The 72,089-nt window shown below is 39.6% G+C and overlaps 4 protein-coding genes across 4 annotated transcripts; 3 read left to right on the top strand and 1 right to left on the bottom strand.

The window, feature by feature from the left end:
* Positions 1 to 702: 702 nt before the first annotated feature.
* On the bottom strand, positions 703 to 5,620 carry LOC113298791 (nucleobase-ascorbate transporter 12-like). Its single transcript, XM_026547623.1, has 10 exons — positions 4,812 to 5,620; positions 4,621 to 4,718; positions 4,365 to 4,535; positions 3,805 to 3,905; positions 3,565 to 3,700; positions 3,334 to 3,384; positions 2,932 to 3,219; positions 1,682 to 1,916; positions 1,215 to 1,501; positions 703 to 1,071 (listed from the first exon to the last, which is right to left on the bottom strand). The coding sequence occupies exons 1-10, from the start codon at positions 5,374 to 5,376 to the stop codon at positions 850 to 852; spliced, it is 2,154 nt and encodes a 717-aa protein (XP_026403408.1). The 5' UTR covers positions 5,377 to 5,620; the 3' UTR covers positions 703 to 849.
* A 14,056-nt stretch (positions 5,621 to 19,676) lies between these two features.
* On the top strand, positions 19,677 to 21,096 carry LOC113295387. The gene is made up of 3 exons (XM_026543725.1): positions 19,677 to 20,172; positions 20,227 to 20,410; positions 20,577 to 21,096. Exons 1-3 carry the CDS (start codon positions 19,677 to 19,679, stop codon positions 21,094 to 21,096), a joined length of 1,200 nt encoding a protein of 399 aa, XP_026399510.1.
* Positions 21,097 to 21,255: 159 nt separating this feature from the next.
* Positions 21,256 to 22,245, top strand: LOC113295389. Its single transcript, XM_026543726.1, has 2 exons — positions 21,256 to 21,465; positions 21,562 to 22,245. Exons 1-2 carry the CDS (start codon positions 21,256 to 21,258, stop codon positions 22,243 to 22,245), a joined length of 894 nt encoding a protein of 297 aa, XP_026399511.1.
* A 1,157-nt stretch (positions 22,246 to 23,402) lies between these two features.
* LOC113295390 lies at positions 23,403 to 24,548 on the top strand. The gene has a single exon (XM_026543727.1). The coding sequence runs from the start codon at positions 23,403 to 23,405 to the stop codon at positions 24,546 to 24,548; it is 1,146 nt and encodes a 381-aa protein (XP_026399512.1).
* Positions 24,549 to 72,089: the final 47,541 nt, after the last annotated feature.

Raw genomic sequence — 72,089 nt, forward strand, 5'->3', positions numbered from 1 at the left:
TCAAACGAACGATGCCATTAATTGGTACTGATGTGATGTTTGACGCAGTTTAGTACTTGTATTATCCAATGATACTGTCAAAAAAAAAAAAAATTGATAATCCAACAATGCTCTTAATTATAGTCCTTAATTATTTATTAGGGAAAACATGACAAATTGCTGAGGCAATTCATGAAGGCTTTGCATTACCTACTAGTCTAGCAGCTACCACAAATTAATGACACGTGATGGCTCCATTCAAAGCTTTTCTATTGATCTTTCAAAGATTAGACTTTTAACCTCAAGGATTAGAATAGAAAGCACTAAAATCTAATCATGAGGATTGCTGATTACATTTGATTACTTATGGTTGTCAATCATGATGTCAGATCTGTGGTACCAATTGAAATCTAGCAAACTTCTTGAGAATCATGTGAAAACAAATAAAGGAATACAAGTTCACAAGCATTTGGGGCTCGCCACCACCCAATAAGTAAAGGGCAAAAAAAATAGAAAAATAAAATAAAGAATTAGAGCCTGCACTAGTTGAATACTGTAGAGGACTGTCGTCGGCATCCATGAACAGCTAGGACAACATATATAGTTTGTTGAACATTCTAACCAAGGAAAAACTGTGTACAGAAAACATAGATTAGCAAGTGTTAGTAGTACAAGCAATGATGGGTTTAATACGTGGGTTGTAGAGGAGAGAAACAATCAAGATACCAAGAAAATCAAAAACCGATATAATTCCTCGCATTTTCTCAAGATAGATTTTAATTCTACATAATGTTCCTATACAAATTGTTCTATAATTAAGAATCACAACAACAGAACAACTGCCTAAAACCCTCTCCTAATTGTACACAATTACAGTCCGACCCATTTTACCCATCTAAAGACTCGTCCAACTCTGAAAGGCAACTCATAATCTTTGGTAACTGCAGGTTCCCTCCTTGCTGTGTCCCGATCGGACCAGACATAAACCCCACGTTCTTGCCGGTTGCCAGGTACAGTGTTGTCGAGTATCACAGCAATGAGGAATGCAACCACCATGTTAAATGATAACAAAGTATTCAGAACATAGTTCAGCTGCAAAAGAAAAGAAAAACAATGGGCAGTGCATTCTTAGATTTCGGAATAAAGATCACCCGCACATAATCTCAAATATGTAAGATAACTTGGCTACAAATTTAGTTCACATGAAGTAGAAGGTCAAAGTAGATAATGCATACCCCGTTATACTTGCTTCGAAAAGGTCCATGAGATGCCACAGTGTATGGCTGGAAATAGCTGGGGACTGATGAGTTGGCATTGGGAGTAACACCATATTGCTGGAAATAGGACGGTATAGAGAGTGAAAAGAACAGAGAGAGACCAACTATGATAATATTTCTAGAGCTTCCAGCCTCACTGTAACGTAGGTTTGACAAGCCAAGTGCTGCAAGCATGGCCCACATGACACAAAGGAGAGCAGCAACCATGACATCAGGAATTGAAGCAATAAAACCACCAACTTTACCTGTGGGCAAAAAAAAGAGCAGTTTTTTTTAGCAAGTCGTATAAATGGAACAAACTCCTAAAGCAAGACAAAATAATGAAGAAGCGAGAAACAATTTCTATGACTGAGCATATGCAAGTCGCCCACGTGAATACCTTGTAAAGTTGCATACCGAGCCATTGGTTAAAAAAGAAAACTTACCCACAAGGGACAAGAGTATTAAAATGCATGCCCCCAGCTCCACTGATCTTCTGCTTCCTACTTTTGTCACGGCAATGGTGTGCACATTTTCAGTAAGTGTTGTTGAGACAGTTCCTGTACCCCATAGACCAGCCAACATACTACAGATTCCTTCAAGGCCTATTGCTCGGCTGACAACCCCTGGAGTTGGAGGTTTAGACGCCACCAATAGTGATGATGCATGGTATGAACCAACCTACGCATGAGGAAGAAAACCACAAAATAACCAAGGAAAGGTCAACCCTACAGTAAGCTGAGAGTTTTTAGTTCAGATTGATGTTCAATATATGGATTAGCAAGCAACAACTTGGGATCTGATTGAGGTTAATTCTTGAGTAGCTTAAGGTAAGCTGGATTAGTGATGATCCAAATTAAGATCTGCTTTAAGGTATGACTGTATTTAACCCTTGCTTACGGCTAATACTACATTCAGGTTAAGTAGTAATGAGCTGTCCTATGTAGCTATTGAGGTGTCTCTGAAAGGATGACAAGGACTCTCTTCTAACCTCTTGCGTAAAAGACCACAAATTGATTTCTCCATCATTCAAGCACGAACAAGCCGCAGGCAAAAACCTAGCAGTTAATAAGATGTTCTATCCATTTCTTCTAGCTAATTCTATTAGGAGTATTGTTAGCAACTATTATACTATGTAAGGCGTTGTGTATCATGTGGTATTATGATGCTGTTCAGTTCAGTTGTAGAGTATGATAATACTAGAAGTAGTTCTGTTTTAAGCATGAGGAATAGTTCATAATCATAGATAATGTTGAATAATGATGATTAAGGAGCTTAATATCTGACACAGATGTCACTAAAAGTTATAACAACATATTGTGAGGTTTGGCGTTATCATGGACTGATAGACATTTAGAAATGAGGACTGGAATAATGTTAGCTGCATGAAGAAGGTTAATGAGTAACCACAAAAAACACGGTTACTTTTACAGGTCGATTTGCCGGTAGCAAAGGGGTGTGTTTCGACTATTGAATGATTAATATTACAGTGTACATCAGGATCTAGTTTCACTTATTGTTGTTTGCATGGGGAACTGTAAACCTAGTTAATACACTTCTTTCTCAATTGACCAAGGTAACCGAACAAAAAAAAAAAAGACTCGCGACCATCACAACCACACCATAGCTCATATACCGACAGCAAAATTAATACAAGAAACTACAAAAGCTTACTTCACATGTAGTAGGGACTCACCGAATCAACAGATGCAATAATAGACACCACGCACATTACAAGAGCTGTTTTCCAGTGGAAAATTGGTATTCCCCACTGTAACGGATATGGAAATCTAATCCACGGGGCAGCTTTTAATGCGTGAGAAGTATCAACACGACAGTGCTTCATCTTGGGGATATGTTTCCTGCAAGCTTCAGATATTATATTTGAAGCAGGTACATTAACATCACAACCTTTGTAGTTATAAGCACCTGCCTCAGTAAGAAGAAAGGCAATAGCCCAAGTGATTGCCAAACCCAGTGGAACCTGAAAACCATACAACAAGAATGTAGTAGCATAGACGGATAAGTTCCTTGCTACAATGAAATGGTGGGGAAAATCTAGTAATTAAACAACAAAGAACCCAAAATTAGGACTTACTGCATAAATCAGAAATACTCGATGACCGAAAACAGATACTTTACGAAGATACTGCATGAAAATGTGAATGTATTAGAGTAGTTAACTTGCTGTCCCAACTAAAGCAAGAACAGGGCAGCAACATTTGAAGCAACACATATAATTTGAAATGTTATAAGAAGTGAAATCAAATTAAGAAGTATCAAAATTGAAATTGATAGGAATCAGAAGAATAAAATGGTCTATACTTACGAGTGCAAAGAGAATAACTATTAGTATCTGCACTGCCCCAATCTCAAGGCAGGTACCTACTTGTGGAAAACCATAACTGTAGAAAGAGAGTCCGACAGCAGCTATTGTCGGGGATACAACAACTGGATTGATCAAACTGAAAAGTAACAATCAACTTAGTGAAACATACCCCTCCACATGCCGTCAATGAAGTTTAAAACCAGTGAAATATATCTTCTTGAACAAATATAATGGACGTACCGCAAGAAGATTGACATTAGTCCACTGTAACCCAATATAGTTTGAAATGCTGATGATATAATTATAGCCCCCTGTAGCTCCTTCATGACACGCTTAAAATTCTGCACATGATAAATAACTTCTGAGGTGTCTACTTAAAGTTGAAAGCCAAAATTAAGAAACTGGATATATGTTGAAGATTTTGGGCCTGGTACCAATGAAAAGAGCAAGGTGGCTATTGTCTTTCATGGCATAATCATCGAGCAGGCACTACTTACTAAGTATAGCAATAGGCAAAATTTACATACATGTAATATGGCCAAACTTCCGATGGAGTTCACATATATACTGCTGGACTATGTAATCGCACATTGAACATCACATCAACAGTCTTTCCCATATGTAACTGGGACAGCAGCACATGGGCAATAGATATAAAATTAGATTGACTCAACTATAATACTGAACTCCACAGTTTCCATGTTTCTCCATTTTTCTGTCTAGATAAATTTTTGGAATTCACTTAATGACACAAAGAAAGAAGAGAAAAATGAAAGTAAGCACATATGAGGAAAACTTACATTCCCATTTAATCCTTGGAACTCAGGGGAGTTAATTATAGCCAATGCCGGAGCCAGAAAAACAAAAGATGGGCCCTGTATTAATGGCAATCTTGATCCAAAAAATGTATGCAATAATGTAGTAACTCCGGATACAAATAATACTGTTGACACCACCATAGCTGTATCTTCCTGAAATAACATTCTATCTACCATTAAAACCAATAAACTCTCCAAATTTCTATTTTAAAACAAGAATAACAGTGTTTTCCCTTACATGGTCGCCACCCATTGCTGGAACTATCACGAGCGGGATAAGTATTAACGAACCCAATATCGAAATATAATGCTGGAGTCCATAAAAACCAATTGGAACTGCAAAAAAAAAATTCAAGAAAAAGAATTCATTGAACTCATCAAGATTAAAACTTTTACGCTCAATAGAACAAATAATTCAAGAAAACTCACCAACACCAGGACTATCTCTAAGTTCATATTTCATATGAGATATACGATTACCATAACCGTCGTCGTCGTCATCATCATCCCTTAATTGAGGTAATACATTAACAACATTCTCCTCTCGAATAGGTGGTTTGGGATGAATTACTGGGTTTTCAACCCGAACTTGTTGCCCATTTGGTAGCGGTACACTACTACTCTTTGGCACTACTACCACTTCTGGTTCTTTCCTCTTCTTCGGTACATTCTGATCCTTATCCAAAGAAGTAGTCGTAGTTGCAGTAGTGGGCGTGGTTTTAGCTGCCGAGGGTTCGCCATTTGCAACCGGAATAGGTTGTCTTCGACCAGATTCAAGATCCACTTGAACTTCACTAGGTTTAACAGGTTTAGGTGGTACAAGTTCAGGAAGAAGAATCTGACCTGAATTGTTACTCACATTTGTTTCTCCAGACAGTTTTGGTTTGAATCCAGTTTTCTTAGCCCATGATGTTGATGCTGGCATTGTTGTTGGTTCTTGAACTGGTGGCCATGGCCCTGGTCTAGGTCTTTTGGGGAGATCAATGTTCGCCATTTTATTGTGCTATATGGAACTTAGAGCTGCATAGCTGAATAAATGTAGCAATTTTCTATAGATAAAAGATCAGATCTTTGGTTGGGGTTTTTGATGAGGCTTTTCTCTGGTAGATGAATTTACTGGAAAAAATCTAGGGTTTGAAAGTTTGGAGCTTGAGTATTAGAGTGAGAGAGAGAGAAAGAGAAGTGATGCTTGGTAAGCAGCTCAGAGACAGAGAGTGTGAAGAGGAGTGTGGGTTTGGGTGATGCTAAGGGGGTGAAGAAACGCCAAAATTAAAGAGTAAAGACAATCTAATTGGAGCCCGTTACATGGGTCCATACCAAGATTTAAGCCACTGGCAGAGTCGGAGGCTCCAGAGACGTTAGTGCTGTACTGATTGATACACAAGATTTAGTTTCAAGGGTTCCACACCACAGCTTCTACCATTTTTCTAACAAGTTTAATGGTGGAAGAATTTCATCTTTTAAATTTCATGTCATTTTACCGTTTTGGATAGAATACTTTGGAATAGAACGTGAAAGGTGTAAACTTCCAAAGTGGTTTCCTCAAACAAAACAAAAAACTTCCAAAGTGGCCAACGAAATAACGTCAGGCGGTTGATGAAATTTTATTTAGACATAGCATATAGTTGAGTGGGTCTTATTTATTTAGACATAATTTTTGGTTGAGTGGGTTTTATTTTTGTTAACTTATTTTATTCAAAAATTGAGGTTTCTTTTTTTCTTTTTTTTTTTTAATAAAGAGGATCATTTTCGTGTTCTCCAATGGTAACTTAACGAGGATATCGTATACATCTTTCTTACGGATCGTCACTTTGAGTGAAAAAGAAAAACTCATAAAAAAAAATTGTTTGGTCGGGGCCTTTTAAACCATTGATCTAAAATCAGATATTTAATCTATATCACGAAAACAATAAAAGATGATCGCAGAATACTTACATCCTTTTAGGGAAATTTCTAGAATTAGAGGGTAGTTTTGAGGATGTTTACATAACTACCATATACGTCATCTTTACTTTTTCCCTTCACATATTTTTAAGAGACGATTCTTTTGGTTAAAACATTAAAAGTCTTATGTGATTTTGAACTTATGACATCTTCGATGTCTCTTTGGAAATGCTCTAAAGTTTAACATAAAAGTTAACATAAATCTCTAGGTGTTATCTGGTTTAACACTCAACATTATTCTAGTTTGATGTTGTCTGAATCCGACTCCATTTGGATTGATGTTGAGCGTTATTTGTATTACTAATATCGCTTAGATTTCAAGCTTATTTCTTTGGAAGAAAAAAAAAATTGTAACATAGCTTGAAAAAGTTGTAGAAGACCCCAATTTCTAAGCAATTAGACTTGACATTCCACATTTTTACAAGCTTGGAATAACCTGGATTCCGCTGTTAGATTTGTTTTTAACAACTAAAATTAGAATTGTCGGCGTCATTGTAGTACAATGGGTTCGAAACTCGGTAGTACATTGAGTGATGATACCAATGACCTGAGTTCGAAACTCGGTAGCATCAAATTCTTTACCGATCAAAAAAAAATTACAGTCAGAATAATTGTAATGCAGGTTGATTAAAAATGTAAAATACCTTAAGGAAGTTTAACACACAAAAGCAAGTTCATATTTTGAAGCGTCTAATTCGATGGAACATCCTCGTTTTCAAATCTTAGCTATTAATTTTATTATTGTTATTTAATACGTTATTAGTCAACTTTCTTGTTTTCAAATCTTAATTATTAATTATATTATTGTTATTTAATGTTATAAGTTGGTTGATGGTGATGAATAATGATATATATTAGTCAAATTTATTGATAAACTTTATAGTTGAATTAAGATTAATTAATTAAGGCTTTTGTCAACTTGTATACCAGGGCATATGTTAAGGAATAATGAACAATTAATCTTTTGTATTGGTTTAGATAATTCTCTTGGAATTTTAATTATCTTGAAAATATAAGTTTTCTTTATCCATGAAAGCTAAAATTCCATTTGATACCCCTAAGTTGACTGATATATTTGATGTTTCAAGTTTCAACCAATGGGAAACATATTTCTCCCTCCATGATATCTTATCAAATTATTATTATTGTCCCTGTCTAAAAATAAACCGGAAAAAAAAATGGAAGGAATCGTCGCGGGTTCGATCTTCGGTTTCTCTTGCTTAGAGACCATCATGATATAAATTCCCAATCTATTGAGATTTAGGAAACAAGTTTATCATTTTTCAAAATCATCTTAATCAAGTCCAACTATATATGATCAATGGAATCAAAACTGTATGCAGTGAGTGGTTGACCACCGGTCAAGGGCTCAAGGCAGATGGCAGCTTCCAGAGAATTGTTAGCGCCGACTATGACTAATTTAAGAGACACGTAAGCAAATAATATTGGTGGCACCATCTAATTGGTTTATCTCTCATATATATATATATATATATATATATATATATATATATATATATATATATATAGCGGTGTATTGGACCTTGCTTTATAAGAGAAAAAATAAAAAACGGAAAAGAATGAATTTTCACTTCTCATATTTTCCTTTTTCTTTAATTCGTACGGTGCCAACAATTTACAGTCTGATCCTTTATTATAGTGATAAAACACAACATGCCTATATTTTATTTTCAATTCAATAAAATCCAAGGGTATTAACGGAACACGGATATCAATTACAGACAAAATTAATTAGCTTTTTTTTTGAAAAAAGAAGGTTCATTTAAGAGAAAAAATATTTACAAGAAAAGGAAGAGTTCAAACACCTTATTAAGAGTGAAGAACATTCTCCCAATTGAAAAGAATCAATGTTCTGAAAACCGGCCCGGCCGGTCAGCCCAGCAAAACCGTGACTTGGTCATCTTTCCGGGCCGTTTCATCCATGACCCAGTAAATTCTCCAAAAAACGGCTTCTTTTGTGAGACCCGGGTGACCCGGCCGTTTCGACTCGTGATTCAGTGTATCTTCAACGGTTCAATGAGTCGATTAAAAGAACCCTTCCGTATTGACTTTTCTATACTTTCCTTCGATTCTTCTCAATCTTCCATATTGTAAGCCTAAGAAAAGATAACTAGAAGATTTTCTTACCTAATTCTTGATGAAAATGAAGAAATCGGGGAAGGAAATTAGGCTTGCTACCCAAAGAAGAATTCCTTTTTATTTTCACTTCAAAGGAATCAAAATTAGGTTTGGTTATCTAAAAACCTTCCCCAGCTACTTCGATTTCTAAGGTATGTGAACTGATATCATATGATTTTCAGTTGCTAACGATATCTATTGATTTCTATTTTGTTTTAATTTTTTCATTAAACCTATTTGCTTTGTCAATTTTGCATTCTCAATTGGATTGTAGTTTTTGCAATTGACCAGTACTTTGTGGGTCCAATTTTGTATGAATCCTTTACTTGTACTATGATTTATAAAATGTCATGTTTATATTTATGTTTATGTTTAGAATCCGTTACTCATTGACCATCGTCAGTTGGGTAGAGTGCATCAAAACTGAATGAGTTTTCTTTTGATAGTTCTGTTGTGTGAGTTAGCAATGATTTCATTTTATTTTATTTTGCATTATTGTTCTTGTTGCACACTTGAAACAAGAATTCAGTTAAGCTACATATATGGATTTCGTAGCTTCAGAAGACAAAAGTATTATTTTTCCTTAAAGATAATCTGTGTCACAGGCCTGATTTCTTACACTTATACACAAGCCCGACAAGACACACTGACATCTTTGTTTTGATTATTTTGGTGATGTTTTTTTTAAATATTTGTTAGTCCTTAATTCTTAAACTTATACATGTAATTTATTTGTGTTGCAATAAGTAATCGATATTTAAATGGCTTCATCTGATACACGATCATTGCATGATTCACCAATACACAATCATTGCAGGATCTTAAGCCTGTAATATATGTGACCCAGTGAACCCGGGTTGAATCACTGGTTGAACCATTTGACCCTGACCCGGTAACTTTTCCGAGTCGATGTCCGGACCGGTTTTCAGAACATTGAAAAGAATAGAGTTTACATGAATATTTCTAAAATTATCTCTCTCATGTAACAAAAGAACCAAAGTTTGTTTTATTAGCAAAAACAATTCTTCCACAGTATTGTGTCTTGCACCATGCTTCCTTCCATTCCTTTCATTCCAAATATGCCAAGTAATAGCATAATGAATCTTCTCCCACACATCCTTACACCTCCCTCTCATCTTGCAATGAGACCACACTTCAAATAAGCTTTCAAGAGTTGCAGGCATCACCCACTCCATTTTAAAAGCCTTCAAGAAACTCATCCAAACTCAAATTAATTAGTTATTAATTTAGTAACTTATTTAATTTCCCAAAGAAAAATAATATCTATTATACCCCTGCTAATTTATATACGGGTATACAGGTTAACAAGACCCATTAATTAATGATGTTATACATTAATTGGATTATACTCGTAATAATTATAATATGGCTTTAGAAAATATATGGCCATCAAATGAAACAGAAAACTATCTCTCCCTTTCTCATCTCAGTGGAGTATATGCTCTTAAATTAGCCCAGTACTTCGATTACTATCTTCCATAAATACTTTGATATATTGGTATACCTATACCATATTGTTACCATGAATTAATATAAAATTCTGTAAAGGAGTTGAGCAACACTATTTCATAATACGTTATCAGCACGAATTGCTCTACAACAATACTGACGATACGAAAAAGGATAATTCTCTTCGACTCTTGCATATTTAATTTAACTATTGTTAAGTAATTATATATATGCAATTCTTATTATGTCTGACTCGTTTTTCTGTTTTAATTAGGACTTTTTAGAAGAGAAGTTAGACATCTTACCATCTCCTGTTTGTGTTATTGATAGCATAAATAATTATTGTGGTAAAGGAGGAGATATCCAAAATAGGTATGTATTAGCAACAACTCATATTTGTGATATTATTCGATTTCCGAATTTAGCCAAATATTTAAGTTTTGTATCTTTTGTTATTTTCCTCTTTAGCCAACCAACAGAAGATTTTTCCGCATTCTCTTGGATAGCGTAGAGAGTGAAATTGCCTTTGTTGGTACACCAATAATTTTTTGGTGTTAACGGTTTTAATATCGACAGAGCAAGGAATTTTTGCATCCTGGAGGATAGCGAAATCTTAACAATCCTTTGCTATAGTAATCTCCAGAATTCAAAGTTGTTCCACCTAAAGGTTTGGAATGCGATGAAAAATGGACACCGGGATAACAAGGTTAGCCAATCTCTATCGGTGGTCATTGAAATGACCTATAATTGATATTGAGACAAATTTTTTTGTGACATAAAGAATGTGTTCATATTTAAACTTTGATAAATTAATATTTCGTCGATCCTAACTGACGAAATTGGAGATTGGTCGGTTTTATGTTAGAACCGTATATATTGCATTTTGAATGTTTTCTTTCTTGTTTCACCATTAATTTTTGTGGAAAATAATTCGGCTTGATTTTTAGAGAAGATATATGCACCGTATATAATATTGCAGGGAACAATAAGAAGAGTCGCACATTTTGCCCCCTTATGCGTCCCTGCTAGCTTTGTGGCGTGCATAACATGCGCTTATTATATGCATCGACGAGCTTTAACGAGTTAGTGCTTAATTTGCACTTTGTGTATGTTGTGTCAACAACAACGAGTGTTGCATATGTTGACTGCGCCTCGCAGATATAAACGTCGTGCGGTAATGAGTGTCGCATTTTGTAAATGATATTTAAAGTTAATATCATAACTTCTCGTCGCCTGAGCTATTACCTAAAATCCATAATTTGGTGAATTAAATTTGCACTTGTACCTATGCAAATATTAGAATATACACAAAAATGTGGGAAATACAATTGTGGTAGGCATATTTCTGAATATGGGAGCCACAATAATTATCAGGTTTGGGAATATGATAAACCCCGTACCACCAAAAGTGGAAATATACGGGACGATAGCATAATAATTGGTTTCAATAAGTCATCTTTGAGCCTGGAAGAGCTCTGATACCGTTGACATAGAAGACACGATACGTGCATTTGAAATGCTTTTAATTTTTGTTGATCTCTATCGGTCGTCTTGGCAGGACTGGTACTGATATTGAGATAGTGTTTATGTTCACAAAATTTGTTTTTATGTTTTACTGTTCTATTTTCATGACAGTGTAAATTCTTAAAATTATTCCAGTTGGACAGTAAATGAGAGAGGAAACCTGATCAGTTACCTCTCATGGGTTGCGTGTTATTGGATTTTCTGCATCCAGTTGCTCCCTTGATAGGTAGAGTAATACGGAACTGAAGGTTCTGTTGATGAGGCATTCCCGCCTGAGGATCAGGGGGAGAATCATCGACGATATTGGTTAACTCCAATTGTTCTCATCTAAATTCTCACACCGAGAAATGCCTGAGGTGTTGGAGATTACTTTGTTGCTAAGTTTAGCAAGAGTACGCTTACTTGATTTGGCAAAAATTAAAGTCCTTGCAAGGCATGCCATGGAATCGCGGTGATTGTTTCGTCTGAATGCTTAGAAGCATAGACGAAAACCTCTTGTATGAGGTATGCCAATCTAATCAGATAACGTCCATATTCTCTTTGAGTGATGAGTTGATATCTCTCTTGACGAGGAGCACATCCATAAAAGTTGCGTTGATATCTTTGAGAAAGAATATCCGCATATTGAAGTTTGGTACCAATGGATTAGGATATCCTCGTACTTTAGATAATGATGTAAGATCGTTATTAACTGATTATTAACTGGTCGCCGATAATACTCGGAGTAGATACTAAAATCGATGTCCCCTTTGCAAAGGATTTATCAACAAAGTTTATATGATTGGCAAGTATGGACCTCAGTCCATATTAATGTGTTTTCTCCCTTTTTGTACGCTCTTGAGACCTTAGTCTCATCGGTTACGATTTTGATGCTAATCAAAGAGCGTGGTGAAGAAAACTAAGGTCTCTTGTTATTTAGCACTACCTTGACAACGAGTTTCCGCAGACATTAACCAGGTTGATGGAAGTATGGTCTGGCAGTCATAAACGACTCAACATATCACCTGGATGATAACTGTGTATCTATACTCATACAGATTTTAAATGAAACTCTCGCTTGTTAGTCATTGATGTTGTATCATCCTAGTAATGCTTTGGGCATTGATGGTGAGTATATTTGATGTTCTTGTGCATTTTGAACTTATTACTCATATAACCATTGTCATGTTTTCTGTTTAAGACGTGTTATGTTCCACTGCATATGCTACTACAACAAGATTTGCAAAATTTGATGAGAAAATCTTCCCACCGTTTGGGGGAGGAAAGGTCATCGCCTGAAAAACGGCGTGAAGTATCCTGGTTTGCACAAAGATAAACCAAGATGTATCTCATCTTGATGCTTTCATCAGTGAAATACATTTAAAAGATTTGATACCTTTAGAAATTGCAAATCAAGTTGCTTCTTAAGAAGATGTAAATGTAGTAGATAATGTGTCATTTGAAGCTCACCTAGAGCGTGGAAAACTAGTTGAATGAAGATATTCTGCTCCTCCTAAAAGGATACAATCAACCACAATCATTGAAAGATAGTGCTCTCAAAGGGACTATCAAAGGAAGATCTGATTTCTCTTAGTATAGTTCTCCTAATAAGAGAATGTCTCTGCAAAGGCTGTGAAACCTCAAAATGAGAGGATTTCCATAAGGCATGCATGCAATAGAGAAATTTGTGGTCGTAATACAATGATTGTTGGTGACATACTCAAAAGTATCTAATAATGTTGTCATAGATGATGTTGGTGTTAAACCACTCTCTATAAGGGAATGTCATCAAAGGTATGATTGGTTAAAGGAGAGATAAGCAGAATACCAATTTCTTGCAAAATGCATAACAATGGTACTGCAGGCCAAACACTTGATAATGTGAGCTACTCTTAGCCACATGTAGGTATTTGAAGTTTTGACATCCGTTAATGTAACCCCTAGTGGTTGCAGGTGTGTGTATGTGCATAGTGAGAAAAGTAAAGTCAACTAATGGCATAAAGTCTTTTACAGGAACCGGAGATGGATTTCTTTGTAACGTATTCCCTATTATGGATGCAACTACCTTTTTGGTATTTTTCTGGCATTCTTTAAGGACTCGATGTGCATCTAGTTGATATGGTTACTGCAGATCTGTATGAAATACTAGATACATAAAACTGCATGTAAATTTCTGAAGTTTTTCAGTAGAATTTCCATGTCTATGCATTTGCTCAATAAGGACGAAAGTGAGTAATCGTCCAAGTGAATACTTATATTATCCAGGGATTTACGAACCATCTTATATGCCCATATACTGTGCATTGACTAGATTTTATACAACATCTATTTAATTGGAACTCCTGAAGAGTTCTCCAAAGCACGAAAATGCTAAAAGCAGGAGTTCGAGATGAGACTCTCGGTAAAACAAGGTCTCAATCTGTTGGTTGATCATTTTAGATTGAAGTCCATTAATTTCGTCAACCTTAAGGGTTTAGACATGTTTAATTGGACAAACTGACATTGTTTCAGTCATTCAATCTCTTATATTTAAGATTGATCGGTTTACACCTCAACAAAGGTAGTGTATCACTCTGTGGTTTTGCATTACATAAAAGATGTGTAAATGGTATATCAGCTGAAATATGCTTTAGAAAACGAATATTGGATTTGTAGTAAACATGTAAGTCTGGTTCTACCCAGCACCAATATTGAGACATTGGTCCGAAGAAAACTCCTTCATCTTCGTGGAACCATTAAGCTTGATCTTTTGCATGAAAGATCGCTGAATGTCTCCTACAGAGAAAAGCTAATCAGAGTGTTTAAGTTTTGATTTTTGGCGGGTTTGTTAAAGCAGCTAAATATTTTCCTAGCTAATTTTCCAGTAAAGAGGATACTAGTTTATCCTCCAATCGATTATGATTGTTCAGACAAAGCTAAATGGAGAATAATAGGATGGCACAACAAGATAATCATTAAGAAATTGCACAAAGGTAGATCATACCAAGTTTCTTAATCAGAGGAAGCTGAAGCTGCTGAAGTCATTAGAAGATGGATCGTGATCTATACGCAATCAAACAGAATGATCAATTAAGACAACCACTCATCAGGGGGAGTAAAGCCGCATAAGACTATGGATATTGGGTATGTTGGACATTACGTCGTGTACTTTTTTTCCTTAGTCAAGGTTTTGTCCCACTGGGTTTTCCTTGTCAAGGTTTTAATGAGGCATGCGAGTCCACTATTATCCGCAGTTCTAAATGTTGTACTCTTTTTCCTTAGTCCTGGTTTTTATCCCACTGGATTTTTTCGGGCAAGGTTTTAACGAGGCGACATCTGCGGGTTTATCATTGTTCTGAGAACTCATATTTTCCTACGTTCAGGTTTTATCCCTGTGGATTTTCTTGACGAGGTTTTTAATGAGATGACAGGCTTAGAACGAAGATCATCGTCTGAAATGATGTTTATCCATAGATTCTTCAAAGGAATCGGTGAACGGGTACTCACACTGTTATCCCGAGTCAGGTTTTTAACGCGCAAAATTTTTCGTGACAAGACTTCGACGTAATCGAGATAACAACTTTTGCTTGGATTTCATCGGATTTAATGGTGGATCATCCAAGGGGGAATGTGATAAACAGTTAAAATTTATGGCTGATCCACTGGCTTTGGTTGTGGGGCCACTTACTCGTCCTTATCTCATAAAATGATAAGGATAAATGAGTTTACATTTCTTAAGTGTTAATGATTACCTATAATCCTATTTAGGAGACGTAGCTCAATACGTGGCTTGTATTACTTGTTTCTCTCGGCTATATATAGCCTTGTAACTAGGGGTGTCAACGTTCCGGGTCCTCCCGGGTATCATTAGACCCGGACCCTACTTATAAAGGTCGGGTCCGGTTCCTAACGGTTCCAGGTCCGGTTCCTAAACTTGTGGACCCAGAACCGGACCCGTTTAAATATGCGGGTACCCGTCGGTTCCGGGTACCCATTGGGTCTAAAGAAAACTATTTAAAAAATCTCAAAAACTTAATATATTTCTCTTTTTAGCTTGGATTTAAGTAATTTTTATAAAAAATTATTATTATTTCTTATGAATGTACTAAATAAAGATTAAATGTAAGAGAAAAAATTTAAATGAGTAAAATATCAAAGCTAAAACTAGAAAAAATACTTATAATTTTGCTAAAAACATGAATAAAAGAATGAATAAACGGGTAACCGATACCCGTGGATACCCAATGGGTATTACCCGTTTGGACCCGTTTAAATTCGGGTCCAATCGGGTAATTACCCGTCGGGTCCTAAGTAGCTAATGGGTCCAATTTTAGGACCCGGAATCGGACCCTAATATATCGGATCCGGGTAATGGGTATCCATTGACAGCCCTACTTGTAACATTCTGTTTAAGAACGAAGAAATGAAACATAAAACTATCTCTCCCTTTCTCATCTTAGTTGAGTATATGCTCTTAAATTAGCCCAGTACTTCGATTATTATGTGCCATAAATACTTTGATATATTGGTTCACCTATACCATATTGTTACCATGAATTAATATAAAATTCTTTAAAGGAGTTGAGCAACACTATTTCATAATAGGCCAACTATTGTTTCACACAACTCTTGGATAACAAACGATCAATTTAAGCCATTCCATTATTTTATATGATGCCAATTATAAGGTATCGCATCAAACTTTGTGTTAGGGGCTTTTGCTGTAAATAGACATAAGTAACGTGTACTATGGTATAGGGTGTCTTGGAGTTTTCTTAGTCAATACCTTATAGTATATGGTGTTTCTGGTAAAATGCATAAGTTTATAATGAATTGTTTAACTACTTCTTGTTTCTCTATAATTGTTACTGGAACCCCTGAAGTGCATTTCACTAGTGGGAGATATTTGAGAAAAGGTTGTGTGTGCTCTCTCCGTATTTATTTGTAATGTGTTCTCAAGGTCTTTTTTGGATGATAATAAGTATAGAAGCCATTGTTTTCTATAATGCTTAAAGAATTAACAGATGAGTAGCTGATGTGTCTCGTATAATATTTGCAGATCATTTGTTGTTATTTGGGACTTTGGATGATGGCACAATTCAAGCATTTGAGGAAATTTTCTTTATACATGCTTCATAGTCTGGTTAGCATGCAAATTTTCCAAATTTGCACTCTTGTTCAGCAAAGATGTAAGTTGTGACTAGAGAATCCAAGTTGCTTCCTGATGCGTGTCGTAAGTGCAACAATTTACTGAGATATTTCTCTCCAATTAACTAGTAATATAGCAATAGTGGGGATCGTTCCCACAGAGAGATATGTAATTGATATTGTTAGAGCACTGCTTGGTCGAACTCGCATGATTTGCTATCTCAAGCATGTTTGTCAATGTTAGTGATCAAAACTATAAGTCTTGATTTCTATCCTATTTATAGATGTCTCGGACTAGGACATAGTTTATGTAGTTGAGCTTAGACTTCACGACGCTCATCACTTGAAGACAAAGAACTACTAAAGAAAGCTTGTGGAACTTCATCGACAAAAGGTATGTGGAGACTTAAACTCATCTATCACTTGGAAAGTCTATTTCTATTTTATCTCCTATATTGAGACATAAGTCGTGTTAAGATATAGTTTTCTCTATACAAATTTGAGATTTCGAGCTGAGTATATCTCTCTTGATGGTGGTTTTTAGTTCAGGGCTAAAATTGTAAAACCCTGCATTTAATATGTTGTCATTTCGCAAAGAGACAGAGCCATGTAAAAGTGATGAGTTCACAATCTTTTCACAGGCGTATTTATTGAGCAAATGAATATATTTACATGAAATTTATCCAGAATGGTGCATGTAGCAACAATCCCAGATATTCTGTAGATTTCGACACCTTGCTTGTGTTATTCATTAATATAAGGCTCATTGAATACTTTATGTGCTATGTTCCCCGGATGAACCCTTAATATTGATATGACATGACAATTAGTGTTCACTCGCAGCAGAGTAACATGAATTTGCCGAAGTATCAAGGTTAAGGTCTTTGCATAAAAGTACTCAATCGGAAAGCATATTTCTCTCTGGCAATAAATTCGAAGAACTTTGTATCAACATGCAGAGTTCAATCAATTTTGTGACAACTCACGAAAATCAAATCTCAACATAATTAATTTTAGGGTTTTGCGCCCCCCGCAGTATATCAGACCCTGTTGGTCGAAATTAAACCTAGGCAAACTAGGAAATTGATCTGCCATGGATTAATAGATGCAAAATCCTACCCAAAATCAGAAAGCAAGGAATAAAAGAGGAGCCGCGGAAAATAGGAGTAGCAGCAAAGGGAGGTGTGGCCGTGCCATAGGCCGGCCGGCGCCACCTGCAGATGGCCACACCCCATGCTTCCTGACCGGCTCTTCTCTTTCCTATCAACCAATCAGGTCACTTTAAACCCGCCACTCACACTAGAAGATGTGGCCACGCCCTATGTTTGGCCGGCCCCCCTTTTCTATTGACCAATCAGGTCACTCTAAACCTGTCACAGTATTAAAAGGGGCAAATTGCACCAGATGGTCACAATGCCAATTGGCTTTCCGAAACCGCGCCAACATGCTAATGGCATGCCAAACGTACCATTCCTCTCCAGCGTGCTAATGGCATGTCAAACATGCCATGCCGCGCAAATACGCTAATCGGCATGCCAAACATGCCAAACGTGTCACTTTTCCGCAGCAGCATGACGAGCATGCCAAACATGCCAAACGTGGCACTTTGCCACAGTAGCATGCCGAACGTGCCAACCCACCTCCTGTTCGTGGCTAACGCCATAACGAATTCTTATTAGGGTATTCTAATCAGAAACACGATTTTTCTTTAGTGACATTAATCGAAACCATAATTTCCAATCGTGGCCCAAATTACGCCACTTTGGCCCCACAACATGCCACGAGCCATGCGAGACCCAGGAAACCCTAAAAATGGCGCCATGTTGTGGCCACTCATAGCCGCCCTTTCTCCTATGGCCATCCCCATGTTATGGCTCTGCCATAATTCCTTTGGCGTGGCCATGGTGTCGTTTTCACAAAAAACGTCATCGTGTCGCGGCCACATGCCACACGCGCAAATTAGGGTTTCGATATGCCAAACCCTAATTTAGCAAAGGTTGCTACACCAACCAAGCCAAGTAATGCTCCCTAGGGCATTAAGTTTGATATGGAAACTAGATCCAATGTTGCCGAAGTCGTATTTGGGTCTAACACCAATATGCCAAAATCCTAGCTTTAGCCATGCCATAGGCGCGTCTATGCCACCATGCCACAGGTACGGCTATGCCACCATGCCACCGGCATGTGCCAATGGCTCCACTATGCTATTAAAAGATGCCAACGGAATATGGCCATAATCAATGGTCACCCTCTCGCATGAATTACAATCTCATCCGTCCAAATTCGCCACAGAATTGACAGGCCCATGGAAAGTTTTAGGCGACCAGCAAGCCTAATAGCATCACACGCTATTCTCTTGCGGCAAGTCTCCTATTTACCACACATGGCTATCTGTTATTTAGTTGGCGTACAATTAATCCGAGTAACCAGGTCTTGTACGCAAGACCCACTCAGCAATCTGCTGCACTTTTCCATACTCGAGACATCAAACATGTCATACACAAGGCATATCTTATGAATTTTGGAAAAAAGAGCTCTGCGAATCGGTTCTAACTCAGGAAAAAAAATCGGTTTGACTCAGTTCATTAAATTTCTTCGATCTAATTCAATTTTCTCAATTTCTTCATTACTTCAGGTGGTCTTCTAGTTTTTTTCAATGATCAGTGTTAATAATACTGATCTTTCTTTTCATTAAAAGTAATAAATATGTCCTGATCTATTAAGAATAAATCAGGTGAGTTTTCTGGATCTACATCAAAACCAGAAGAGATTTTACAACCTGGTGATGTTAATCAAAATTCTTTTGAATTTGTTTCTTTCATACCTGATGAGGACATCGATGAGAGTTTATAATAATAGAAGTTTAGTTTGATTGGTAGACTAGACTTGGTTAAATTAAAATTTGGTGTTGCTGAATCATCGTTGAGAAGACAATGGAAAATTTCAGGTAAAGTTTAATTAATTCCTATTGGCAAAGGATATTTCATCATTAAGCTGGAGAATGAAGCAGATATGAATTTAGTCTGGAATGGAGAATGGGAGGTAGAGTATCATGATCTACAACTTAGGAAATGAGAACCTAATTTTAAACTAGAATCACACAAGACGTCTATGGCATATGTTTGGGTACAACTTCCGGGACTCAGTATAGAATACTGGAAGGAGAAAATCTTAATGAATATTGGAAAAGCATTGGGTAGACCGATTAAAGTGGATGAAACTACTCTTAAGAAGGAAGCTAGATTTTATGCAAATATTCTAGTGGAAATGGATTTAGCTAAAGGAATTCCTAGCAAAATCAATGTGGAATCTAAGTATGGCAAGTTTAAACAAGCAGTAAATATTCTGAATATGCCAAAGTTTTGTCATCACTGCAAGATAGTTGGGCATTATACTGCAGAATGCAGAAACAAAAAGAGGGAACAAGAAAAATCAAATGATGTAAATGAGATTCCTAAAGCAACTAAACAAATTTGGAGAAGAGTAACTAAAAAGAAGACACAGCCTCCTATTGGACTTGACTTATGTCCTCCTGTTGACCAAGAAATTCCAAGTACTTCATCTTTACAGGTTTTAGAAACTCCTCTGGAAAAAACAACTAATTCAGGTAAATTTCATATATTACAGGAATTGAATGAAGAAGTTTTTAATTAAAATATAGAATTTCCTGCTCTATCAGTAGAAAAATTATTGAATGCTACCGCTGGTGCTCCTACTATCAATAAGTCCAGCACAATTATTCCACCAATTGGAAAGAAAGTTTCAAATGAAAATGCACCAAAGGTAAAACAGAAGACCCAACAGGGAAGTGTGGTTACTACAAGACAACAAGCATATAGTTTAGTGTTAAATGGTGGTCAAAGAAAATTATTGAGAAGAAACTCTTCTCAAGCTCAAACTCCTAAATGAAAGTAGTTTTTTGGAATATCAGAGGCCTGAGAAGATTTCAGGCCAAAGATAAACTTAGGAATTTAGTAAAATCTTTTAATCCTTCTTTAGTTACTCTTGCAGAACCAAAAGTACATTACTCCCAGATTTTTGCAAAAAGTTGAAGTTACCAGGAATGCATTATGAGGCTATTGACAATTCAAGAAATGGTAAGAAAGGTAACATTTGGATTTTGTGGAATTCTTCAATTCAAAAGCCAAACATTTTGTTCTCATCTGACCAATCAATAACAGTTGAAGTGGGAGATACTTTAATAACTGGAATTCATGCTGCATCATTAACAGTAAATAGATTAAGTATGTGGAAGGATTTGGTTTATATTAGCTATTTGAATAAACCATGGCTAGTAATGGGGGATTTCAATACTATAATGAGAGAAGATGAAAAGAAGGGAGGATTGAAGCCTTTGTTAATATCCATGTTAGAATTTAACAATTGCTTGCATAGCTGTGGTTTGATTCAAGCACCAAATACTGGACTGGATTTTTCATGGTGTAATAATAGAGCTGGTAGAAGGAGAATTGTCTGCAATCTTGATAGAGCTGTATTTAATGATAAATGGTTAGACAAATTTTCAAGGTAGGGTTATAAAGTTGGAAGTAAAGGAATTTCAGATCACAATATTTTATATGGAGGAAATGTTGATATACCAATACCTAAAAATACTCCTTTTAGAGCATTAAAAGTTTGAAAAAATCATCCTGATTTCTTGAACATCATTACAAAGTCTTGGGAGAAAACTATGGAGGGTAATCCAACTTTTGTGTACATGAGCAAGATGAAAAGACTTAAGACTGATTTAAAGGAATGGAACTGGTCTGTTTTTGGAGATGTTAACAAGAAACTGAAGCAATTAGAAGACGAAATAATGGAAGCTACATCCCTTTCAGATAATAACCCTTCAGATACTTCATTACTTAACAATCTTATAACTGCAAGGGGAAAACAAGAAGTACTTCTTCAGCAATAGAAGGAAATAGTACAACAGAAATCAAGAGTGATGTGGTTAAAGGATGGAGCTTCAAACTCTAAATACTTTCATGTCCAGATGAGATTAAGACAAGCTCAAAATATGATAACAGAACTGGAAAAGTATTCAGGAGTAATCATCACAGAGCAAAAAGAAATAGCAAGTGAGTTAGTCAATCATTCTGAAGAAAAATTCAAATATAAAGATGTTAATATTGATGAGAGTATACTTGCAAATATACCTAAAGTGATTACAATTGAAGACAATGCCATACCATCTGATGAAGAAATTAAAGTAGCAGTTTTTGATTTGAATCCAGAAAATGCTCCTGGTCCTGGTGGTTTTGCAGGATGGTTTTATAGATCATGGGAGATAATTGGTGCTGAGTTAACAAGAGCAATACAATTCTGCTGGAGCAAAGGTTTTATTTCAAATGGTCTAAATGAAAACTTTCTAAAGTTATTGCCAAAGGTGAATAATGCAAAAAAGGCAAAACAATTCAGACCAATTGGACTCATGAATTTTAGCTTCAAGATTTTTACAAAAATATGGGCTACAAGGTTGGAGAAGATAATTAACAAAGTAGTTTCACCTCAGCAAGGAGCATTCATAAAAGGCAGAACAATTCAAGAACAAATTGCTTTGGCATCTGAAATGATCAATGAGATTGAAATCAAAGGAAAGGAGGCAACTTTGGTTTCAAACTGGATATTACTCAAGCATATGATTCTCTTAGCTGGAGATTCTTATTTCAAGTCCTAAACAACTTTGGATTTTCATATCAAAGTGTACACTGGATGCAAGTATTACTTCCATCAGCAAGAATATCAATACTAGTCAATGGTGGTCCAGAAGGTTATTTCCAAGTTGGTAGAGGATTAAGACAGGGGGATCCATTATCCCCCTTGCTCTTTGTAATTGTTGAAGATGTACTGAGTAGAAACATATCAAAAATAATTAAAGATGGCAATTTGAAAGCAATGGTAAACAGAGGGTGAGCACAGCCTTCACACATATTTTTTGCAGATGACATCTTCTTATTCTATAATGGTGAAAAGAGGAATGTAAGAAAATTAATGAATATCTTAAACAAATATCAAGCTGCATCTGGACAACAAATAAATCTGGAAAAAAATAAGTGCTTCAAATATTTGGCTGACTTTCCAGACAAATATTTGGTGTTTCAAGTCAGAATAGAAGAATACAAATTTCAGAAGAGTGTAATGTAGCTTTGGCTGACTTTCTAGACAAATATTTGGGTGTGATGTTAGTACAAGGAAGTGTGAAAGATCATCATGTACGGAGTGTGGTGGATGTGATGCAAGAGAGGTTGGCTGGATGGAAAGGTAAGATTCTGTCTTTTCAATAAAGACTAATTCTAATCAAATTTGTGCTAAGCAGTTTACCTATATACTCAATGTCAGTATATAAGTGGCCAAAGAGGGTAATAAGGGAGTGTGAAAGAATAATAAGGAATTTTTTATGGTCAGGGGACCCTGCAAATAGAAAAATGATTATACTGAAATGGAATAAAACATGTTCAATAAGTGAAGGTGGTCTTGGTCTGAGAAGGTTGGAGATCATGAATAAAGCTCTTTTAATGAAGCTACTCTGGAGGATTCAAAATGGAACTAATGATTGGTCAAAAAAAATTCAATCAAAATATAAGAATAAAAATGGTGAATGGATTACATATTACAGGAAGTCTTCTATTTGTCCAGGAATAAAGTGGATAATTGGTGAAGTGGAGGAAAACACTAGATGGATTGTAGGGGATGGCAACAATATCTCTGCTTGGAAGGATAAATGGGTGTTGGATAAACCTCTTCAAGAAATGTTTCCAGACAATGCATATATTATACAATTCTCAGAAATAAAAGTGTCTGATTTAATGGATTGTTCCAACTGAATTATTGGAGATGATAAATGTAAATGATTTACCAGTGGTTGGTGGTGGCAGAGATAAGAGAATATGGACTGGAATAATCACAGGGGAATTCACAGTTGCTTCAGCTGTGGAAGCAATTAGAGACAAATTTTCCTCTTTGCATTGGACTAAAAAGGTATGGCACAACTCTATTCATCCTAGTATATCCAGTAATGTCTGGAAACTAGTGAGAAATATATGTGCAACTGATGATAATATGAAAAAGAGAAAATTTAATATGGTATGCATATTTTGTAGAAGGGAGGAGAAAACTAGAGAGCATATTCTTTGGTATTGTAATTTCAGTGAGATCATTTGGAGCTGGCTTGGTGGCATTTTCAATTTTAAAAATCCAAGATCATTTGAAGACATCTGTCAATGGGAAAAAAACAGAGCCCCGGCTGTGAAAGAGATATGGTTGTTGAGTTCATTTATAACTATGAAGGAACTATGGTTTCTGAGAAATGAGTGTACTTATGGGAATGGGAAGTGTGATCAGAATGTCACCAAGAAGAGAATTCAACAAGCAATAGTTGACAGTGATCTAAGACTGAAAGAAAATATGTGGAATAAACAATATGATCTACAGCTTCTCAAACAATTTGGCCTGAAGACAAGAAGTGTGAAAAGTATGGTCATTAAAGAAGTGTTCTTTCAGTTGCCAGAACAGGGTAAGTTGCTACTGTGTTGTGATGGTGCATCTAGAGGAAATCTAGGATATGCAGGTTATGGGTTTGTGGGAAGACTCAGTTTTGGTGATTTTGTAATTGCTATTTCAGGGGGACTGGGTATATCAACTAATTATTATGCAGAGATTTCTGCAATCTTAATGGCGGGAGAATGGGAAATACATCATGGATTTAAAGTCCTGGTATTCAGAACAGATTCACAAGCAGTCATTAATGCATTCCAGAGTAACAATCTTCCATGGTTTGCAGTCACAAGATGGGAGAATATTTGTGTTGAAGTAATATCTTGGAGCTTTAAGCATAGTTACAGAGAAGTAAATTTCTCTGCTGATAAAGTTTCAAAGAGAGGTGCACTTTTAGGCAGACGTGAACAAAGAGTATATGAAAGAAAAACATCTTTTTCGAGTTGTCTAGAAAATCTAGATCAAGTGTATTTTAGATTTTGTTAGGAATCTGCTATGAGTGGTTCCCTTTTGTTTTTTTCCTTTTAAGTATTCTTTGATGTAATTTGAAAATTCTTTGGTTATTAATAAAATTTCATTGTTAAGCAAAAAAAGAGACATCAAACATGTCACAAACTGGGGGATGCTCATCAAGGTATTGGTCTGGCGGTTTACAGCGTGAGGCGTGCAACACGCCCATCATAAGAAAGTGTCAGGAAAACAGGGCAGTGAATGGCGGCAAGAAGTAGTGGGTGTAAATAAACCCGTTCCTTCAATTACACATTACTCCACTTCTCCATCACTCAATCACTCCCACTTCCTACGATATCAGGGTGCGTACAAGTATGACTTATATAAATAGGTTTTACCTATATCGACCAGACGGCAGAGTTTCGGTTAAGAACAACACAAGTATTCAGAAGAACACCAAAGAAATGATAGCTTACATTCCGCAAGCCAGTTCCATATTCTGATACAAGTTATAAAATAGTCACACCTTCAGAATCAACTATTCTGGTCTCAACACCTTCTTCATTTCCATCCCTAAGACCAACCCTTCTCCTTCACTTTGTGACCGAAGCAAGACTGGATCGGCCATTTCTTGGTTTAGGCCAGGATTGTACAGATTGATCTCTCGAATATAAAATACTCATGTGCAGTGCATTTGTTTAGGTCTAAATTCGTTTCTCAACAACACACCCAAATTTACCAAAAACAACAAAAATACATAAACAATTGACGACCACAGTGGGAGATTAATCTCTCGGTTGCAATATCAATTTTCAATTTCATTTTTCAATCCCAATTTCAAGATGGTAGAGCTCAGGTCTAGGTCAGCAACAAACCCTGATGCCACCGGCGCTGAGAACGTCCTTGGTATTAATGTTCCTTCCAATGACATCAATGTACCACCTGACAGCATGATCAACACCAGCGGCGCAGGAAACATTCCCTCAGGCGCTACACTCTGATCACCAGACCCAGAGTCGCTGCCGCCATCCCAATATTTCTTCAAGTGCGACGCCCCCAGTTGTCACCAGAGCCGATGTCGCTCCACCATTGGGACGAGAGACTGGAGGAACCAGAGGAGGCCAACCCCCTATTACCATTGCTGATTTGATGGAAAGATAGGAAGTTATCGCTAAGGCTCAGACAGACATGGCTTCAACTCAGAAAGAGGTACTTACTTTCCTCAAGACACTAATGGAGCGGCTACCGCAGGAACCACGCCAACCAGAGCCAATGAGGAGCACATTTAATACTCCTGGTGCCAGTACCTCAGCAGGGCGCACCTTTGCAGATGAAGAGGCCCGTTTTGCTCCTGAACGTCCATTGGAGAGGAATCAACCATCCAATTTCATCACGCATGAAGATTTGGAACGGCTTATTTGAAACCGAGACAAAGAAAACCCAGTGGACATGCACCAGCATCAACCTCCATATCCTCATGATGTGCAAAGAGTTCCTCTTCCGAGGTGATATTCTTCTCCTCAATTATCCCTTTATGATGGTATTGGTAATGCACGTGAACATATCTCTCGTTTTCTGGAATTTTTGGGAGAGCATGAATATAATCATGTTCTCCGTTTGAAGAAATTTTCAAAATCACTTACCGGAAGACCGTACACCTGGTACAACAACATTGCACCAAACAACATATCCAACTGGTGTGACATGGTTGAATCTTTCTACAAGAAGTATTTATTTGTGTCTGTGCAAATCACCTTTTCAGTCTTAGGAAGGATGTTTCAATGAAACAATGAACATCCAAATGATTATGTCAAGAGGTTCAGAATTCAGGTACTGGATTGTCACGACCCAAACGTGACTGAACAACAATTGGTGGAGTCTTGCATTAATGGCATGGTTCCCATTTATCTTGCCTTACCGGAGAATCTACGCTTCCAGACATTCTTTGAACTCCATGAAGCTGCTAAGCGTTCAGCCATAACAGCACCAACATTGTTAGAAAGAACCAGGCCTGCCAGGAGCGAAGATGCACGCGAAACTCGAGAAAATAGGCGCCTCATCAACAAGTAATATAACATTGGCCCCTTTATAACCGTGGTGAGTGAAAGAGGAAAAAGAAAAGCTCCAACGGCGGAACAACAACCCAAGCGTGAAGCACCAGCACATCAGGCGGCTCCACCTCGAAAGGCTGCTGATAGAGCATTGCTCGGTCGAACTCGGATGCGTTGCTATCTCAAGCATGTTTTTCAATATTAGTGATCAAAACTATAAGTCTTGATTTCTAGTCTACTATAGCTAAGGTCTCGGACTAGGATAGAAAGTGTAGTTGAGCTCAAGAACTCCATGGCAATCATCATACAAGACGAATAAGGAACTGGTGGATCTTCATCGACCAAAAGGTATGTGGAGACTTGAACTTATCTATCACTCAAAAGTCTATTTATCTCCTATCTTGAGACAAAAGTCGTTTTGCTATATAGACTTAGATTATACACATTTGGTATTTCGCTCCGAGTTTACCTCACCTATCTATTTCTCAAAATATGTGTTGGTAAAGCTTTCGCTTTAGCCAAGTTCATCTTTACCTAGTGATGAAAGTCATGTTATGTTTCAATCACTTTGAAAATTGCTCTGACGAGAAATGGTTTGTGAATAACAACTATATAACGTCCTCTGAGAATGTTTCAATGATTTAAATGAGAGTTTAGACTATATAACCATTTGGAGGATATAAGCATTGTTGTGGAAACACATATATATATAAGTCCTTATTGCTTGAACCGAAGTTTGCGAACTTTGTTGATCAAGTGAACCGGAGTAGTGCGTGGTCTAAGTCCGCGAACCCAATCCGTGAACTGGTGAAGTTCTCAAACCCGAGAATTTCTGCTGAAGTTTTATGAACTCCATCCGGGAACTTAAGTCCGCGAACTTGAGTAGGTTATGACTAAAAACGATGTTTAGTGAACATATCTTTATAAACCAAGGAATGCAAATGCAAACCGTGGCTATAGAGTTCATGAACCGATTCATGTGAATGAAATCATTTTTGCTTCAATTGTGTCTTATGTAGTACATAAGATTTCCTTGCAATTGAAAAATTCTCTGACTAGTTCATTTGAGTCATTTGAACTAGTTATGGTGAAGAAGAATATGGTTGATATGAAAGCGATCATATGGCTAACTGATGTAATTTTATAGTTGGTAAGTAAAGTGTTCGTTTCTCGGACTTGTTGAGACTGATTTCAGATTTAAAAATAGAAAAAATAAAAATAAAGAAAATATATACACAAGGTTTGTCACAATGTCGAGAGATTACTGAGACTCAGGATTCCACCAAACCTCATATCATGTGGTTCAAAAATCAATTCTTAGACAATTATAGCTCTTGTTTATTGACTCTAATTCTTTGCCAGGGTAGATTTTAAAAATATTAACTGTAAATCACTAGCATGATGCATCAAAAGCACTTAGACAAAGCATACATCATCATACGACTTCACAACTAATTAAGAAAAATCATAAAACGATTAAATTAATGCAAAAAGTCATAAAAAGAATTAAATATAATTACCACACGCATGAAATATGGAAATCTCCGTCATCCCAGTGTTGGGGTTTATCTTCTCATATCAAAAACATGCTCAATCCATAGCTCAAAAAGGTGTTTTATTGGAGAAATTGTATAACACAGAGATTTGCAACGTTGAAATGATGTTACATACGTCGCTGTTACAAAGAAGAATATTGGGTAAAAACCTAATGTAACTGCTGTTTATAAACGATATGTTTGTATTGCTGTTGAACAACGATATTTCTCTGCGACTTTTTCTGTGTGTCTTATGCTCTGCAGCTTCTTCTTCCATACCAGCAGAAACTCCTTCTCTGCAACTTCTCCTGCTGATCTTTGTAGCCTTCTGTTGGCTCCCCCCAACTCTCGACTCCCTCTTGTTGAGTCCCAAACATCCTATTTATACACAACAGGTGAAACATATCACGAGAATATCTTCAATAATTTCTCTTCTCCTCCCTCGTAAGTTTCAGACTTCTCTTTTCTTGTTTACGCGTATGCAGCTGTCGATACACTCCCAAACTGGATAGAATCGATTATACATCTTGTACAAACTCTTCTTTGATATTACGGGATCGAATCCCTAAATTCCAGAGGAGATATTCTTTCCTAAACTTCCACGAATTTACCAGAAACAAACCAAAACTTACTCACCGTCCCTGGTTTGTCGAGATGTATCAAAATCTTCCTATATTTACTTCTTTTCTTTCTACACGTCTGCTGAGTTGTTAAAATTCTTACCAAACTTGTTCCTGACGGTAGGATAGGACCCTTGCCATCGATACACTCTTAATACTTCGAGTAACTCCTCCACACCAATCAATAGAACCCGACTATAGATCCTCTTATTCTGTTTTCACGAGAACTAATTAAGCACTCCAATTTAATCGAATCTGAACCACATACCAGTCCTGTTTTATCTTTACACGTCGTTCCCAGTCCACTTCTGATTCAAACTCCAACAAAATCTCATCAATCTCCAAATTCAGAAACAACGTTGTTGACTAACCATTTTTCCCGTCAAATATGGTTGCTTCATATGAACAATCCAGCCCAAGTTGGTCGACTATATCACGCATATCAAGCATGTTTTGGCCTAACAGATCAATCCCAATCAAACTCAGCAGTTGAGTCTCATTAAAAACCATCCAAATCTCGAACCCTAAAATCTGTTCGGCTGCCAAGATATTTCCCGCCAAAACTTGGTTTTTGAAATGTTGAAGATGGTTGCCCCTTATCCAGGGTAGGGGTTCCATTAGACGTGGAGTGGAAATAGAATGTATGGGGTGCAAATAGCGGTGGAGTGCCCCTTATCATCTGGTTGCCCCTTATCCACAACAGGGGCCCGTATAGTAATTTTCTCCCACAAGCGCAAATACCACTTTTCGAGCCAATTTTCCCGCACAAGCTTATTTCTCCAAAAACACCTACAAAGACATAAAATAACCAAATAAGTACAGAATCAAGCACTAACAATATATACAATTAAGATCAAAATAGACACATAAATGCGTCTATCACTAACCATTTGGTTAAATATTGTTGAACCAACTAATGTACAAGTTTGGGTACGGTTACACAAGCCCAGGAACGTGCATTTCATTTGTGTATAACAAGCTATGTTTTCGATCTAACGGTTGATAAATATTAGCTTGAATCTAATCAGGTTTTCTTCTAATGGTGAATATTGAATGCTTTGTTACTAAGCTAACATTGATTGCAAACCCTGATTTGAAAGACTATATAAGGGAGAAATCTAGCAACTGGGAAACCTAATCCCCACACCTTACGTGTGATACTAGTTGTGTAAGCTAGAGTCGGTTCTTATTTAACCTTTGGTTTCTTCCTCTAAACCAGGTTAACGACTTAAAGACTTCATTGGGATTGTGAAGCCAGACCGATAATACCTTTCTTGTAGTTGTGTGATCTGATCTTGCTATTTCTATCGTACGAGTACAATTGTAATAATTGGCTTGAGATTTCTATCTCCGATAGGTAAGATAAAAATTAATCACAAACATCTTCGTCTCATCGTTTGTGATTCCACAATATCTTTTTTCGCTGCGTCGATTAAGACTATTGTGAGGTGATTGATAATACTAGGTTGTTCTTCGGGAATATAAGTATGTATTATCAATTGGTTCCTGTTCACCTTGATTTATCAAAAGATGGAACAAAACTCATAGATATATTCATGGGAGACGGATTTATCTATTATCATAGACTTTTCTGTGTGATACAGATTTGTTTATTAAAGTCTTCGACTTTGGGTCATAGCAACTCTTAGTTGTGGGTGAGATCAGCTAAGGGAATCAAGTACATAACATCATGCTGGGATCAGAGGCGTAGGAGCATAATTGTACCTTGGATCAGTGTGAGATTGGTTGGGTTCAACTACAGTCCAGACCGAAGTTAGTTTGGAGTAGGCTAGTGTCTGTAGCGGCTTAATACAGTGTGTATTCATTCTGAACTAGGTCCCGGGGTTTTTCTGCATTTACGGTTTTCTCGTTAACAAAATTCTGGTGTCTGTGTTATTCTTTTCCGCATTATATTTGTTTATACAATTTAAATAATACAGGGTATGCGTTGTTCAATCAATTAGAATATCCGACCTTTTGGTTGTTGATTTAAATTAATTGATACTTGGATATTGGTCTTTGGTACCATCCAAGTTTATCTCTCTTGTATTTAAATTGAGACTCGCAGTTTGCTTGAGTAAGATTTAAATCGATAGATAGAGATAAAAACTCTTTGATATACTTTTTGTCTAGATTAAGTCTGACTGTCTAGTTGATTCTCTAGAAAGTATATTGGAGTTTGTCCATACAGATTGCTAAGCTAAATATTGGTTGTGGTTGTTAGACCCCCGCCTTTTCAATTGGTATCAGAGCAGACAAACACGTTTAAGACATTACAAGTCTGTGTTTGTAGCGATCTAACTATATGGACAGAGGTGCTATCTCAATAAACGTACCACCAGTATTCAATGGCTCTATGCGAGCTTTTCTTCAAGTACGTGATTTTCAATCATGGGTATATGTAGTTGATGGATATAATGCTCCCGTTGTGGCAGTTGGAGATGTAAACGTTCCCAAGGACATTGGTGAATACACGCTGAAAAAGCGGGGGTCTAACAACACCACCCAATATTTCGCTTAGCAATCTGTATGGACAAACTCGAATATACTTTTAAGAGAATCAACTAGACTCAACCAACTAAAAGTATATCAACGAGTTTATATCTCTTTTCTTTTTTTGATTTACTCAAGCAAGAACTGCAAGTTCTAATCAAATACAAGGAATAACTTGGATAGTACTAAAGACCAATATCTAAGGATCAATCAATGACAATCAACAACCAAAGGTTGGATTACTCTAATTGATGATCTAACGCACAACCTGTATTATTTCAATTATAAAGATAAAATAATATAATGCGGAAATTGAAATAACACAGACACCAGAAATTTTGTTAACGAGGAAACCGCAAATGCAGAAAAACCGCGGGACCTAGTCCAGATTGAACACACACTGTATTAAGCCGCTACAGACACTAGCTTACTCCAAGCTAACTTCGGACTGGACTGTAGTTGAACCCCAATCAATCTCCCACTGATACAAGGTACAGTTGTACTCCCTACGCCTCTGATCCCAGCAGGATATTGCACACTTGATTCCCTTAGATGATCTCACCCACAACTAAGAGTTTCTACGACCCAAAATCGCACGCTTTGACAATAAACAAATCTGTCTCCCACAGACAAATCTATCAAAGGATCAATCTGTCCCCCACACATAAACCCTAAAGGTTTTGTTCCGGCTTTTGATAATAATCAAGGTGAACAGGAACCAATTGATAATCCGTTCTTATATTCCCGAACAACAGCCTAGAGTTATCAATCACCTTATAACAATCTTAATCGTATGGTAGCGAAACAAGATGTTGCGGAATCATAAACAATGAGACAAAGATGTTTGTGATTACTTTTTATATCTTGCCTATCGGAGATATCAATCTCAAGCCAATCAATCTGATTGTACTTGTACGATAGAAGATGCAGGATGAAATCACATAACTACGATAAAAGTAGTATCGGTCCGGCTTCACAATCCCAATGAAGTCTTTAAGTCGTTAACCTAGTTTTAGAAGAAGAAAACCAAAGGTTAAAGGAGAAACAACTCTAGCACGCAAACTAGTATCATACGTGAGGTGTGGGGATTAGTTTTGCACAATACTAGATGTCTCCTTTATATAGTCTTTCAAATCAGGGTTTGCAATTAGGTTACCTTGTTAACAAAGCAATCAATATCCACTTTTAGATGAAAACCTGATTTAGATTCAAGATAATATTTCTCAACCGTTAGATCGAAAACTTAGCTTGTTATACACACTTGACAATGCACGCTTCTAGGTTTCTTAACCGTACCCAAACGTATGCACTTGTTGGTTCAACAATAGTTAACCAAAAGGTTAGCCATATGAGCATTTCATATCAACCATGTTCTTCTTCACCATAACTAGTTCAAATGACTTCAATATGAACTAGTTAGATAGTTGTTCAATTGCAAGGAAATATCATGTACTACTATTGATGGTGGTTTTTAGCTTAGGGTTAAAATCGTAAAACCGCACAACTGACATGACGTCACTATGACCATTAGCACATTTATTGAATCGATCAGATTGCCTACGTAAGAATTACCAGAGTACCTTTTTTTATGTGTCATGTACCAGGGCAGAACCCTCAACGTTGACCAACATCATTTATGCCAAACCCTAATTTTCATGCTTCCGCGCCAAGGCATGCCAACCATGCCAGCCGCACCACTGTGACAATGGCAAACCATGCCGACCACATCTCTGCGCCAAGGCATGCCAACCATGCCAGCCGCACCACTGTGCCAATGGAAAACCATGCCAGCCACATCTCTGCGCCAAGGCATGCCAACCATGCCAGCCGCACCACTGGGCCAATAGCAAACCATGCCAGCCACGTCTACCGCGCCAAGGCATGCCAACCATGCTAGACGCACCATACGCCAATGGCATGCCAAACCCTTGGCCCCACCATGCCAAGCCAACCGCACCTTGCCTTGGCCCCAACCATGCTAGACACACCATGCGCCAATGGCATGCCAAACCCTTGGCCCCACCATGCCAAGCCAACCGCACCTTGCCTTGGCCCCACCATGCCAAGCCGTCCGTACCAAACCCTTGGCCCCACTATGCCAAGACATCCGCGCCATTGGGCTTGGCCCCATCATGCCGGCCTTCCTTATGCGGCTACCAAAACGAAGGCGTACGATGATCAACTACCACCCTTCCATCCTAGATGCAAATCCTAGCCGTCCAAGGTCGCCAAACAACGCATGGTAACCTTTGGCCAAAAACCCGAGTTTTGGCCACGCCAAACCGTGCCAATGGCATTCCAACCACCTTTCCACGCCATACCATGCCGACCTTCCCCATGCGGCTACCAAAACGAAGGCGTGCGACGATCAACGACCACCCTTCCATCCTAGATGCAAATCCTAGTCGTCCAAGGTTGCCAAACTACGCATGGTAACCTTTGGCACAAAATCCTAGTTTTAGCTATGCCAAACCGCGCCAAGGCATGCCATGCCACATGTGCCAATGGCATTCCAACCACCTTGTCGCGCCATACCATGCCGGCCTTCCCCATGCGGCTACCAAAACGAAGGCATGCGACGATCAACGGCCACCCTTCCATACTAGATGCAAATCCTAGCCGTCCAAGGTCGCCAAACAACGCATGGTAACCTTTGGCCCAAAACCCTAGTTTTGGCCACGCCAAGGAATGCCATGCCACATATGGCAATGGCATGCCAACCACCTTGCCGCGCCATACCATGCCGGCCTTCCCCATGCGGCTAACAAAACGAAGGCGTGCGACGATCAACGGCCACCCTTCCATCCTAGATGCAAATCCTAGCCGTCCAATGTCTCCAAACAATGCATGGTAACCTTTGGCCCAAAACCCGAGTTTTGGCCACGCCAAACCGCGCCCAGGCATGCCAACCACCTTGCCACGCCATACCATGTCGGCCTTCCCCATGCGGCTACCAAAACGAAGGCGTGCGACGATCAACGGCCACCCTTCCATCCTAGATGCAAATCCTAGCCGTCCAAGGTCGCCAAACAACGCATGGTAACCTTTGGCACAAAATCCTAGTTTTTGCCATGCCAAACCGCGCCAAGGCATGCCATGCCAATGTGCCAATGACATGCCAACCACCTTGTCGCTCCATACCATGCCGGCCTTCTCCATGCGGATACCAAAACGAAGGCGTGCGACGATCAACGGCCACCCTTCCATCCTAGATGGAAATTCTAGCCGTCCAAGGTCGCCAAATTACGCATGGTAACCTTTGGCCCAAAACCCTAGTTTTGGCCACGCCAAGGCATGCCAACCACCTTGCCGCGCCATACCATGCCGGCCTTCCCCATGCGGCTACCAAAACGAAGGCGTGCGACGATCAACGACCACCCTTCCATCCTAGATGCAAATCCTAGCCGTCCAAGGTCGCCAAACAACGCATGGTAACCTTTGGCTCAAAACCTTAGTTATGTCCATGCCAAACCGCGTGAAGGCATGCCATGCCACATGTTCCAATGGCATGCCAACCACCTTGTCGCGCCATACCATGCCGGCTTTCCTCATGCGGCTACCAAAACGAAGGCGTGCGACGATCAACGACCACCCTTCCATCCTAGATGCAAATCCTAGCCGTCCAAGGTCGCCAAACAAAGCATGGTAACCCTTGACACAAAAACCTAGTTTTGCCACGCCAAACCACGCCAAGGCATGCCATGCCACATGTGCCAATGACATGCCAACCACCTTGCGGCGCCATACCATGTTGGCCTTCCCCATGCGGCTACCAAAACGAAGGCGTGCGACGATCAACGACCACCCTTCCATCCTAGATGCAAATCCTAGCCGTCCAAGGTCGCCAAACAACGCATGGTAACCTTTGGCCCCAAACCCTAGTTTTGGCCACACCAAACCGCGCCAATGCATGCCATACCACATGTGCCAATGGCATGCCATACCACATGTGCCAATGGCATGCCAACCACCTTGCCACGCCATACCATGTCGTCCTTCCCCATGCGGCTACCAAAACGAAGGCGTGCGACGATCAACGACCACCCTTCCATCCTAGATGCAAATCCTAGCCGTCCAAGGTCTCCAAACAACGCATGGTAACCTTCGGCCCAAAACCCTAGTTTTGGCCACGCCAAACCGCGCCAAGGCATGCCATGCCACATGTGCCAATGGCATGCCAACCACCTTGTCGCGCCATACCATGTTGGCCTTCCCTATGCTGCTACCAAAACGAAGGCCTGCAACAATCAATGACCACTTTTTCATCTAAGGTGCAGATCTTAGCCGTCCAAGGTTACCAGCTAACACATGGCAACCTTTGCCCCTAGTTTGGTCGCGCCTAAACAAAGCCAAAACCCTAACTTTTGGCCGCGCCTAAACTTGGCCATATTAAATCCATACTGATTATACTTTCGTGCCAGTGGCTACCAAACGAAAGGTTGCAATAATCAACATCTACCTTCCTCTTAAGATGCAAAATCTCTACCGTTGAAGGTCACCACCGAGCCGACAAGTCTCCCAAGCTCAACTTTCCAGACAACAACAACATGCTACATGTTTTCCACGAAAACACTCGAGACATCAACACATGTCACAAACTGGGGTATGCACATTGGGTATTGGTTTGGCGGTTTACAGCATGCGGCGTGCACTACGCTCGTTATAAGAAAGTGTCATAAGGATGAGGCGGTTAGTAAATACATGGAGTAATGGTGAAACACTTTCTTTTATGGAACATCAATTCCAAGCGTTACCGGTTACCACCTCCTCCCATTTACTCACCCGTTTTCCATTTCTTAATGAGACCAGAGTACGTTTCACTTCGACTTTTATAAATAGGCATTACCTATTTCCACCAAATGACAAGTTCAGGTCAGGAGGATACAACACTCAGAAAAAATTTGCTATCTTTTCATCTGTTAGATTCCCACTTTCTGATACAAGTCGTGAAACAACTACTCTTCCAGAATCAACTATTCTGGTCTCAACACTTTTTTCGCTTCCCTCCCCAAAACCATCCCTTCTCCTTCACTTTGTGACCGAAGCAAGTCTGGAACGTCCATTTCTTGGTTTAGGCCGGATTTGTACAGATTGATCTCTCGAATCTAAAGTACTCCTTTGCAGTACATTGTTTAGGGTTTAAATTCGTTTCTCACCTATACACCCGAAATTACCAAAATCAGCAGAAACCGTTTTCACTCTCAAACAATTGGCGACCACAGTGGGAGATCAATCTCTCGGTTCCAATACCAATTTCAGAACACGTTTCTCTAACTCAGGAAGATGGTCGGTTTTAGGGCTGAATCAGTGTCCTCAAGTTCCACTCAGGCGAACGACAATGTTTTCTCCCTCAACGCAACGCAATCGACGAAGGAATTCCAAGGCTGACTGACTTGGTGCGGATTCAGGAGATCCACACCAAGAACATGGGTCTAATGAAAGATGCGATTAACATCATACTGGATTTCCTCATCAACTTAACGGCAGAATCGAACGATTCACTTGCCTCGGAAACTCAGGATTGGGGACTAACATCCCAAACGATCACTCCCAAGTCAACAGCTTAACTACTAACCAGGAACCAGTAGTCCAGGAAGCGGCCTCGCTGGTGGAGAATCTATGTGAACTCTTACATATTTCAAAAGATCAACGGATGGAGACGTTCACCGCCATCAATCGAATAACGTTAAACGCGTCCTTCATTCCTTCACGCTTGGAAACGTCAAGAATACCGGATATGTCCATCAACAATATCACGTTTACCGACGATGACATGATGGCAAAGGAAGGACATAAATGGGCCCTACACGTCACAGCCCATATCAAGGATATGGAATTCAAAAGGGCTCTCATCGACATGGGAGCATCTTCCAACGTTGTTACCCTCAGGATGCTCATAACGTCCAGGGTACGGCCGAACGAAGTCGTGCGACAGTCCATTACAGTGACCGATTTCGAAGGCAACCAAACCAGCACGTATGGGTACGTCAACCTGAATTTATCAGTAGGACCCGTCCAGTCAAAAGTAAGGTTCGAGGTAATCGAAAAGGATCCAGATTACCACATGATACTGGGAAGACCATGGCTCCACGACAAAAAAATCATTCCTTCGATGTATCACCAGTGCTTGAAAACCATGTTAAACGGAGAAGTCGTTCGCATCGCCGCATCATTATCTCCCTATGCGCCGATCTGCGGCATGGAGATTTTTGAGCCAAAAAAGGTCCCGCAGGCCACGACCAACAAGGCTCACCATACTCCACTGCCAAAGTGTACGTCCATTGAAGAAAGCGATGGTCCTGCACCGCTTCACGGAGAAACCTGGTCTCACATCACCCCTTCGAAAGAGAGACACGCCAGCCTCTACCCGCCAAACCGGATTGCGGCTTGCACCCATACCAAGCGAGGACGGGCTTTTATCATAGGTCATTATGAAAAAGGGAAAATCGTATATCAGCACCGATGTTAGCAATTAACAGGAGAGACTAACGGACAGTCTCTCCACCCAATGGAACGCAAACGTAGTAACGAGCCGCAAGAGGAAGTACTTGATGCACCACAACAGCTACAAGACGGGACCAACTCTACCATGGACGAACTTGAGGTTGTTAATGTCGGGAGTGAAGAATCTCCGCGACCCATCTCGATCAGATGCACTCTGTGCGCGGACGAACGCGTAAAGCTGGTAGACCTTCTCAAGGAATATCAAGACGTATTCGTATGGACATATGAGGAAATGCCTGGCTAGGACGAGAAGCTAGTCACTCATCATTTACACGTGATACCCGGGTCCAAAACGGTCAAGCAAACCCCGAGACAATTCCGGCACGATGTGGAAGAACAGATTAAGGTAGAGATTCAAAAGCTACTAGCGGCTGGTTTCATCAAAGCGATTAACCACCCCACTTGGTTGGCCAATGTAGTTCCGGTAAAAAAGAAGAATGGCCAGATCAGGTGCTGTGTCGATTTTAAGGATTTGAACAAATGTTGCCTAAACATGACTTTCCGCTACCCAACATTGACATGCTAGTAGACGCCACCAGTGGAAATGGCGTGTTCTCTTTCATGGATGGATACAACGGCTACAACCAAATAAATATGTACGAACACGACGCAAGTAAGATGGCTTTTCGAACTCCTCTTGGAAACTTCTACTACACTGTGATGCCCTTCGGTTTGAAAAACGCTGGCGCCACATACCAACGCGCCATGACCACCATTTTTCACGATATGATGCATAAGCAAGTCTAAGATTATGTAGATGACATAGTGGTTAAGTCAAAAACTCGGGCATCCCATGAAGGAATTCTACGGCAGGTATTCGAAAGATGTCGCGAGTACAAACTGAAGATGAATCCATTGAAGTGTGCTTTTGGTGTCTCTTCGGGTAAGTTCCTAGGTTTCCAGGTGACTGCCGAAGGAATTAAAGTTGACCCAGTTAAAACACAAGCCATCCTCACGATGCCACCACTGCGAACCGTGAAAGAACTCCAGAGTTTCATGGGTAAAATAAACTACATTCACCGCATCATACCAGGATTGGCTCAACTTGTTGCTTCGTTTACCCCCTTAGTGAAGAAAGGAGCAAGCTTCGTCTGGACCACACTATAACAGGAAGCGTTCCGGAAGATTCGACAAACATTATCTTCCCCAGCCATCATGAAATCTCCCATACAAGGAAGACCGCTACACCTCTACACTGCCTTTAGTGACACTGTTGTCGGAGCTCTCCTCGCCCAAGAAGATGACGAAGGGATTGCGCATCCCATCTACTACTTCAGTCGGACTTTAAGAGATGCCGAACTCAGATATCCCAAAGAAGAAAAGGCGTGCTTAGCTTTGATCCACTCCATCCATAAATTCAGGCATTACCTGCTTTCTAATAAAGTGGTGCTTATATCTAAGTCCGATCCTGTGAAGTTCCTCCTCTCAAAACCGGCCCTAATAGGAAGATCGGCCAAATGGCTCCTCCAAATATCAGAGTTTGACATAACATGCGCTTCCCCGAGATCCATCAAAGGACAAGCAGTTACGGATTTGCTGGCGGCGTTTCCGGGAGAGAATACCATGACGCTACACGAGGACCTCCCTGGAGACTTTCCAGAAATCTCTTTCATCCAAGAAGAAACGTGGCTACTATTCTTCGACGGCTCCGCTACTCTTAACAACGGTATTGGAGGAGAAGGTGTGGTTCTAGTATCCCCGTCCGGTGAAGTATTCTCGCAATCCTTCAAGCTAGACTTCCCTTGCACTAACAATTCAGCTGAATATGAATCCTTTCTCATCGGACTGTCCTTGGCTAAACGAGCTGGAGCCACACGTCTGGAAATAAGAGGGGATTCTAAATTACTTGTCAACCAAGTGAACGGAGTATACGCATTGAAGGAAGTAACCTTGGCCCCATACAGAGCCGAGGCACAAAAACTGCTAAACTACTTCGCCGACGCGACCATAACGCATATTGGGTGCAGCGACAACCAACACGCTGATTGCCTAGCCACGCTAGCATCAAAACTGCAATTTTAAGGTTTTGAGGAAACCCTGACAGTGAAGAGACGAACCGTGGCTTCAACATGGATTTCACAACCCGAAGAGGATGAAACTGGCGACTGGAGAACACCAATTATCCAAGAGCTTAACAGTTCGCTTTTCCATGGAAAGGTCAGTCTCAAAACCTTACAAAATTTCTTCATGATATGAGGGATGCTATATCATTGAAATCCATACGGTTCCTTGTCAAGATGTCTTGGAGAGGGAGAAGCACAACAACAACTCAATCGCGTCCATGATGAAATCTGTGGGCAAACATTAGTGGTAACACTCTATCGCCGTTTGCAAACCCTTGGTTACTACTGTCCAGAAATGGAGGCTCAATCTCGATTACTTCAAAGAACCTGTTCCAACTGTCAAACGCCACCACATCAATTAGAAGTTTTCAATATCGGTCACGCTGGGGACTGGCAGGAACCATATATCAGTTACCTTCGCGACAGCATACTCCCCACCAATAGGAAGGATGCAACCAAAATAAAACAAAGGTCCGAGAGATTTGTATTCCACGAAGGAATCTTATATCGTAAGAGCTTTGGAGGAAGTTTGATACGATGTTTGAACGAAGCAGAAATCCCAATCATGCCGAAAGAGATGCACGAAGGCGAACACCAAGGAAAACGGAAATTATTTCTTCAGATACATGAGAAATACTACCGGCCAACCATAGAGGATGATGCAGTTGTTTTCGTCCAGAGATGCAAAAAATTGCAAATTCAGGGAAACCTTATCCATGTACCGTCGACTCCCCTGCATTCGATAAGCAGTCTGTGGCCCTTTCATAGCTGGGGACTCGATATCATTGGAAAGATCAATCCGTCGTCCTCAAAGCATCACGAGTACATAATAACAGCAACTGAATATTTCACCAAATGGGTTGAAGCCATACATTTACGAGGGACGAATGGAACCACAATCTCGGCATTCATTAAGGAGTACATTATCTGCCAATTTGGCATGCCTAAACATATCATCACCGACAACGGCACTCCTTACGCAAACAAGCAAGTACGGGAGTTACTCGAAGAATACGAAATTAAGCAAGTCTTCTCCACCGTGTACTACCCCCAAGGGAACGAACAGGATGAAAGCACCAACAAAACTCTGATCTGAATCCTCAGTCGGACAGTGCATGATAATCCTCTGACATGGCACGAGCAATTTCCAATAGTGCTCTGGGCGTACCGGACATCACTAAGAAGTTCCACCAGGGCCTCTCCCTACTCCCTTGTTTACGTTGCAGACGCCATCCTCCTAGCAGAAGTTAAAATCCCTTCGGTTAGGATTGCCGAAGCAAGCGGAGTTCGATGGAATGGAGATGAAGCATTGAGCACCAGAGTCGTAGAATTGGACACTGTAGATTCCAGAAGATCCAAGGCGGAAGAACACGCACAAGCATACAGAAATAGGGTTTCCAGAGCATATAACAAAACCGTGAAGCCTCGGGTTTTTCAAGTAGGAGATTTGGTACTGAAGACTACCAAACATATTCAGCAAGATGCGTCCGCACCAAAATTCTCCGCAAAGTAGGAAGGGACTTATATAGTCATGAAAGCATACAACAGTGGGTACTACAAGGTCATTAAAGAAGACGGAGGAAAACTGGAAGCAGTCATCAACGGAAGTGGCTTAAGGCATACTACGCCCGACTACCACCTCGCGCCCCTCCGTATCACAAACACGGATACTCCATGCATCTTTCCACTTTTCTTCCACATCTCAAATATAAAGTTTCTTTTCCTTTGTTTGATTGAAGTAAATCAATAAAATTATCTTATTCTTTCAAAAAAAAAATACAAAAAAAAGAGAGAGCAAAAACATGCTTAAAACCCAGAAAGAAAACCAAACATCTCACAACCACATAACTCAGAAAATCCCATCCAACATATTGTAATCCCTCGAAAGCATCATCTTTAACCGGCTTTGATACCTTTCAGTCCTACTCTTCAAGTTCCGGATTGACTCTTCTACCTTCTGTGACTCCATGGCCAGAGCTTTCTCCTCTTCCAGAATAGCTTTCGTAGCAGGGACCACGCCAGCAAGAATACCGGCTCTGTCGACTTTCACAATATCAAAACGATGTCGCAACCAACTAACGTTGAACTTCAGAGATTCACAGGTAGACACCATGTTCTCCCACTTTTGAATAGTTGATTTCGCGGCAGCACGGATAGACATACTCTCCATTTCGGCGACCATCGGAAAGAGACAATTCACTATGGAAACTAAAGCGGACGAAAAATATTGCACCACGCTCTTGGTGGTGATGTGGCCATATATCCTCCATATCTTTGTGTAAAGAGTCACGAATTCTTTCCGCACTAGAAACCCACCGACGTTCCGGTAGTTAGAGGAAAGACACCTCATGCGGGTTCCGAACGACAAACCTGCATTGGGATACTCACGACAAGAAATTCCTAAGTCGGCGTTCTCCGGATCTGCAGCAGCTGGTGGGATCGGGCTTGAAGGAAAAGGGGTAACCAAATCATCTTCATCAATGATGGTAACGCACGGTCCGACAGGATATCTGTACACATAAGAAAACTTTTGTCATTCATCGGCAAACAATGAAACACCTGTTGAGCAATAAAAACATACCGGTATAATCTTCTTGACTCGAATGACCTGGATGGGGGAATTGTTGCAAGAGTCAGGAATCACGCGTTTGACTGGAGAATCTAGCTGACCCGAGGATGATTCACTTTTGATCGACATGATGAAGAGAGGTGGACTCAACAAGAGGAAATCTTTGTTGTAAAACTGGGAAGACAATGCAACTTCACCGGCATAAATACTGTGTAAACCCTAAAGGAAGAAAGAGAAACACAGACTGAATAAGCGGAACGTGACCCCTCATCAAAAACCCTAATGAAAGCCAAACGAGACAGGAGGGCGTGATACTTTGACATTTGAATGAGGAAAGGATTTCTTATTCGAGTCAAGTAAGGAAAAGAGGCAATCGGGTCCGCAAAGACAAATCAGCACCATGCCAAGCCGTCTGCGCATGCTTTGCCTCACCAAACCATGTCATGCCTTGCACCACCGTCCGCGCCGTGACTTGCCGCGCCAACACCAACAAACTCGCCAAGCCAGCGTCACGATGTTCCCCAACCCAGCCAAGGTGATGCATGGCAGACTAAGCCGACAATTTTATCTCACTACTCCACGGTCTGCACCACCAGTACAATTTATGCAAGGCCGCCAACACGGGAAGCACAAACTCTCTTTACCTCTCTAAAAAGGTTAGTCGGACCTTCCTGACTATCTTTTCACGACTTGTTGTTTCGATTTTTGTCCTAGCCTGTCACCATCTTATGCTTACCTCGCAACGATTCTCCCGTTCCGAGCTAAGCAGGGGACTTAATGTTGATGGTGGTTTTTAGCTTAGAGTTAAAATCGTAAAACCGCACAATGGACATGACGTCACTATAACCATTAGCACATTTATTGAATCGATCAGCATTCCTACGTAAGAATTACCAGGTACCTTTTTTTTATGTGTCATGTTCCACGGCAGAACCCTTAACATTGACCGACATCATCTATGCCAAACACTAATTCTCATGCTACCACGCCAAGGCATGCCAACCATGCCAGCCGCACCACTGTGCCAATGGCAAACCATTCCAGCCATATCTCCGCGCCAAGGCATGCCAACCATGCCACCAACACCACTGTGCCAATGGAAAACCGTGCCAGCCACATCTCTGCGCCAAGGCATGCCAACCATGCTAGCCGCACCTTACGCCAATGGCATGCCAAACCCTTGGCCCCACCATGCCAAGCCAACCGCACCTTGCCTTGGCCCCACCATGCCAAGCCGTCCGTACCAAACCCTTGGTCCCACTATGCCAATCCATCCACGCCATTGGCCTTGGCCCCACCATGCTGGCCTTACCTATGCGGCTAACAAAACGAATGCGTACGACGATCAACGGCCACTCTTCCATCCTAGATGCAAATCCTAGCCGTCCAAGGTCGCAAAACAACGCATGGTAACCTTTGGCCCAAAACCCTAGTTTTGGCCACGCCAAACCGCGCCAAGGCATGTTATGCCACATGTGCCAATGGCATGCCAACCACCTTGTCGCGCCATACCATGCCGGCCTTCCCCATGCGGCTACCAAAACGAAGGTTTGCGACGATCAACGGCCACCTTTCCATCCTAGATGCAAATCCTAGCCGTCCAAGGTCGCCAAACAACGCATGGTAACCTTCGGCCCAAAACCCTAGTTTTGGCCACGCCAAACCGCGCCAAGGCATGCCATGCCACATGTGCCAACGGAATGCCAACCACCTTGCCGCGCCATACCATGTTGTCCTTACCTATGCGGCTACCAAAACGAAGGCCTGCAACAATCAACGAAAAAGTTTTCATCTAAGATGCAGATCTTAGCCGTCCAAGGTTACCAGCTAACACATGGCAACCTTTGGCCCTAGTTTGGTCGCGCCTAAACAGAGGCAAAACCCTAACTTTTGGCCGCGCCTAAACTGGGCCATATTAAAGCCATACTGATCATAATTTCATTCCACTGGCTACCAAACGAAAGGTTGCAATAATCAACGGCTACCTTCCTCTTAAGATGCAAAATCTCGACCGTTGAAGGTCACCACCGAGACGGCAAGTCTCCCAAGCTCAACTTGCCAGATAACAACAACATGCTACATGTTTTCCACGAAAACACCCGAGACATCAACACATGTCACAAACTGGGGTATGCTCATTGGGTATTGGTTTGGCGGTTTATAGCGTGCGGAGTACACTACGCTCGTTATAAGAAAGTGTCATAAGGATGAGGCGGTTAGTAAATACATGGAGTAATGGTGAAACACTTTCTTTTATGGAACATCAATTCCAAGCGTTACCGGTTACCACCTCCTCCCATTTACTCACCCTTTTTCCCTTTCTTAATGAGACCAGAGTACGTTTCACTTTGACTTGTATAAATAGGCATTACCTATTTCCTCCGAACGACAAGATCAGGTCAGGAGGATACAACACTTAGAAAACATTTGCTAGCTTTCCATCTGTTAGCTTCCCACTTTCTGATACAAGTCGTGAAACAACTACTCTTCCAGAATCAACTATTCTGGTCTCAACACTTTCTTCGCTTCCCTCCCCAAAACCAACCCTTCTCCTTCACTTTGTGACCGAAGCAAGTCTGGAATGGCCATTTCTTGGTTTAGGCCGGATTTGTACAGATTGATCTCTCGAATCTAAAGTACTCCCTTGCAGTATATTGTTTAGGGTTTAAATTCGTTTCTCACCCACACACCCGAAATTACCAAATTCAGTAGAAACCGTTTTCATCTTCAAATAACTACACAATACACAATTGAAGCAAAGATGATTTGATTCACTTGAATTGGTTCATGAACTTTTATAGCCACGGTTTGAAAATTTCATTCCTTAGTCTTTTTAAGTTTAAGTTCAGAAATCATCTTCAAATATATAACCTTCTCAAGTTCGCAGACTAGGTTCGCGGACTTAAGTTACCAGGCAGAGTTTACAAACTCCAGCAGAAATTCTCGGGTATGAGAACTTCGACGGTTCACAGACTGGGTTCGCGGACTTAGCTTCACGCAAGTAGTTTGTCAACTCCAGCAGAAATTCTCGGGTTTCAGAACTTCGGAAGTTCGCGGATTGAGTTCGCGGACTTGGCTCATGTCATTCTTCCGGTTCTCTTGATCAAAAAAGTTCGCAAACTTTGGTTCAAGGAATAATACTTATACATAAATGTGTTTCCACAACAATTCTTATGTCCACCATTGTTTATGTAATCTAAACTCTCATTTCAATCATTGAAACATTCTTAGAGGACGTTATACAGTTGTTACACCATTTCGTCACATGGTAAAGATAAACTTGATCGAAGCGAAAACCTTACCAACACATATTTAGAGATATAAATAGGCGAGGTATACTCGGCTCGAAATACTAAATGTGTATAATCCAAGTCTATATATATAGCATACGACTTCTTGTCACAAAGAGTAGGAGATAGAGTAGATAGACTTTTGAGTGACAGATAAGTTCAAGTCTTCACATACCTTTTTGTCGAGAAGTTCCACCGGTTCCTTGAGTAGTTCTTATACTTGTATGATGAAGCGCCATGAAGTCCTTGAGCTCAACTAAACTTTCTATCCTAGTCCGAGACATAGCTATAATAGACTAGAAATCAAGACTTATAGTTTTGATCACTAACATTGACAAACATGCTTGAGATAGCAACACATGCGAGTTCGACCGAGCAATGCTCTAACACACCCCTGCCGATATAAATGTTGCAAAGCTAAACTCCGACAGTTTGAATGCCATTATACATACCATTACCCCAAATCTTCAGCGCCATGTGTCAAATTGCACTAAGTCTAAAGAAGCTTGGGATATCTTAGAAACCGTATTTGAAGGAAATATCAGTGAAAAGGAAGCTAGGCTTCAAAACCTTAATTTCGATTGGGAAAACCTTCGTATGGCAGATGAAGAAACATTTGATGAGTTTAATCACAAAGTGTCTGAAATTGTTAATGCATCTTTTGCATTGGGAAAGACTATTCCTGAAAAGGACATTGTGATGAAAATTCTCAGATCGCTGCCATCTAGATACGATTTTAAGAAGCATGCCATCGTCGAGGGAAATAACCTGGATAATCTCTCCAGAAATACGCTGGTTGGGAAGCTTAAGATCTTTGATCACGAACATTCATCCAAATCTAAGAATGTTGCGTTCAACGCACTAAAGGACACTAAATTACTTGATAAAAGTAAAAAAGTGTATATCTCTGAAGATGATCACTCTGAGACAGATTCATCAGATGAAGATCTTGACAAATCAGTCTCGATGATCACAAGATAGTTTTGGTATTTTCTGCTGAAGAGAAGTAAACGGTTCTCCAGAGATAAGCCTAAGGCATCAGCCAAACCTCATAATCGTGTTCCTTCTAAAAATAGGGATACTGATGAAATTGATGACGAGGATATGCCTCAGTGCTTTAAGTGTAAGGGATTTTGTCATTTTGCAAACGAGTGCCCAAATCATAGAAAATACACTGGGAACAAAGGTCTTGCTGCAACTGTTGATGAAATGTCTGAAATCTATGATTCTAATGAAGACGAGAAATCAAGTGTTGCACTTCTTGGTGAAAATATTTATTTTGATTACTGTAGTAATACATACATCAATCTTGATATTCTTTCAGAAGATAGTCCAACTATTCTGGAAGATAAAGTTGACTCATCCTTTGGAAACTCTGTTTGTAATGTTTCAGGTGGTTCCACCATGTGCCTAGCAGCTTGCACGTCTCAAAAGCCTGATTTTTATCCTAACTTGACGTGTTCTTATTTTTCGTTAAAGGGTCATGAACTATCAAGGTGTTACAAGTACAAACACCAACGAAGGCACGTCAACAAACTTCAACGAATAGCAAATCATTTAGCAAGAAAGCTTAAACTTGCTCAGAAGACCACTGAGGTATGTAGGATTTTATCTTCTAAGAAGTTAGTTTCCAAGGATAAACCAAGACCATTAGAGAAGAAAGTATGGTCGAGTCGTTTTGATAAACAGAGGTCTGTAAATTCCTCTCAAGAGGAAAATGGTGGACAAATTGTTGTTCACCACAATGCAACTTGATTGTGTTGTGTTTTGAAATCTTGTCTCATGTGCCTGTTCAAAAGAGACAATGATTTTGTACCTCTCAGGCTTTAGGAAAAGTTTTTTTCTTTTCTTAGATTTTCCTTCTTTTTGTCTATCAAACAAAAGAAAGGGTATTATAGACAATTCTACTCTTCATAGGGTTGAGAGTTGGTCGTGTATGAACCTGTTTAAAGGTTTCAAAAACCCTACATTCCTTTTTCCTTCTCTGAAACCTCTTTTTATCTCAAGACTACTTGTTGAGCAAATTGTGATTTCCTCTCACAAACCCATACGTTTATGGATACTCCAAGCATGATGTCTTCTGATGGAAAAGATGTTAATATGATTGTTAAGCCATCAATCACGAAGGAAAAATAAAAATCTCCATTATCTCCAACATTGAAAAGGAAAAGAAGGAATGTGAGGAAGCCAAGAGCCGTTCCTTCAAATTCTCAGAAGTTTTCTGATGTTCTTGATGGGTTGAAGGAGATAAGATTCAACAAATAAAGGATTTTGTGTATAAGACTCACGAGATTCAGAAGGCCCTGGTTCGACAACATCAGCCAAGAAGGTTTATTGATATAAACTCCTATCTTAATGAACCTTATGTTCCAATGGCAGTTGACGACAAGGAGTTCGGGGACGATAAAGAATTCTTTAAAGGTCTTATTGCCTAATAAATCTTCTATTTTTCTTGTTTTGCTTAGAAGAATAACTAGAGTTTGGAATATCCATTATTGTGATTACACATAGCTTTGTCCAACGTTTTCATCTTCATGTTTTTATATTTATTGGTTTAAATTCTAAATTTGTTTGGAAGATGATTTTTGAAGTATTAATCTTTATGGTTTTATATATTGCAATATTGTTATGGGATATGTGTGTTTACGTACGTGAACTTGATTGTCCCATACTTTGTCAAAAGTAAAGTCGTTCGTGAGTTGATATGTATGTATTGATGAAAGAATGAATTGACTTTTGACAAATACAAAAGTTAAGCCTATTATGTCAATTTTTGATGGAATATAGGTTAAAATCTTTTGTTTTCAAGGATTATGTCTATTGGATGTCATTGTGCAAATGGTGATGGAAAAATAAAATGAATCCTTGTGTATTTCGCAGTAATTGATCTTCCATGATCCATATTTTATGTATTACTGTGAGGCTCTGTAATGTGTCTTATGTTGAGCAATAAACAACCAAGTTGATTATTTTTATGATTAGCTTTGTTGTTGTTCCGTGAGATACTTTATGTCGAGCATTTTGAACTAAATTAATCATCTTGTCTGGTTATTTAGTTATGACTCCGTAAGTTTTCTAATGTTTGAGCGTTTTTGACTGGGTTGATTATTTTCATGATTAACTTAGTCATTTCTCCATATATTATCTTATGTTGAGTATGACCAATTAAATTGATTACTTTTTTGATTAGTTTAGTTGTGTATTTCGATTAGATTAATTGTGGGTTTTCTTGTGATTAATCTAATTGAGTGTTTTTAAGTCTCCATAAGTTTAATTGTGTTGAGCATTTCCAATTAAGTAAATCATGGGTTCTATTATGATTAATTTAATTGAGTTTTTTGGATTCAAATTCATACTTGTATGTAATTTGTTATGTCCAAAGAAATCCTTCTTTTCTTTTTGAAATTAAGGTCGCTCTTGTTGTTCTTTCGGGAATGACATAATACGGGGGAGAGTTTTTTTGAACTTGTGCTTAATTTCCAAATATTTGTGGGGGAGTGCGGCTGTGGAATATTTTAGGAGTTATCTTGTATTTTAATAAACTCCTTGATGAATGCATTTAGCTTCGGCTTTATGATTGCATCTTAATAAGATGATATATGCTTTCTTTTGGTCATGAAATGTCTCTTTCGGAAATTTCATTAGGATCACGTTCTTGTACCTTTGCTAATTTTATTGAAAAAAAGGGGCAGAATTAATATGTAGTTCACACTACAAATACATATGGTTTTCGGATCATTATGTAAGGGGGAGTGGTTTCCATGTGAGATGGGGTATTGACTAAGGGGGAGTGACATATCACCATAGTATTGTTGTTAAATTTGTGATACAATTGAACTTTGACGATGTGTAATGACACTATGACACTATACGACAATAATTGAGAACTCTTGTTTTCTCGTTGTTATAGCTACGGATTTTTAACAACGGTGATGCTAAACTTACAACCTTTGGGATCATTGGAGTACTTGGAAGTGACGAAGATTTCAAGTAATGTTGAAGATTATGCATGTGGAATAGGAGCTACAAAAGTTTATTTATATATTTTTTGTAATTCATATGTATTGATAGTTTTGTCACTAAAATTGACAAAGGGGGATATTGTTAGGGCATTGCTCGGTCGAACTCGCATGCGTTGGTATCTCAAGCATGTTTGTCAATGTTAGTGATCAAAACTATAAGTCTTAATTTCTAGTCTACTATAGCTAAGGTCTCAGACTAGGATAGGAAGTGTTGTTGAGCTCAAGAACTCCATGGAAATCATCATACAAGAAGAAGGACTACTCAAGGAACTGGTGGATCTTCATCGACTAAAAGGTATGTGGAGACTTGAACTTATCTATCATTCAAAAGTCGTTTTGCTATACAAATTATATTATACACATTTGGTATTTCGATCCGAGTTTATCTCGCCTATCTATTTATGGAAATATGTGTTGGTAAAGCTTTCGCTTTAGCCAAGTTCATCTTTACCTAGTGGCGAAAGTCATGTTATGTTTCAATCACTTTGAAAATTGCTCTGACGAGAAATGGTTTGTGAATAACAACTATATAACGTCCTCTGATAATGTTTCAATGATTGAAATGAGAGTTTAGACTATATAACCATTTGGAGGATATAAGCATTGTTGTGGAAACACATATATGTATAAGTCCTTATTGCTTGAACCGAAGTTTGCGAACTTTGTTGATCAAGTGAACCGGAGTAGTGCGTGAGCTAGGTCCGCGAACTTAGTCCGTGAACTGGCAAAGTTCTCAAACCCGAGAATTTTTGCTGAAGTCCGCGAACCCAGTCCGCGAACTTGAGTAGGTTATGTCTAAAAACGATGTTTAGTTAACTTATCTTTATAAACTAAGGAATGCAATTGCAAACCGTGGATATAGAGTTCATGAACCGATTCATGTGAATCAAATCGTTTTTACGGTGTCTTGTGTAGTACATAATATTTCCTTGAAATTGAACAACTCTCTAACTAGTTCATTTGAGTCATTTGAACTAGTTATGGTGAAGAAGAATATGGTTGATATGAAAGTGATCGTATGTCTAACCATTTGGTTAACTATTGTTGAACCAACTAATGTACAAGTTTGGGTACGGTTACACAAGCCCGGGAACGTGCATTTCATTTGTGTATAACAAGCTATGTTTTCGATCTAACGGTTGATAAATATTATCTTGAATATAATCAGGTTTTCATCTAACGGTGAATATTGAATGCTTTGTTACTAAGCTAATATTGATTGCGAACCCTGATTTGAAAGACTATATAAGGGAGAACTCTAGCAATTGGGAAACCTAATCCCCACACCTTACGTGTGATACTAGTTGTGTAAGCTAGAGTCGATTCTCCTTTAACCTTTGGTTTCTTCTTCTAAACTAGGTGTTTGAGGGTGAAAACGATTTCTGCTGATTTTGGTAATTTCGGGTGTGTGGGTGAGAAACAAGTTTAAGCCCTAAACAATGTACTCCAAGGGAGTACTTTAGATTCGAGAGATCAGTCTGTGAAAATCCGGCCTAAACCAAGAAATGGTCGTTCCAGACTTGCTTCGGTCACAAAGTGAATGTGAAGGGTTGGTTTTGTGGAGGGAAGCGAAGAGAGTGTTGAAACCAGAATAGTTGATTCTAGAAGAGTAGTTGTTTCACGACTTGTATCAGAAAGTGGGAAGCTAACAGATGGAAAGCTAGCAAATATTTTCTGAGTGTTGTATCCTCCTGACCTGAACTTGTTGTTCGGTGGAAATAGGTAATGCCTATTTATACAAGTCGAAGTGAAACGTACTCTGGTCTCATTAAGAAATGGAGAATGAGTGATTAAATGGGAGGATGTGGTAACCCGGTAACACTTGGAATTGATGTTCCATAAAAGAAAGCGTTTCACCATTACTCCATGTATTTACTAACCGCCTCATCCTTATGACACTTTCTAATAACGAGCGTAGTGTATAATGAGCATCCCCCAGTTTGTGACATGTGTTGATGTCTCGAGTGTTTTCGTGGAAAAGATGTAGCATGTTGTTGTTGTCTGGAAAGTTGAGCTTGGGAGACTTGGCGGCTCGGTGGTGACCTTCAACGGTCGAGATTTTGCATCTTAAGAGGAAGGTAGCCGTTGATTATTGTAACCTTTCGTTTGGTAGCCAGTGGCATGAAAGTATGATCAGTATGGCTTTAATATGTCCCAGTTTAGGCGTGGACAAAAGTTAGGGGTTTGGCATGGTTTAGGCGCGACCAAACTAGGGCCAAAGGTTTCCATGCGTTAGCTGGTAACCTTGGACGGCTAAGATCTGCATCTTAGATGAAAAAGTGGCCGTTGATTGTTGCAGGCCTTCGTTTTGGTAGCCGCATAGGAAAGGCCGGCATAGTATGGCGCGGAAAGGTGGTTGGCATGCCATTGGCACATGTGGCATGGCATGCCTTGGCGCGGTTTGGCGTGGCCAAAGCTAGGGTTTTGGGGCAAAGGTTACCATGCGTTGTTTGGAAACCTTGGACGGCTAGGATTTGCATCTAGGATGAAGGGTGGTCGTTGATCGTCGCACGCCTTCGTTTTGGTAGTCGCATGGGGAATGCTGACATGGTATGGCGCGGCAAGGTGGTTGGCATGCCATTGGCACATGTGGCATGGCATGCCTTGGCGCGGTTTGGCATAGCCAAAACTAGGGTTTTGGGCCAAAGGTTAGCATGCGTTGTTTGGCGACCTTAGACGGCTAGGATTTGCATCTAGGATGGAAGGGTGGTCGTTGATCGTCGCACGCCTTCGTTTTGGTAGCCGCATAGGGAAGGCCGACATGGTGCGGCGCGACAAGGTGGTTGGCATGCCATTGGCACATGTGGCATGGCATGCCTTGGCGCGGTTTGGCGTCGCCAAAACTAGGGTTTTGGGCCAAAAGTTACCATGCGTTGTTTGGCAACCTTGGACGGATAGGATTTGCACCCAGGATGGAAGGGTGGTCGTTGATCGTCGCACGCCTTCGTTTTGGTAGCCGCATGGGGAAGGCCGGCATGGTATGGCGCGGCAAGGTGGTTGGCATGCCATTGGCACATGTGGCATGGCATGCCTTGGCGCGGTTTCGCGTGGCCAAAACTAGGGTTTTGGGCCAAAGGTTACCATGCGTTGTTTGGCGACCTTGGACGGATAGGATTTGAATCTATGATGGAAGGGTGGCCGTTGATCGTCGCACTTCTTCGTTTTGGTAGCCGCATAGGCAAGGCCGGCATGGTGGGGACAAGGCCAATGGCGCGGATGGCTTGGCATAGTGAGACCAAGGGTTTGGTACGGACGGCTTGGCATGGTGGGGCCAAGGCAAGGTGCGGTTGGCTTGGCATGGTGAGGCCAAGGGTTTGGCATGCCATTGGCGCATGGTGTGTCTAGCATGGTTGGGGCCAACGCAAGTTGCGGTTGGCTTGGCATGGTGGGGCCAAGGGTTTGGCATGCCATTGGCGCATGGTACGGCTAGCATGGTTGGGGCCAAGGGAAGGCGCGGTTGGCTTGGCATGGTGGGGCCAAGGGTTTGGCATTCCATTGGCGCATGGTGTGGCTAACATGGTTAGGGCCAAGGCAAGGTGCGGTTGGCTTGGAATGGTGGGGCCAAGGGTTTGGCATGCCATTGGGACATGATGCAGCTAGCATGGTTGGCATGCCTTGGCGCGGTAGACATGTCTGGCATGGTTTGCCGTTGGCACAGTGGTGCGGCTGGCATGGTTGGCATTCCTTGGCGCAGAGATGTGGCTGGCATGGTTCGCCATGGGCACAATGGTGCGGTTGGCATGGTTGGCATGCCTTGGCGCGGAGATGTGGTTGGCATAGTTTGCCATTGACACAGTGGTGCGGCTGGCATGGTTGGCATGCCTTGGCGCGGAGATGTGGCTGGCATGGTTTGCCAATGGCACAGTGGTGTGGCTGGATGGTTGGCATTTCTTGGCGCGGTAGCATGAGAATTAGGGTTTGGTATGTACGAAGATGATGTCGGTCAATACTAAGGGTTTTGGCGTGGAACATGACACATGTATATAAAAAAAAGGTACCCTCGTAATTATTATCGAAGGTATGTTGAATGATTCAATAAATGCGCTAGTGGTTGTAGTGACGTCATGCATATGTAAGGTTTAATGATTTTAACCCTAAGCTAAACACCACCATCAACATTAAGTACCCTGCTTAGGTCGGAACAGGAGCATTGTTGTGAGGTAAGCATAAGATGGTGACAGGCAAAGACAAAATCGAAATGGCAAGTAATGAAAAGATGGTCAGGAAGACCCGACTAACCTTTTTCGAGAGGGAACGAGAATTCGTGATTCTTGTGTTGGCAGCCTTGCGTAAATTCTACTCGTGGTGTTGCTGGCTAGACCTTGAAATGGTAGAGGCGGTTGCTGGTTGAGATGCAGACTGTCGACTTGACTTGGTCACGCGTCATTTTGGCTGGGCTAAGGAACGCGGAGGTGCTGGATTAGCGAGTTGTCGGTGTTGGTGCGGCTTGAGCGGAGCCTCTGGCGTTGGTCGGCTTGGAAAGCCGCGGGCATTGGTTGGCTTGGAATGGGAGCCGCAGGCATTGGTTGACTTGGAATGGGAGACGCAGGCGTTGGTCGGCTTGTAATGGGAGCCGCAGGCGTTGATCGGCTTGGAATGGGAGCCGCAGGCATTGGTCGTCTTGGAATGGGAGCCACAGGCGTTGGTCGGCTTGGAATGGGAGCCGTCATCATTGGTCGTCTTGAAATGGAGCTGCTTGCGTTACTCGGCTTGGAGTGGAGCTAGCTTGAGGTCCTTGGAAGGATGACGACTGGCTTCAGTTCCGTGGAAGGATGACGACCGGCTTCAGTTTCATGGGATGATGGCAACTTTGTCTGAATTAGGGTTTGGCATGCCGAAACCCTAATTAGCGCCCTTTACTAGAATCGCTGTAGAATTCTCGTACGAACTCGGATTTTGACAGTCCGCCCCTCAATTCTGAACGAAAAAGAATTTCCTATCTCCCCTTGGGAATATTTAGGTTTTGAGCTCGTCCGAGAGGTGAAAACAGCCCGACAGTAAAATTCAGGAAAAATTGCGGGCCCGTGGAATGATGGAAGCTTGCTTTAATTCCGTGGGAAGATGATGACTTTCTTTGAGAAGATAACAAATTGCTTCAGTTCCCTGGGAAGGTGGCGACTGGCTTCGGGAAGATAAAAACTTGCTTCAGTTCCCTGGGAAGGTGACAACCGGCTTCGGGAAGGTAACAACTTGCTTCAGTTCCCTGGGAAGCTGACGAATGGCTTCAGGAAGATAACAACTTTCTTTAGTTCCCTGGGAAGGTGATGACTGGCTTCAGGAAGGTAACAACTTGCTTCAGTTTTTAGCATCCTGCAACCCTAATTAGCGCCCCTTACTAGAATCGTTGTAGAATTCTCGTACGAACTCGGATTTTGACGGTCCACTCCTCCATTCTAAACGGAAAAGAATTTCCTATCTCCCCACCCGGGAATATTTAGGTTTTGAGCTATTTCGGGAGGTGAAAACATCTCGACAGTAAAATTTAAGAAGAACTCATGAGGGATGTTGCGGTCCCAAGGTGGCATAGTCGCGCCCAGTCATCCGTTTCATGGAGCAAGAAGGAATCTTTATTTTGTTCAAACTCTAGAAACTCCGTCCGCATGAAAAGAGATATTGACCTTCTTCTGTTTTCTGTTGCTCGTCCGGATCCGTGCTTTCGTCTGAAGTGTCTCTCCAGTGGATTGAAAAATTGATCAAACTCCATTGCATCCTTGGGACGGATGGATGTGGTTCCGTTTTCGGTCCATCCTTGATTTTAGGTTGTTCATTGCCTGGACCCTCTGATTGCGATGACAATATGTTGTGGATGCTTGTATTGGTCGAAATCTTCCAGAGACACTGGATGAAATAGATGAGTTGGGAGACGATTCGTTGGAGATGTGCTGCTATCAAGGCTTCAAGGACTTGGTTCCAAGTGGCATCCTTCGAACCATCTTCCGAATCTTGGACTATCGTGTGGAATGGGATGTGGTGATCAATCCCCAGTTATGCTTCTGTTAGATCCGATGACTTGGCCGAATATGTGAATGTATATTTGTGGCGTGCATTTGGAGTCTTCGGTGCACATGTATGACTTCATGTTGAGAAATTACTGCGACTCGTAAAACTTCGACAGTGATGATGTTGAAATCAGAAATAACCTGGTTGAGGGGAGTGAAAGCGTCCCATGTTGGTAGTCCCCATGTGTAGCCTACTTTCATTGCATCGCCTTGAATCAACGTCCACGGGATTTGATATAAGCTTGTCGTACTCTTCTGGATGTGACGCTGGGGTGATCAGAATATCACATGATGAAACATCCTGGAGAGTGAAGTGGTACGAATGAGAGAGTTATGTTGTTTATCATGGCTCCTTTGTTTCTTCAAGAAAATATTTCAGCCGCATCTCTGGAGTTATCTCATGAGTCTTTGATGGTCGTCGGGATGGACTGTGATGAGCAGTCCCCAGTCGCATTTTTCTTCAGTTTCTGAAGTTGTTTTCCTCTGACCAGGCTTGGGATCCTCCTCGTCTTTGTAAAGGCGTCTTCTGGACAGATAGGTGATGATTTTCTTGCGCTGCACCCTTGAAGAGTAGATGACCTCGTTGTGGCTATGACCTTTTGGTTGAACGTGTCTTCTGAGCTTTGACAGTGAAGGGATTCCGTGTATATCCTCAGTCCCCAAGTATGGTTTACATGTTTATATCTTGTATGGTCAGTGGGTTGACCATGATAAAGACATCACCATCGTGTGTTCGTACTGGTGATTTTGTTACTTCTTCCACGTGGAACTTAAAATATGGAGGAGTACAGGTTACTTTTGTAGTGATTACTGCTGTGGTGAAGCTCTGGTTGGTATCAACAAATGAGCGGCAACAGTTCTTGGTAGCAGATGTAATCAGAAGAGACTACATTGTCGTGGTAACAAAGTAGGTTGGATGGAATTGTATGGGCATCCATGGAAGTAAAAGGATTGGATGGACGCGTAAGCGAGAAAACTGTCCATTATCACGAGTTTTGGCGAGATGGATCAAAAGGCGGTCATGACTACGAAGGTTGGCTGGCTGTGATCATAATTCTTGACATGGGGAGCGTGGTGGTACGACCCTTTGTAGGAAGAAACGGAATTGGAACAGCTTCGTCTCTTGGAAAGGATGTTGAAACTTAAGGAGCCAAACGCTGAAGCTTCGGCTTCGGATTCTGGAGCAGCTTATGGAGAGAACGCTGAAGCGGAGCGGCTGTCAGAGCGAACGTTGAAGCGGAGACGCTGCTGGAGGACGTTGAAGTGAAGCGGCTGTTGGTGCGAACGTTGAAGCGGAGCGGCTACGTTAATCAGTATGCTGTCAAACTGGACACCTTTCAAGCGAAAAATTAGGAGTCCCCAGTTCCATCTATCAATCGTGATTTCCAAGAGAGGTGGGTTTGGGAACGGATTCTCTGGTTGGAAACAACTGCTTCCCTGATGCAGTGCGGTTGAGGACTGCGAATCTGTCTTGACGATGCGCCTACAGAATCTCGTATAAGTGTTTCATCATAGACTGCACGATTTTTTGGGCGAAGTCCCCGGAAATCATGCAGCTCCTGACAGGAAGAGAGTATTTGTGAACTCAGGGGGGTTGCTGATTTTCTTTGCTTCGATTTTGGAGAAGTCATTCGTGATCTTTACGTATGATGAAATTAGATTGTTGATTCCCTTCTAATGGGCGTTCAAAGGCAACGCTGGAAGGATGCAAGCTGCTGGCACTGGAAAGATGCAAGCTTTTAGCGCTGGATCGGCTTGGAATGGGCGCTGGCTTGGATTTGGTATGGTGCGGACTGTTGGCTGGGCATGGCGCGGACTGTTGGCTTGGCACGGCGCTGGCTTGGTGTGGCACAGACTTGTTCTTGCGGGCCCAGTTGCCTCTTTCCATACGTAGCTCAAATAGGAAATCATTTCCTTAATCAAATTCCAAAAGTGTTATGCGTATGAAAAGGGTTGGCTCTCCTTTTTATCTCGTATCTTTATTCTCACGTCCTGGTGTTAGCGGTAGCACGATAGCAATAAAGTGGGCAAGCGTATTCCAGCTATGTACTCCAGCGTTTCTCTTTCAATTTGTTTTCTTGTTTTGGGGAAAATCCTATCCGTAGGTATGCCTTCCATGAATCTGTAGAAATATTGTTTTTCTCTTCGAATATCACTGTAGTAGCGTCGGCTACCTCACGAATAGTGACTGGTAGGTGACTTATTCCACATGATCGTTATTATGCAAAGTAGGTACGTACAGGTAGGTGACTGATTCCACGAGGAACTGGGCGTTAGGGTTTCTCTGAGATCCAAAAGTTGCAGACCAAGGTGACCGAAGGTCCTTCTGCGGACGTGGTCAAACAACAAGAAGCGGAGGTCGAAAGGTTGTCCAAAGAGTTGGAGCTGAAACAGGCGGTCCTCCAAATGACGAAGGACGCCTTCTTCGAGAAGAGCAAAACACCGTTGAATGGCTTCCTTTGAATGACTTCTGTCTTCTGAAATTCTTCTGTTTCGTTTTTTTAAAGGCAAATGAAACACCTGGCTTTATGGTTTTGATTTTCTGGATTTTTGGGTTGATAGACAAGTGTTACCTATGAGGGTTTTGGATTATTATTTGGGATGAACTGTTTTAGGATGATGCCGTTTTTGGTTATGATTGTAAGTGACACAAACATCCCAGGAAAGATATGGAACCGTGAAAGTTGCGTGTCGGTAGATGATATGGGATGAAACATAACATGGCTATCGGTTTTATCATTCCCGTGAAAACTTGAAATAGTAGACCATGTATTTTTTCTAGGCAAGACTTACTCGGTTTTTTGGATCTGCTAACGAAAAATGAGTCAGGTGCAAGTCCGAGTTTTGTGAGAAGCACCGCAATTATGGAAAGTCCCCAGTCGTCCCTGAGTCACTTGATAATCGAGTCGTCAATCCCTGGGCGGATCGTTTGCTTTTAACCTCTGGAAAGTCCCCAGTCTCCCCTTTCCGTGTCATGACTGGTAATCGGGTCGTCTGGTAACTGATTCGTCGATCCCTGAGCGGATTGTATCGGGCCGTCTGGTAGCTGAGTCGTCGATCCCTGAGCGGATCGTTTTCCTCTACCGTCCTAACTTCTGGGTCGAAGTATGAGATCGAGGATTGAAAATTGACATTGTAACTGAAAGACCAATCTCCCACTGTGGTCACCAATTGTTTGAGGGTGAAAACAATTTCTGCTGATTTTGGTAATTTTGGGTGTGTGGGTGAGAAACGAGTTTAAACCCTAAACAATATACTGCAAGGGAATACTTTAGATTCGAGAGATCAATCTGTACAAATCCGGCCTAAACCAAGAAATGGCCGTTCCAGACTTGCTTCGGTCACAAATTGAAGGAGAACGGTTGGCTTTGGGGAGGGAAGCGAAGAGAGTGTTGAGACTAGAATAGTTGATTCTGGAAGAGTAGTTGTTTCATGACTTGTATCAGAAAGTGGGAATCTAACAAATGGAAAGCTAGCAAATATTTTCTGAGTGTTGTATCCTCCTGACCTGAACTTGTTGTTCGGTGGAAATAGGTAATGCCTATTTATACAAGTCGAAGTGAAACCTACTCTGGTCTCATTAAGAAATGGAAAACGGGTGAATAAATGGGAGGAGGTGGTAACCGGTAACACTTGGAATTGATGTTCCATAAAAGAAAGCGTTTCACCATTACTCCCTGTATTTACTAACCGCCTCATCCTTATGACACTTTCTAATAACGAGCGTAGTGTACGCCGCACGTTGTAAACTCCCAAACCAATACTCAATGAGCATCCCCCAGTTTGTGACATGTGTTGATGTCTCGACTGTTTTTGTGGAAAACATGTAGCATGTTGTTGTTGTCTGGCAAGTTGAGCTTGGGAAACTTACCGGCTCGGTGGTGACCTTCAACGGTCGAGATTTTGCATCTTAAGAGGAAGGTAGCCGTTGATTTATTGCAATCTTTCGTTTGGTAGCCAGTGGCATGAAAGTATGATCAGTATGGCTTTAATATGTCCCAGTTTAGGCGTGGACAAAAGTTAGGGTTTTGCCTTGGTTTAGGCGGATTGGTTTAAAGTCTTCGATAGAGTTGAAACAAATCTTAGTTGGTGGAACTTCAGCTAAGGGAATCAATTGTCCGGAGTCCTACTGAGATTCAAGAGGCGTAAGGAGAGCGACTGTAACTGAATTTCTGGGAGGGTTTAATTCGGTCTCAACTACATTCCAGTCCGAAGTTAATTAGTAGTAGGCTAGTGACTGTAGCGACTTAATATAGTTTGGTGTTCAATCTAGACTAGGTCCCGGGGTTTTTCTGCATTTTCGTTTTCCTCGTTAACAAAACTTCTGGTGTTTGTGTTATTTCTTTTTCCGCATTATATTTTTTTATCTTTATAATTAAGATATCAAAGGTTTTGCATTAATCAATCAAAGTAGATACATACATCCTTGTTTGTTGGATATGAATTGATTGATACTTGGAAATTGGTCTTTGAAATCACCAAGTACTCTCACCAGGAAATCAGGTTCGTGGACTTGTCTCTGTAAACGTTCTGATTGTGAGAGATAGAGATATAACTCTGAACATTCTTCCTTGATTGAGATTTATTAAGTTTAACTCTCAAAATTATATTTGAGTCTATCCATACAGGTTGCCTAAGAAAAAGTTGATGGTGTATTTTGGTACCCCCCGCGTTTTCATTTGTATTCATGTCCATATTATGTCGACATCTAGAACTTTCCTAATTTAGCAAACCCTAATTCCAAAATCACACAAAACTGTAAAGTAATATGTGAATAAGAAGGATCGGTTTTTCTCTTGGGACTGGTTCTACCATGACTCCTAACATAGGTTAAGATCGGTTCTACCAAGTATCCAAATATAGATAGGGATCGGTTCTACCATGAATCCCAACAAAAATCTAGGATCAGTTCTACCAAGCATCCCAATATAGGTAAGGATTGGTTCTATCAAGACTCTCGACATAAGTCAAGATCGGTTCTACTACATATTCCAAACTAGGTAAAGGTCGGTTCTACGATATCTCTCAACATAAGTCAAGATCGGTTCTACCAAAGTGAAACAGCGGGGGTCTAACAACACCACCCAATATTTCGCTTAGCAATATGTATGGACAAACTCGAACATACTTTTAAGAGAATCAACAAGACTCAATCAATTAAAAGTATGTCAACGAGTTTATATCTCTCTTCTTGATTTGATTTACTCAAGCAAGAACTGCGAGTTCAAATAAATACAAGGAATAACTTGGATGGTACCAAAGACCAATATACATGGATCAATCAATATCAATCAACAACCAAAGGTCGTATTTCCAATTGATTGATTCAAACGCACAACCTGTATTATTTCAATTATATAAACAAATATAATGCGGAAATAGAAGTAACACAAACACCAGAAATTTTGTTAACGAGGAAACCGCAAATTCAGAAAAACCCCGGGACCTAGTCCAGATTGAACACACACTTTGTTAAGCTGCTACAGACACTAGCCTACTCCAAGCTAACTTCGGACTGGACTGTAGTTGAACCACAATCAGTCTCCCACTGATCCAAGGTATAATTGTACTCCCTACGCCTCTGATCCTAGCAGGATACTGCGCACTTGATTCCCTTAGCTGATCTCACCCACAACTAAGAGTTACTACGATCCAAAATCGCAGGCTTTGACAATAAACAAATCTGTCTCACACAGACAAGTCTATCAAGTCTCCCACAGATAAACCCTAAAGGTTTTGCTCCGTCTTTTGATAATAATCAAGGTGAACAGGAACCAATTGATAATCTGTTCTTATACTCCCGAATAACATCCTAGAGTTATCAATCACCTCACAACAATCTTAATCGTATGGTAGCGAAACAAGATGTTGCGGAATCACAAACAATGAGACGAAGATGCTTGTGACTACTTTTTTATGTTGCCTATCAGAGATATCAATCTCAAGCCAATCAATCTGATTGTACTCGTGCGATAGAAGATGCAAGATCAAATCACACAACTACGATAAAAGTAGTATCGGTCTGGCTTCACAATCCCAATGAAGTCTTTAAGTCGTTAACCTGGTTTTAGAAGAAGAAAATCAAAGGTTAAAGGAGAATCGACTCTAGCACGCAAACTAGTATCACACGTAAGGTGTGGGGATTAGTTTTACAGAGTTGCTAGATATCCCCTTATATAGTCTTTCAAATTAGGGTTTCGCCTTGGTCACAAAGCAAACAATATCCACTGAGATGAAAACCTGATTTAGATTCAAGCTAATATTTCTCAACCGTTAGATCGAAAACTTAGCTTTTTATACACAAATGAACTGCATGCTTCTAGGTTTATTAACCGTACCCAAACGTGTACAATGTTGGTTCAATAACAGTTAACCAAAAGGTTAGCCATATGAACATTTCATACCAACCATATTCTTCTTTACCATAACTAGCTCAAATGACTCAAATGAACTAGTTAGAGAGTTGTTCAATTTCAAGGAAATCTTATGTACAACACAAGACACAATTGAAGCAAAGATGATTTTATTCACTTGAATCGGTTCATGAACTTTATAGCCACGGTTTGCAAATTGCATTCCTTAGTCTTTATAAGTTTAAGTTTAGAAATTATCTTCAGATATATAACCTTCTTAAGTTCGCACACTAGGTTCGCGGACTTAAGCAACCGGGCAGAGTTTACAAACTCCAGCAGAAAATCTCGGCAAAGACTTTCTGCTGGTTCACGGACTGGGTTCGTGGACTGGTACTCACGCAAGAAGTTTGTCAACTCCAACAGAATTTCTCGGGATGAGAAGTTCGGCAGTTCGTTGACTGAGTTCGCGGACTTGGCAACAAGCCATTCTTCCGGTTTCTCTTGATCAACAAAGTTCGCAAACTTTGGTTCAAGGGATAAGACTTATGCACATATGTGTTTCCACAATAATACTTATGTCCATCCTTGGTTATGTAATCTAAACTCTCATTCCAACCATTGAAACATTCTTAGAGGACGTTATATAGTTGTTACACAATTTCTCGTCAAAGCAATTTTCAAAGTGATTGAAACATATCATTACTTACGTCACTAGGTAAAGATAAACATGGTCGAAGCAAAATGCTTACCAACACATATTTCGAGATATAGATAGGCGAGGTATACTCGGCTCGAAATACCAAATGTGTATAATCTAAGTCTATATATAGCATACGACTTTTTGTCTCAAAAAGTAGGAGATAGAGTAGATAGACTTTTGAGTGACAGAAAAGTTCAAGTCTTCACATACCTTTTTGTCGAGAAGTTACACCGGTTCTTTGAGTAGTTCTTCTTCTTGTATGATGAATCGCCATGAAGTCCTTGAGATCAACTACACTTTCTACCCTAGTCCGAGACTTAGCTATAGTAGGCTAGAAATCAAGACTTATAGTTTTGATCACCAACATTGACAAACATGCTTGAGATAGCAACGCATGAGAGTTCGACCGAGCAATGTTCTAACAATCTCCCCCTTTGTCAATTTTAGTGACAAAACTATCAATACATATGGAATACAAAAAAGATAAAGAAACTTTAGTAGCTCCTATTCCACATGTCTAATCTTCAACATTCCTCGAAATCTTCGTCACTTCCAAGTACTCCAATGATCCCAAAGGTTGTAAGTTTAGCATCACCGTTGTTGAAGATCCGTAGCTATAACAATGAGAAAGCATCAGTATCGATCATTGTTATACAGTGTCATAGTATTATTACACAGTGTCAAAGTCCAATTGTATCACAACTTCAACAATAATGCTATGGTGATATGTATCACTCCCCCTTAGTCAATAATCCATCTCACATGGAAACCACTCCCCCTTACACAATGATCCGAAAACCATATGTATTTGTAGTGTGAACTACATATTAATTCTCCCCCTTTTTGTCAATAAAATTGGCAAAGGTACAAGAACGGGATCATAACCAAATTTCCATAAGAGACATTTCATGACTAAAAGAAAAAAAATACATACCATCTAATTTAGATGCAATCATATAGCCGAAGCTAATAGCATTCATCAAGGAGTTTAAAGATACAAGATAACCCCTTTAAAATTCCACAGCCGCACACCCCTCAAGATATGACCATTAAGCAGAAGTTCAAAAGAACTCTCCCCCATTAGATGTCACTCCCGAAAGAACAACAAGAGCGACCTTAATTTCAAAAGAAAAGAAGGATTTTTATTGGACACCAAAAACCATGAGAACGATTTTCTATATCCAAAGAACTCAATCAAATTAATCACAAGTAAACCCATGATTAATTTAATCAGAATACACAATCAAATTAAACACAAGAGGTGATCCATTCAATTGATTATGCTCAACATAAAAGAAATTATGGAGATACGAAAATACTCAACTAGATTAATTATAAGAGAACCCATAATTAATCTAATTGGAATACACGACCAAACTAATCACTAAAGTAATCAATTTAATTGTCATTTGTTTTGCTCGACATAAGAATACTTACGGACCAATACTAAATAACCAAATAAGATGATTAATTTAGTTCAATATACTCGACAAAACATATCTCACGGAACAACAACTAAGCTAAGAAAGTCAACTTGGTTGTATAATGTTCAACATAAGATACATTACGGAGCCTCACATTAATACATAAAATATGGATAAGGGATGATCAATACTGCGGAATACACAAGGATTCATTATATCTTCCATATTAATAGACATAACGATATTAATAGACATAATCCTTGAAAACAAAAGATTTTAACCTATCTTCCATCAAATAATTGACAATATAGGCTTAACTTTTGTATTTGTCAAAAGTCCATTCATTCTTTTACCAGTACGTGAATACTGACCACGAACGACTTTATTTTTGACAAAGTATGGGATAAACATAGTTCACGGACGTAAACACCAATATCCCATAACAAATTGCAATATAACAAATCAAAAAGATTAATACTGCAAAAATCATCTCTCAAATAGTTTTTAGAATTTAAACAAATAAATCTAAAAACATGAAGATGAAAACGTTGGACATAGCCATGTGTAGTCACAATAATTGTTATTCCAAACTCTAGTAATCCTTCTCAAAAACAAGAATAAATTCTCATAAGAAGTTTCCTAGGCATCAAGACAAACTCGTAATGCACATATAAGATGATTTGTCCTTAGAGAGTAGAATCAATCTTTTTCGCCCGAATTTATACCAAGAATAGCTACCAAAGGCGTATATAAAGATTTTCAAAGAAGAACATACAAAGTCATTAACGGACATGCACCATAGTTCACATAAAATGATTGTGAACATTCAAGAATCCCATAGTAATGCGTACTACTTCCCATTCTTGAACTTACTTCCTTTTGATTCACCAACAACATTCTTGTAAAAGCTACAAATGACCTTAGAAGAGTACTACTCCATGAATCCAAGTGCCCAAGTCCAAGAGAAGTGGAACAAGTGCAACGAAACGGATCAAAACACTCAAAAACAAGAGGCAGGACAAATACTAATCTTAACTCATCCAAAATCAATAATTCTCATCTTCATTTATAGAATTCAAAGAGGAAGAGAATGCAAAAAGAATGAGTTAATTCCGAGTTTGGACGAAGAAGTTACGGCCAAAACAAGTCGATCGAATATTGACGTCTACAGGAAAATATGCCTAACGGGTTTGCAAACAAAATTTCAAGTCCGCGAACTTAAACCCCTGGATTTTGTTTTTAAAAGATGTTATGCATATCTGGTAGGTGTACCATGAAGTCCAAACATCCCGAACTACTATTTTCAAACCTAAACATTTAAGAACCTTAAACACAGATTAAGTTAGGTAGAAATGAACAATAAGCAAGGTAAATGGATCATTATAAAAACACAAATCTTGCTCAGGTTTATAGACATACCTTTTTAGAAGAATCCAGTTGAATTCTACAACCTTACCGAACATAAGTTGTGTGCCCCAATTCTCGTGCTTCCCTCACTGTATACATAAAAGGGCATTCCTTGGTGAGGATGCACTTACAACACAATCAAGTTGTGTTAGGGTGAACAACGTCTTGCTCACCACAAGTGACCTTTAGATTATCATAAAAGAGATCGTTTTTAGAACCTTTCACATCCAATTCCATTTTTCCAAAAAACTTGTTAAGTTCCAACATCATGGATAATTCCTTCTCCATAGTCATGGAATTTTTTGGAAGATCATTCCTTTTCACACTCAAAGCATCATTAGCTTTCTTTGGTACCCACTTCTGAGTGCGTTTAGGAAAAACTGGAACCTTCTTCCCATTACTCTCTTCTAGAATTCTCGGAAGAGAATTGGATTGACTATTCTTTTGCAAGTTAGTCTTTCTCCAATTGGGAGCATCGGATCTTGTCTTCGTCTTTACGAAGTTATCCTTTTGATAACCATTATGATTGTGAAAAGGATTCGTATGACGTTTATAGGCAAAACTAGGATTATCATAGCACTGATTCCTTTGCCTAAAGGTTGGACAGTTACAACCTGTAGCGTTAATGGGATTAGTCTTAACATATGATCTTGGTTTCACAACTTCTTGTGATGCCCAAACAAGAACATCATGAAGTTTCTCATTCCTTATACGGAAACGACATCTCCTTTCCAGGTGACCTTTATTTCCGCAATAGTGGCAAACATAAGGAATGTTCTTACCTCGATCCGTGTGTGCTGACTTGGGAGGTTGATATACTTTGATCTTTCGAACTTTAACTTCTGGTGAAGGTATTTCACTTTTTCCATATGTGGAAACCTTTTGTTGAGAAGAATCACTAGCCTTAACAAATTTTACCTCTTTGCTAATACTTGGAGCATCTATTCCCTTATAGTCCAATCCTCGTGTATCACGATGATTTTTACTTACTCCTAGCATAGTGGTTAATTTGCTTGAACTAGTATTGAAGTTTTTCAAGTCATCTTTCAGCATCTTGATTTTATCAAGAGCAGCAGCTAAATCAGCCTCAAGGCGTTTTTCTCGAGTGAGACAAGCACTTTCTCTGTCATCAAAACTAATTTGTTGAGAGTTAAACCTTGATTCAGATTCTTCAAGTTTCTCTTCCAACAAAAAGTACTTTTGATAAATATTATCACATTCACGTGACTTCATACATAGGTTTTCCTTAGAATCCTTGAGGATTGATTCGTTAGAACGATTCGAAAAATAAACACATGTGTAACATCTTCTCAATTTCTTGTTTTCTCGACAGAGAGGAGTCAGAAGAGGTGTGACATGAGAAGTTGTAATCTTCTTCATTTTCCATGAATCCAAAAACTTAACATACTCTGAGACTTCCTCATCAAAATCTCTATCAATATCTGAATCACCTTCATCAGAAAGTTCATCCAACTGTTCTTCTAGAGAGTTTCCCAATCAACAATTTTTACATCAAGAGAAGGTTTAGATATTGACTTAGATGTGACAGTTCTCTCAGGTAAATCCAAGCTTTTAGAATCATCTGGTAATTTCTGAACTGGTACGTTATTAGAGATAGACTCGTCCATAATCAGATCTCTACAAACACAGACTTATAAGGTCTTTAACGTGTTTGCCTTCTCTGATACCAATTGAAAAAGCGAGGGTCTAAAAACACCACCCAATATTTCGCTTAGCAATCTGTATGGACAAACTCGAATATACTTTTAAGAGAATCAACAAGACTCAATCAATTAAATGTATATCAACGAGTTTATATCTCTCTTCTTGATTTGATTTACTCAAGCAAGAACTGCGAGTTCAAATCAAATACAAGGAATAACTTGGATGGTACCAAAGACCAGTATCCAAGGATCAATCAATATCAATCAACAACCAAAGGTCGGATTTCCAGTTGATTGATTCAAACGCACAACCTGTATTATTTCAATTATATAAACAAATATAATGCGGAAATAGAAATAACACAGACACCAGAAATTTTGTTAACGAGGAAACCGCAAATTCAGAAAAACCCCGGGACCTAGTCCAGATTGAACACACACTTTGTTAAGCTGCTACAGACACTAGCCTACTCCAAGCTAACTTCGGACTGGACTGTAGTTGAACCACAATCAGTCTCCCACTGATCCAAGGTACAATTGTACTCCCTACGCCTCTGATCCCAGTAGGATACTGTGCACTTGATTCCCTTAGCTGATCTCACCCACAAGTAAGAGTTTCTACGATCCAAGATCGCAGGATTTGACAATAAACAAATCTGTCTCACACAGACAAGCCTATGAAAGGATCAATCTGTCTCCCACAGATAAACCCTAAAGGTTTTGCTCCGTCTTTTGATAATAATCAAGGTGAACAGGAACCAATTGATAATCCGGTCTTATATTCCCGAATAACAGCCTAGAGTTATCAATCACCTCACAACAATCTTAACTGTATGGTAGCGAAACAAGATGTTGTGGAATCACAAACAATGATACGAAGATGTTTGTGACTACTTTTTATATCTTGCCTATCGGAGATATCAATCTCAATCCAATCAATCTGATTGTACTCGTACGATATAAGATGCAAGATCAGATCACACAACTACGATAAAAGTAGTATCGGTATGGCTTCACAATCCCAATGAAGTCTTTAAGTTGTTAACCTGGTTTTAGAAGAAGAAAACCAAAGGTTAAAGGAGAATCCACTCTAGCACGCAAACTAGTATCACATGTAAAGTGTGGGGATTAGTTTGGCAGAGTTGCTAGATGTCCCCTTATATAGTCTTTCAAATCAGAGTTTCACCTTGGTCACAAAGCAAACAATATCCACCGTTAGATGAAAACCTGATTTAGATTCAAGCTAATATTTCTCAACCGTTAGATCGAAAACTTAGCTTGTTATACACAAATGAACTGCACGCTTCTAGGTTTGTTAACCGTACCCAAACGTGTACATTGTTGGTTCAACAATAGTTAACCAAAAGGTTAGCCATATGAGCATTTCAAACCAACCATATTCTTCTTTACCATAACTAGTTTAAATGACTCAAATGAACTAGTTAGAGAATTGTTTAATTGCAAGGAAATCTTATGTACTACACAAGACACAATTGAAGCAAAGATGATTTGATTCACTCGAATCGGTTCATGAACTTTATAGCCACGGTTTGCAAATTGCATTCCTTAGTATTTATAAGTTTAAGTTCAGAAATCATCTTCAGATATATAACCTTCTTAAGTTCACACACTAGGTTCGCGGACTTAAGCAACCTGGCAGAGTTTACAAACTCCAGCAGAAAATATCGGCAAAGACTTTCTGCCGGTTCGCGGACTGGGTTCGTGGACTGGTACTCACGCAAAAAGTTTGTCAACTCCAGCAGAATTTCTCGGGATGAGAAGTTCGGCAGTTCGCGGATTGAGTTCGCAGACTTGGCAACAAGCCATTCTTCCGGTTTCTCTTGATCAACAAAGTTTGCAAACTTTGGTTCAAGGGATATGACTTATGCACATATGTGTTTCCACAATAATACTTATGTCCATCATTGGTTATGTAATCTAAACTCTCATTCCAACCATTGAAACATTCTTAGAGGACGTTATATAGTTGTTACACCATTTCTCGTCAAAGAAATTTTCAAAGTGATTGAAACATATCATGAATTACGTCACTAGGTAAAAATAAACATGGTCGAAGCTAAACGCTTACCAACACATATTTCGAGATATAGATAGGCGAGGTATACTCGGCTCGAAATACCAAATGTGTATAATCTAAGTCTATATATAGCATACGACTTTTTTTCTCAAGAAGTAGGATATAGAGTAGATAGACTTTTGAGTGACAGATAAGTTCAAGTCTTCACATACCTTTTTGTCGATAAGTTCCACCGGTTCCTTGAGTAGTTCTTCTTCTTGTATGATGAATCTCCATGAAGTCCTTGAGCTCAACTACACTTTCTATCCTAGTCCGAGACTTAGCTATAGTAGACTAGAAATCAAGACTTATAGTTTTGATCACTAACATTGACAAACATGCTTGAGATAGCAACGCATGCCAGTTCGACCGAGCAATGCTCTAACACAAAGTTATTACCTAGGTTCAATTTGGTCATCCAATAGATCTTCAATGATAACCAGACCAAAACGCCTATTGATTTCCTTTCGATTACGAAACAACTTTCGTATATGTACTTCCTTTAAACATATGTAATCAAACATGGTTTCCTATAAAGAAATCACACTTATATCCAATATACAATCAAGTAACTACTTATTTATATTAAATCGATGTTGCATTTACGAAGTTCAAAAGATAAACGTTATACATCATAATCAAATATTCTTCCTTGACACTTTGGTCATAATAAAATGACCAAGTCTAATAGTAGAGAATTCAATTAACCTCGCATGTTATGTTTCCATTCTCAAACGACTTGAAAGCAACGATAGAAATGGAAATAAGTCAAGTCAGTGTCACTATACCTCAAGTGGAAGGATGATGTCTTCATCATAGTCGATACATTTTCACGATTTTCAGGTCTTCAGAGTGATACTTGTATGTCTCAACATTCCTAGACTTTCTAGTGTAACCTAAATGAAGTTGACTCTAGTACATTTAATCAAGCGACTCTAATTGAGTCTTGATACTAAAATATGACAACCAACCTTGACATACCGAACCTTGGTGGGTTCAACTGAGCAATGCTCTAACAATCTCCCCCTTTGTCAATTTTAATGAAAAATATCTAATACATATGAAGATAAAAGAATTACAAAATAACTCGTTCTTCATATGCTTGATTCCAAGTTCAACAACACAATATCCTACACATATTTAAAAAATAAATGTCGTTGTTCACATTTGAATAAAAAAAGCTTTACTCTCCCTAAAGGAAAGAGGTAAATATTCAACCGAACATTTTTTGTCATTCCCCTTTTGTATAAAAGTTATACAATATGATCTAGTTTGGTAATTAAACGAGATTTTAAAATTGTTATGAAAAATATGTTTTCGAATTTTGCCATGCTAAATGGGAAGATCATAATCACGTTTTTGTTAGATCATAACTCGGTTGAACCCATCAAGCGTTGGTATGTCAAGGTTGGTTGTCATATTTTAGTATCAAAACTCATCTAGAGTCGCTTAATTAAATACTAGAGTCAACTTCGTTTAGGTTAGACTAGAAAGTATAGGAATGTTGAGACACACAAGTATTACTCCAAAGAGATGAAGAAAGTGAAGAAGTAATGACAATGACGACATCATCCTTCCTCTTGAGTTTAGTAATATTGACTTGACATTGTTTCCATTCCTAACGTATCTTTTAATTCGTTTTAGATTGAAAACATAACATGCGAAGATATATACATATGAAAATCTAGTATTAGACTTGGTCATAATAGTATGATCAAAGTATTAAGGAATTATATTACGAAGTACAGTCCAACCTCGATAAACGAATTTTCGATAAATGAATAACCTTGCCAAATGAATAATTTTCACCGGGCCCTACTTGGGCCAAGGTGATAAATGAATAACCTCGCTTAATTCATTAATGAATAAAAAAATTTAATTCTTAAAGGCCCTATAGAAATATAAACGAATAATCACTAAATTTCATATAAAAAATATATATAAGAATAACCCAAAATACATAATCAGTAAATTTTACATAAAAACATACGTAGAAATAAACTTAAAAAAAATCATCTATGGTTGATTGCCTTTTTCTTCCACCCAAATCAAAATGCACCACATCCTTAATCTTATGCAATGCTTGCATAATTTTTATAATATTTTGCTCGTGTTGTAGTAAGTAACTTTTTAAAGTGACCATCGCTTGAAAGGACCTTTAGATGACACATTTGGTACGACGCTAGTATCATCTGGTTCATCATTCATTACTGACCCAATAATTTCTTCGTCTATTGGAACTTGGAGATTCCGTAACTGCATCATTCTCGCTAGGATAGTTTAAAAGATATTCGACGTCCATCACATTTCTATAACGTAAATTAGAAATGACACCAGTTAATCCTTGGACATATTCTTCTAATTGACCATTTTCTGGTTCGTGAACATCAATATCTTCAGACCTAATCTTACAATGAAGGAAACAATTTACAAAAAAAATTTATAGTCACATCAAATTTCCAAGCCATAATAGCAAAACTAATAGCATCCAAAATGTTAATATTTCAAGATTTGGTGGGTCAACTTCAAGGCTTTGCAACATGCTAGAATAAAAACGATGCCGATGATGAACTTCGAACGCTCGAATAATCCTAGCATCACATGGTTGAATTTTAGATGTTGTGTTAGAGGGCAAGAAAAATAACTCTATATTTTTCAGGTCTTTACCTACCCTTTTGGTACATTTGTACATCTTCTCTTATGCAATTTAACTTCTTAATTAAGAAAAATAGTTTGTCACCCGTGCAATGCACGGGTCTATTTAAATTCATTAAAAAATAAAAATATTGTTTAAAATATCAACAAG

Source organism: Papaver somniferum, chromosome 7, assembly GCF_003573695.1.
Source record: "Papaver somniferum cultivar HN1 chromosome 7, ASM357369v1, whole genome shotgun sequence".
NCBI classification, from domain to species: domain Eukaryota; kingdom Viridiplantae; phylum Streptophyta; class Magnoliopsida; order Ranunculales; family Papaveraceae; genus Papaver; species Papaver somniferum.

What these genes read in the sequence shown, in the direction of transcription:
- LOC113295390 (XM_026543727.1), top strand. Translation starts at nt 23,403, where the DNA reads ATGATAAATGTAAATGATTTACCAGTGGTTGGTGGTGGCAGAGATAAG.
- LOC113295389 (XM_026543726.1), top strand. Translation starts at nt 21,256, where the DNA reads ATGGAGGGTAATCCAACTTTTGTGTACATGAGCAAGATGAAAAGACTT. An exon ending in CTGCAAGGGGAAAACAAGAA is followed by an intron (nt 21,466 to 21,561) that starts GTACTTCTTCAG and finishes TTTCATGTCCAG; the next exon opens with ATGAGATTAAGACAAGCTCA.
- LOC113295387 (XM_026543725.1), top strand. Translation starts at nt 19,677, where the DNA reads ATGGCATATGTTTGGGTACAACTTCCGGGACTCAGTATAGAATACTGG. An exon ending in GGAAAAAACAACTAATTCAG is followed by an intron (nt 20,173 to 20,226) that starts GTAAATTTCATA and finishes ATTAAAATATAG; the next exon opens with AATTTCCTGCTCTATCAGTA. An exon ending in CAACAAGCATATAGTTTAGT is followed by an intron (nt 20,411 to 20,576) that starts GTTAAATGGTGG and finishes TTACTCTTGCAG; the next exon opens with AACCAAAAGTACATTACTCC.
- LOC113298791 (XM_026547623.1), bottom strand. Translation starts at nt 5,376, where the DNA reads ATGGCGAACATTGATCTCCCCAAAAGACCTAGACCAGGGCCATGGCCA. An exon ending in TCCAAGGATTAAATGGGAAT is followed by an intron (nt 3,906 to 4,364) that starts GTAAGTTTTCCT and finishes TATCATGTGCAG; the next exon opens with AATTTTAAGCGTGTCATGAA. An exon ending in CTAATGTCAATCTTCTTGCG is followed by an intron (nt 3,701 to 3,804) that starts GTACGTCCATTA and finishes GTTACTTTTCAG; the next exon opens with TTTGATCAATCCAGTTGTTG.